The following is a 63,087-nucleotide window of genomic DNA, read 5'->3' on the forward strand; positions in this document are numbered from 1 at the left end:
AAGTTTTTATTCATGGAAATTAATTTGTGACTGCCTAACTTTTCTTTCCTTAATTCCAAATTTAACAAATGTGTATATCGATCTCTAGAACATTGCAAAATTATGCAATTTGACCCATATGCACATATTATTATTTTCATGTTTTTCTTCAATGGGATATACTACGAACATTCAAAAGAATATAATCAAATTAAGTCCGAATAGTAACTGCAACCCCGTACAACTTGTTTTTAACATAGGGGCTCAGTCTTCCGAATATGATCATAGGGATATGGTGTATGTGTGTGTTTATAGAGGTGAGTGTACATGTATTCTGAACGCATGTTTTATACTGTGTTTTTAAAAAAATAGATGGTAAATAGGATTTAAGTAAACTAGTTGGCACTCTGCGCCTTGTCGCGGGATTCGTCATTTTAACATCAAACAAAATGCAAGTTATTACGACACTAAAGAGTCATTTAATTCATGCTTTATTTTCTGCATATATAAAATTCATTTATGTATACCATAAGTGATAATGTATCTTTATTAAATAAAAAATTGTCGCGGGTATGGTGTAGTTCAGAACTTCATATTTGATTTTTAGATTTCCAAAACGGTTTTTAAGTACCATATGTGCTTTGTGTTATTTGCCTCCTACTAAAAGTTGACACTCATTTCTCTTAAATAATTTTATTTTCAAAAAAATATTTTAAAAGTTACTGGCAACTAAAGTTTTAAATGGCTAAATGGACCTTATCCAAAATGCCTAGAACTCGTAACCATAATTTCTAATTTCTAGTGTAAAACTGTAAAAACTTACTCTCTTGTCGGTGTTGTTATTGTTTTTGTTGCTATGGCATTTCCATGTATCCAGTGTAATAAATGTGCAAGCTTCACATAACCGAAACCGCTTAAACCCACTCTTGAGTGGTTTCCCCAGTATTTGCAAAAATCATTTAAAACCTAGACCACCAGTGAAATTCGACCAAAATTTATTAAAAAATTAAACATCAGTTTAATTTATTCTTTTTAACTTGACGGAAACGATCCTAATTAGTGCGTACGCGCGTGGAAGTTAAGTCACGTGCATTTTTCTGGCCTCTACCCTCACGTGTGTTTTTCTTTTCTTTTTCTCAGCACGTTTTTCTTTTTCTCCGCAACAAAGCAAGATCGGCGAAAAATGTTCCTATTTTTAGGAAAAACTAACGTAGCGCGTGCTTCACAATTAGTTAAACCTAACTAACTAAATTAGTTTTAGATAATGACGCTAATTAAGATAAGATTTTTCTTTTCTCGAAAGTTTTTAACTAATAGATTGAAAACTTTCAACTTAAGATTTAAACCATGAAGTTAAATTTTAAAATCTTTCAACTCAAACTTTGAAAATTTTTAGCTCAAAATTTAAATTTGCAAGACAAATTTTGAAAACTTTCAACTCAAATTTAAAAATTTTCAACTCAGATTTGAAAATTTTCAACTCGAGATTTGAAAACTTTCAAATCGTGATTTGAAAACTTTCAACGGAAGACCTACGTTGCTTTCCACCTCGAACGAACGACCACCGCCTGCAACGTGGCAACAAGTAGGTACGTGTGCTACGTATGTCAAATACTGCATGGGTGCATCCATGAATCTATATATATATATATATATATATATATATATAATCTACATCTATAACTAATTAAAAAATACTTAAGGTTTTCGGTAGTTATTTTCGTCCATCTCTTTTTTTCTTTTCTTTTTTCCCCTATTTTTCCTTTTTTTCGTTCCGTCCAATTCTTTTCTAACTAACTAATAATTAAAAAATACGTAAGGTTTTCTATAGTTGTTTTCGTCCGTCTCTTTTTTCTTGTTTTTCTCTTTTTTTTCCGCTTTTTCTTTTTTTTTCTGTTCCGCACGCTTTTTTTCCTTTTTTTCACCGCTTTTTTCCTTCACCTTTCTTTTTACCTTTTCTCATCCGCCCTTTTTCTGTCCATGTTATTTTTGCCGTTTTCCCTTTTTTTATAATGCTGATATAGGTTTTATTATAGCTATTTTTTAGGTTGCTTTTTTAGTAGCTATTTTTTACGTTGCTTTCTTTCATACGCTCGTAAGTATTCATTTTTTTCTCGGCCGGGTTTTTTGTCGCCGGACCAAACCCTAGCACCCACCGCCACCACTATGATCTTTCTCTCCTTGCTTTCCCTTCTCTAATTTATTGCAAAAATCGATTCCCCACTGCTCCTTCATTATTTTTCCCATGATTTTTCCTTTCAATTCCACTTTAATGTACTGGATCGAATCTCCATTTAAAAATCACCATTTTTATCCCTGAGTTTATGGATTTGCTCCTATTTGATAAAAACGGAAAGAGCAGATCGAGGGTATCAAAAGCCCTCAATCTGGTGAGATCGAGAAAAATCCGATCAGATTTGATGGGAGGATCGGTTCTAGCATTATAGTGACATGAGACGTCTTCCAGATATTGAAGACAGCAATCAGCTATGCGAGTCTTCTAGAAATTGATGACGGCAGTCGGCTATGCGAATTGGGCCTACAGCTCCACTTGTGGGCTAGGTCAAAGAGAGATAGACTAATCAGAGGAAGGTAACGGGCTAGGCTGGGACTGAAAAGGAAGGAATAAATGAGCTTTTAGCCCAAAGCAAAGAGTATAATGTATGCGATCCAAAAATGCTTTTATCCGTTGCAACGCGTGGGCATTTTTGTAGTGAAAGGAAAAAAATGGAGAGTGGCTGAAAAATCGACTGTAATAGGAACAAAAGTCTATCGAGATAAATTTAGCTAAACCATATTACTTCCTCTCTAGGGCGGAGGTAGAGAATGGGAGGTGGTGCCCCCACAATATAAATTTAGGCACCCGCATCTGCTTAAACGTGATTTAAAATAGAGTAAATTAAGCAAGTGGCATTCTTCTTCATTTCATTCTAGCTCCGCCTAGTTCCTCTGTTCCATATTGATTATCATATAAAAAATTAAAAATTTGATGAGACCATCACTCTTTTGTATATGAAAGTGGGAGAATCAAGAAGTACTTGGAAAGAGGCTAGGAGATGGAGATCCAATTCAAATCAAGTTCAAGCCCACCTCGAGATCTAGGAGTAGTATGCATTAAAATCATTGTCCAGATCTCATTCGGACTTAGTTTTCGACGTTCTATGCATACATGGAAAGCTAATTAGACTACCTTCCAATGGACCTGATCTTACGTAGAAATTCCTTCCAAGTCAACAAAAATCGTCAAAACAAGTTGGTGTCTAGAATTTGTCCAGGTGGGTTGTCACTATCTTTTGGGTCATCGGCCCATGTATCGTGTTGAAATCTATTATGTACGCGTCTAGGGGTCCTTGGTCGACCCTAGAACCTATTTATTTAAAAATTAATGAATTAGGAGGGCTTTGCTTAGATTATTCTGCTATTGCAATTTCGCTGCTTAGTTTGGTATATGGCTTCAATATTTGCCATATATTCATATTGTTTTTTCTACTCTCTTGCTTGTGCTCTCGATTCGCTTGCAGGAGATAACCTACTTGACGATGTCAACCGCATTTCGGTACGATTGATAACCAATAGAGCAGTGTTGTAGTGATTGAGAGGGGATCAATCGTTCTGGCCGGAACCTTTTGAATCATCAACGTTGAGTTCTCCACAATCAACTTATCAATACATATCATTTGATCAGGATCTAGTTACTCATATCAAAAGAGGGTAGTAAAACTCTTATTATTTCTTGTGTATGGGGAGTTAAAAGTCTACATGTTTCTTGATTTTTCTTCACCTCGTACTTACATTAAATGAAATGTGAGGAAGTTAAGGCTTCCTTTATCTTAATGAAAAGCTTATATAATGATGAATATGGAACATAGTAAAGCTGTGTTTAGTTCCACGTTAAAATTGGAAGTTTGAAGAAATTGAAACGATATGACAGAAAAGGTGTGTAGGAAAGTTCAATGTGACGGAAAAGTTGAAAGTTTGAAGAAAAAAGTTAGAATCTAAACAGGGCCTAAGTATCTCATAAATTTTGCTACTGTCAAATAAAATATGGATAGATGTCACACCCTGAAGTTTCCCCCCTTTTCTTGCTTTAAAAATTGGTTAAATAAATTGCCCGAAGAAATTATCTTAATTAACCTAGAGCTAAATCCCTAATTAATAAATGCAATTAATAATCGGAAATAGCGTGGTGGAATTTTTCTTGAGTTCCCCATGCTCCAATGCATTAACAAGATTTTTAGTGGAATTTTCAGAGCCTTGGAAATAATTTTAACCAATTAAAAATCACCAAAGTGCAATTTTAAATCCCAGGAAAAATCCTTTCCTCTTTTTCTTTTTCTTTTCCTTCTTTTTTCTCTATTGGGCCGTCGACCCACTCCCTCCCGCGCTCGGCCTCCTTCCTTTGGGCCGGCCCGTTCCCCTTTCCCCTCTCTCCGGGACGCTGACAGGTGGGGCCCACCTGTCAGGTCGTCCCCTTCCTCCAGCCGCTCGCCCCACGACGGCAACCACCGCCGAAACCGTCCGCGCCGCCGCCTTCTTCGCTCCACGCCGCGCCCCCGCTCCGAGTCCCCACGTCGCCGCCCTCCCTGCCATTCCCGCCCGCGCGCGCGCCCGCAAATGGGCGAGATTCGATTTGAATCCCCCCCACTCTCTCTCTCTCTCCCCCCACGTCGCCGGCCAAATCGGGGGGTTTCCCGGCCATGTCCGCCCCTCTCGAGCCCCTATAAAATTTCCCCGCATCTCCCTCTCCCTTTTCCCCTTTTCGCCGCGCTCTCCCGTGCCTCCTACCGCCGCCGCGCCGCTCGCCACTAGCGCTGCCGCTTGCCGCCACCTCCGGTCGCGCGCCGCAGCCGCTAGAGCCGCCGCCACGCCAAGCCGCCGCCGCCATTAGCATTGCCGCCGCGTGAGCCACCTCGGCCGCTGCTCAGTTTCCACTAAACCCCACCGGAGCCCGGTTCTCCTCGCACGCCGGTGAGCTATCCATTCTCCTTCGTCTCCGGCCAACAATGGTGGCCGCCGTGGTCACTCTCTCTACTCCTAATCCTTCTCAACTCCCTCCGTAGGTGCCGCCGCCGCCCGTCCGCCCCTCCTCATCGCCGGGTCGTCGCCGCCACCTTCATCCTCCGCTCCGGCCGCCATACTCGCCGGTGAGGATCCCCCTCCTCCCTCTTCCCCTCTCTCTCGTTTGCGCCGCCTCTCTCCACACGCTCGCCGTTGCCTTCGGTCGACGCCGCTGTCCTGTACCCCGTCCGCCGTCGCTTCCCGCGCCGCCGATTGCCGTCGCCGGCGACCGTGCGCGTCGCCGCCGGTTGCCATGGCCGGCCGGCTGGTTTTGAAGCCGAGCCGAGCCGTGCCTAGCCGCCGCCGTGCCGTCCGATCGGCCTCCCGGCCGATCCGGACCGTCGGTCCCGTGGACCGGCGGTGGACCACCCGCGTGGTCCCGGTCCACGGTAGACCGGCCACCTTGAGCCACTGCCCGTGGGGCCCACATGCCGGCGCCCCCTTCCTCTCCCCTTTGAGCCGCTGACCCGTGGGCCCCGCCTGTCGGCGCCGCCCCCCTGGATGACGTTAGCCCTGGGTATTATTGCGCAATAATTAATTAAGGACTTTTTCTTTATTAATAAAAACACAGTTTATCTTCTAAAATTCATAAGTAATTCATCCGAGCTCCGTTTAAGTCCATTCAAGTCTCAGTAAATCAAGAAAAATGCATGTTTTGCTTGTGTGCTTTGTTTGTCGCGTAGGTTTCGACTGTTTCGTCGATCCGCGGTTTCTCGAAGACGTTGATGTGGTCTCATCAGTGCGAGAGCAAGGCAAGTCATGCATTACAATTGATCAAATTGTACCCAATTTACAAATGTCCCGCATTTCTATTAAATGTTGCATTCTTTTACAATGTCATATGGGATGGGTCCTATTACTCAGCCTTTTATTGTTTACCACATGCCATTGATAACCTGGGTATCAATATAATTAGATGTTGGTTTAGGAAATGCTTAGCCATGCTTAGCTCAACTAGTACACAAAAAGGGATCACCTTATTACATAGACTTTGTCTATTAGCATAGTTTTGGATTGGTGCCACCGCAATGGTGTTAGCTAATTAAAATGCACTGAATGGTGGGCTGTGGGTGCATGGTTTTGCTGGTCGCACCCATGGCAGTTAAGGACCGGTTCACGGGAAACCCTGGGAGACTTACTGTGCTTACCACAAGCGGGAGTGGGTAACTGCTTGATCTGAAGTATAGCTTGACCCTTTCCGAGGCACCGGTGGCGAGGGTGGGCGTGATGGAGTTGGGTCGGCCGAGGTGTTCGGTTGTCCAGCTGCCGGATTCACCGCGGCGCAAGAGGGGACCGCCCACTACCTTTTGAGGGGTGGGGGTGAAACCTTAGCGTGGTGTGGATGGTTAGGGGAGAGTTATGTGGAGGGTCTTGTCACGATTTCCCCCTTTGCAGTATCATGGTGATACTTCGGGGCATGGCGACATGTGTGGAATGGTGTCTTGTGGGTACAGTTGTACACCTCTGGCCAGAGTAAAACTATTCGAATAGCCGTGCCCGCGGTTATGGGCGATCAACCAAATTCACCGTGATTAGTCTCACCCCTAGTTTAGCTTAATGAACTGGTGTAGTTCAGGTGGTTGGTTGGGCCTGTTGCAACATGGTGTAGCGTTGGACAGTGATTGGTTAATATTGATTAATTACTAGAGCTGTTTTACTGCTTTCAACTACTGCTTTGAAATGCCTGCTTTATGCAAAAGAACCCCTAGCTTCCTTTGGTTATATCCTGCATCATACCTCCTCTTCCGGTATGACTTGCTGAGTACAGTGGGTAGTACTCAGTCTTGCTCTCTTTTCCCCCACACCAGAGTTGAAGTTCTTCTCAGTTGGAGCCGTCTCAGAGAGGTTGGTTTCGTCGCTGCCGTCAAGGTTTGCCTGTGGAGTGGAGTCGCCCGCTGCTGAAGTCAAGCTTCCCGGTTTAGCTCGCTTTTATCTTTTCCGTTGCATTTGTAATCTTTTATATTTTTGTAAGACGTGGGTCTGTATGTCAACAATTGTCGTTTGTGTATCCTGGCTGGTCCTGGACAGGGATTTAATGCACATTCAGCTTAGAAATTCTGGTTCGAGAATTTCTAGGTGTGACAATAGATTCCTGAAATCAATCGGAAAACCGGCACATGAGCCAAAATTACTTTGACAGTTTTTAGAATAGAGAAAGTTTTGTATGGAAGTTACTAATTGCATATGATTCGTTAATGGTCAAAGTCAAATTCGAATATTCAATCAAAGGTGGCTGCCTGGCTGGTGTTAATTAATGCCACTTGAGCAACCCGGCCTGCAGCCCTGCACCTAACTCGTCTCAATGCATACATGCATTGACTTTTTCATCAGAAGTGCAAAACGTAGATAGATGTCGATGCTACTGCGCCAGATAGATAGATCGCGAAATTGATCTCATCATACTGCATTTTTCAGTTTTTCTAACGATATGTGGCAGAGATCTTTCAGCTTTTTTAAGAACATGTGCCAGAGAAGAAAAGAACGGAGGACTAGGCCTAAGTTTGTGCAAGGAAAAAAATAACATATAATAATTAATTAAGTTTTAATTATTTTAAACTTAAAATATAAATTTGTTTAATATTTTAAAGCAACTCATATATATATATATAAATTTTGTACGAAACATACTATCTAATGGTTTGAAATATATGCTAACGAAAATCTAGAAAAATCTTCGTCTCAATGAGATTCGAACGTGGCCTAATTGAGGTTTCGTCAGCGCTTATGCATGCATGGCTGGCATTATTATTATACTATTCCAAGTCCAACCATCGTGTTTTATGGACGACTCGTACGTGTCACCTTTTTCTTAAGAGCAAGTTAGAGATAAGACCTACTCCACCCTACTTCCTTCTCCGTTTTAGGTTAAAGACTTTGGTTAGGTTAAAGGTTTTGGTTAGAGTCAAATTATTTTAAGTTTGTCTAAATTTATAAAAAACAATAATAATATTTTCAACTCAACACAAATTAGTTATAAAAATATATCCAATTATTGATTTAATGAAACTAATTTGATATTATAAATATTACTATATTTGTGCATAAACTTAGTTAAATTTGAATAGTTTAACTTTTGACTAAAATCAAAACATATTATAGCCTGAAACGGAGGGTGAAACGGAGGGAGTAATAGATTGAGACAAAATCAAAGATCTAAAACGGTCCGTCTGGTACGTACACTTCTTAGCAAACAGGAGTACTAATGTAAGGCCCTGTTTAATTCCCATAAAAAAACATTTCATCATGTCACATCAAATGTTTGCACACATATATAAAGTATTAAATATATAAAAAGAACTATAGATTGTGTAAATTGCGAGACGAATCTTTTAAGCGTAATTACGCCATGATTTGACAATGTGGTGCTACAATAAACATTTGCTAATGACGGATTAATTAGGCTTAATAAATTCATCTCGCAGTTTACAGGAGAAATATGTATTTTGTTTTGTTATACTACATTTAATACTTCAAATGTGTGTCCATATATTTAAGGTGATACGCCAAAACTTTTCACCCCTGAAACTAAGCAGGGCCTAACTTTGGCCTTTTACTGCTGTGCATATATAAAAACAAAACAATTGGCCTCATGTACAATCTGGCACGCTTGGCTCTTCATTCAATTATGTAATTTGGTTGATTCAATATTCAATATATGTACGAAATAAATGTCTCGTGTAGCATAGTCCTATATATATAATAATACTAGAAAAATTATCCGTGTGTTGCAACGGGTGAATGCTATTTTAATCTTATTATTGTTATACGGTTTAGCTAGGATAAAATTTGCTGTTTAAATTCGCTTGGATATTTTTTTAGAAAATCATGAGGTACAATTATGAGTCCGACTTTCATCTCAAGTTAACGTGCGAGTTTTTTTAAAGAGATTTCTTATACGACTCCTTTTATATTTTAAAAAACAAACGAACTTAAAATCTGACTCAAACACGGATAATCTTAGGTGGGAACACGAAAAGAAAAAAATAAGAAAAACACGGGAATTATTCCTTCTAGAAGCTATATTGCAACTAACAATACCAGTGGATCGACCGTGACACTGACACACACAAGGAAAAGGAAAATTAAGAGCACAGCCTGACTTCTAGAAGCAATATTGGAACACATATCACATGCAAATTGTGAATGCTAATGCCATGGTAAAATCGCCTCTAAACTCACCAGAGCCACTCAGACGGTGTTGTATTCTTGAGTGCTTTGGGTTTCAAAAATGCTAATATTCGAGAGCGCGAATATTCGAGGGGGTTAAGTAGAGCCTTGAAAGATGATATACAGTACTACTGCAGTTTTGTAATGTGATTCTTTTCTTCAACCGCATACTTGATCTTGATAACATATTGTAGTAATATTTAACGCCGTTGACTTTTTAAAATATGTTTGATCATTCGTCTTATTCATAAACTTTTGTGAAATATATAAAACTATATGTATACATAAAAATATATTTAACAATGAATTAAATGATAAAAAAAAGAATTAATAATTACTATTTGAATAAGACGAACGATCAAATATTTAGAGACGGGGGAGTATATTGTAAAAACGGCACGAATAAATCTGCTCAATACTCCTTTGAGTCATCAATATTTGACATATAGGATAACGCTATTTATAAATTTTATATTAAAATAACTTATAATATCTAACGAGTTTATGGTGTTGCAAATGTGTGCCTACCATTTTTTTAGTTTAAGCATTTGAGAAAATATTGTCAAAATTTCAAAAGTTTTATCCTAAATTTTAGATATTCATGACCGGAGAGAGAACTTCTTTTTCCAAAAAAAAAAGTTATAACGGTGCTCAAGTCAAAATTTGGACTGCTTTAGCACGTTCATTATTTAACTAACTAGTGAACAGCTTAAGATTTCAAAAATTCAAGCTTCTTCCGAATGAATGAATATTCCAATTCTCAGCTAAACATCTCCTTCGTCCAAGACTTTAACCTGCAACTCCATAGTTTCCATTCCAAGTTGTAGACCATGGAGCAAACTTAACTTTTACGTTTAATATTCCGATTTAATATGGCAATTCCTATGTCCATTAAGTAAACGTGATGGCTCTTTTTAGTATTCTCTTAGCAATAAGATAGATTGAAGATAAAACTTTATTGTATACACCACCTTCAAACTAATTGTTCTCTTTAATGGCATTCTTCCACTTACAAAAGATGGCATATTGTATTGCACATTCTTGATAGTCTACAACCCTTTTCAAACAAGAAAAAAAATCCCTCGCTATAAGCACTTCATTATTACCAAGCTTCATAGATTTGTAATATTTTCAGGATTTCAAATACTCTTCTCCATCATTATTTTCATTAATTCTAATAGATAGCACGATACTACGGATGCTTAATGTTTTCCTTAGAGTAGAGTAATTTTAATTTAAAGGTTTCAAAGTAATATACACACACATATATATATTCTACTTTTTATTATCAATTCCCATTATTCATGTTTAACATCAACTATTTTTAATATTCCTAATATTATATCCCAGATTCTATCATTTGGAATTTTTATGAAATTTGCATGGCAATCCAATTGCTAATTTTCGTATTTTTGTGAAAATTTTACTTTGGAATTTGTGTTGTAAAAATGCTTGGCTTCATTATATTTTATTCTAAATTTTAATTATTCACATGCATAATTGTATTCTATTTTATTCTAAATATTCATATATTTAATTGTAACTATACTTGGACTCTGTTTATTCAATCCACGGTTTGAAACTTTTTCTTCTTTACTTAATATGAAGATTTATAGACTGGGAGAGTAAACATGATTTTTTTACCAAGATCATGTGAGAGTAAGGCACAGTAGCAAATCAGAAAATTTATGCTAGAATTGAAAGAAATGAGGCTACTAGTTAAGCTAGGTCCGACATGGCCATGTGAGTGTATCAGGCAGCTCTAATTCTGAGGTAAGTACCTGAAAGAGGAGAAAAGGTAATTCTGAGAGAACCACTAGTCAACTTCTCGATTTGTGTAGAACTTCTTTCAATTTATTGTATACACTTAAAATATAAATATTTTTGTGATTCAAATTTATACCCTAATATAATATAAACATTAGAAAATGATAATTCTGCTTTGAATTCCTGGACAAAGAAAAATAATACAGTTAAGATACTTCTAAGTATGTATTCATATGGCTGGGTTCGTAATGTACTATCGTTACTCTCCTTTCTATCTACGATGAGACGAACACCTGTATCGGCGATGTGATAAATCTAACCATTTGTACAGGTTGTGACCGTCACGAGGCAAGTACTGTTCGTGAACACCATTTAGACCTTCTTTGAAATAAAAGAAAAATGATAGGAATTGCAGAGGATTTTATCCTATGAGAAATAATTCTAGGGAGACTTTTGAAACAAAGGATTGATTTCTACCCATTCCTTTTTAAATTCTTGTGAAATAGACTATTCTAAAGCAATTTTGAAGGAAAATAAACACTTATCATGTATCTAAAATTCATGTGCTTTTCCTGTGTTAATCAAATGACAGTTTTAGAACTACTATGTTTCAAAATCCTCTATGAATCAAATGAATATAACAATCTATTACTGGCTTTTCATATTACTGTGTTTTCCCCCATCCTCGTTTCAAATGGCCTTACCATTTTAGTACCATCATTGATCGTGCGTAAATCCCAAAGCAAAATGAAAGAAAAGAACACTAGTCTAGAATTTTCTAAAGCATTTCCTTCTAAGAATTGTAAGTACTCCTACATACTTCATATACTTCATATGTTCCATATTACAAGTCGTTTGACTAAGTTTATATAAAATATAATACTCCCTTCGTCCTAGAATACAACAACCTACAACCGAATAGGACGTATCCTAGGACTATTGTTTAAATTCGTAGTATTAGTATATGTCCCATCCTAGTACTTTATTATAGGACGAAGGGAGCAGTATTTTCAACACAAAACAAACATATATCAAAATATATGTAATTTTAGATTTAATAAAACTAACTTGACCTTTTAGATGTTGCTAAATCTTTTTATAAATTTAGTCAAACTTAATAAAGTTTGATTATGGAAAAAAAATAAACTACGAAGGGAGTATTAAAGAAAAATGGAGTAGTTGGTAGTTCCCCTCAATTGCAGGTTCCTTAAAACCTAGTAAAATATTGGGGTAGTTTAAAAATGAGAAGTAGGAATCTTTTCTAGTTAGGCGAGCAATTGACAAGTAAAAGAAAAAACCCGCAAGTCAACCGTCCCTCCATCTCCAAATCCAAACCAAGGGAAGAAGGAAGAGGCAGCTGCACTTGTACGACCAAAAGACGGACCGCCTCTCCCACTCCCTCCTCATCTTCATCATCTTCTTCTTCTTGTGAATTGTCAAGAAGAGAAGGGGAAGAAGTTGCGGTCTCCGTTGCTGACCGAGAGACCCGCGTGAAACCTGAAAAGAGGGGAGGGGCGGAGCTTCCTAAGAAATTGAGAAGAAGCCCACTGCCCGGCCATATGTATAGGAACAAACCATCCCTCCCTTGTAGTAGTAGTAGTAGAAGTAGTAGGAGTAGTACATATTGGAAGCAGCTGCTGAGGCCTGAGGGTAGGATAGGCTGCCCTTGAGCCTGGTTTTCCCTCGATTTCTTCGTCCTCTGCGGCAGCGGCTTCTTCTTCTTCTTCTTCTTGGGTTGCTACCTAGCTCGTACTGGAGTATTAAGGAAGGAATAGCCGGCCGGCAAGAAAAGAAGCTCAACATCATCTAGCTCGTCGCTACTAGTAAGTAGGAGTAGTTGGCAAAATCCATCCATATATATGATGGCAACTGGCGGCGGCGATGGTCGTCGGAGGGGCCGGCGGAGGAGCAAGATGAGGCTGAGCAGGCTGTACAGTTTCGCGTGCGGGCGGAGGCCGACGGCAGTCGACGACGAAAGCTCCAGCAGGATCGGCGGGCCGGGGTTCACGCGCGTCGTCAACGCCAACGGCGGCGGCGGCATCCCGGAGTACGGGTACCGCTCCAACTCGGTGTCGACGACCAAGTACAACGTGGTCACCTTCGTGCCCAAGTCCCTGTTGGAGCAGTTCCGCAGAGTGGCCAACATCTACTTCCTCATCTCCGCCTGCCTCACCTACACCAACCTCGCCCCCTACACCTCCGCCAGCGCTGTCGCCCCCCTCGTCCTCGTCCTCCTCGCCACCATGGTCAAGGAGGCCATCGAAGACTGGAGGAGGAAGCAGCAGGTCACTTTCTTCCCTTCATTTCCTTAATTAATTTCCATTCGATCAACAGCTACTAATCTAGTATTTCCAGTAGTATATACTCCTCACTCCAGTAGGACTAGGGAGTAGTACTAGTAGTTCCCTAGCCGATTATTGCTAGCAAGCAATCGCCCAATTTTACCCATTTTTATTTAAGGGCATATGCATGCAGAAACAGATCAACCATACTACTCCATATAATAGGCAATTACTTATGCAAATGATAACTGATCCTCAATTTCATCACTACTAGGAGTATTTAGATTTGTTGAACTAGCTAGCTACTGAAAAATCTTACCAACTGTTTGTTTGTTTGTTTCATCCAGGATACCGAGGTAAACAACAGAAAGACAAAAGTGCTCCAGGACGGTGCTTTCCATTCTACCAAATGGATGAACCTCCAAGTTGGTGATATTGTCAAGGTTGAAAAAGATGAGTTTTTCCCTGCTGACCTAATCCTCCTCTCATCTAGCTACGAAGACGCCATTTGCTATGTTGAGACCATGAACCTGGATGGGGAGACAAATCTCAAGCTCAAGCAATCTCTAGAGGCATCATCCGGCTTGCAGGAGGATGACAGCTTCAATAGCTTCAGGGCTGTAATAAGGTGTGAGGACCCAAATCCACACCTCTATTCCTTTGTTGGCAACATCGAAATCGAAGAACAGTATCCTCTGTCACCCCAGCAGATCCTTCTCAGAGACTCAAAGCTTCGCAACACCGAGTATGTGTACGGTGTGGTCATCTTCACAGGCCATGATACAAAGGTCATGCAGAATGCTATGAAAGCCCCATCCAAGAGAAGTAAGATTGAAAGGAAGATGGACCGGATCATCTACTTGCTTTTGTCTGCACTTGTCCTGATTTCAGTCATCGGATCGGTTTTCTTTGGCATCACAACCAGAGATGACCTACAAGATGGCAGGCCGAAAAGATGGTACCTTAGGCCGGACGACTCTACCATCTACTTCAAGCCAACCAAAGCAGCCATATCAGCAATACTTCATTTCTTCACAGCCATGATGCTATATGGGAACTTCATACCAATCTCTCTGTACATCTCTATTGAGATTGTCAAGCTTCTGCAGGCTCTGTTCATCAACCAAGACATTCATATGTATCATGAGGAGACCGACACACCGGCTCATGCTAGAACATCCAACTTGAACGAGGAGTTGGGTCAAGTGGACACGATCCTTACGGATAAAACTGGGACTCTGACTTGCAATTCCATGGAGTTCATCAAATGCTCAATTGCCGGAACTGCGTATGGCCGTGGTATCACTGAGGTGGAGAGAGCAATGGCGAAAAGAAAAGGTTCTCCCTTGATCGCCGACATGGCCAGCAACACCCAAGGCTCTCAAGCTGCAATCAAAGGATTTAATTTCACGGATGAGCGTGTGATGAACGGTAACTGGGTTAGCCAACCCCACTCTGGTGTGATTCAGATGTTCCTCAGGTTGTTGGCCGTTTGCCATACGTGCATACCCGAAGTTGACGAAGAATCAGGCACGATTTCTTATGAAGCAGAGTCACCTGACGAGGCTGCTTTTGTTGTTGCCGCACGGGAGCTCGGTTTCACGTTTTACCAGAGGACACAGACCGGTGTTTTTCTGCATGAGTTAGATCCCTCGTCTGGAAAACAAGTCGACAGGTACTCCACTTATTAGAGTGAGCTTTTTATTGTTTCCTTTTCTTTGAAATTAGATTCAGAACTAATAATATTTTCCTGAATTTCCTTGGCAGATCATATAAGCTCTTGCATGTCCTTGAGTTCAACAGTGCTCGGAAGCGGATGTCGGTAATAGTTAGGAATGAGGAGGGGAAGATCTTTCTCTTTAGTAAAGGCGCTGACAGGTCAGTATATATTCTGCTGGAACTCCTAAGTATTTTGCTCAATATGCTTGCATGACGGCCCCTAATTCTTATCCATGTATTGACTTGATCTCAAAAACTATATATGTATACAGTGTGATGTTCGAGAGGCTATCAAGTAGTGATTGTGCGTACAGAGAAGTGACCCAGGATCACATAAATGAATACGCTGATGCTGGTCTGAGAACACTTGTTCTCGCATACCGCCAACTTGATGAGGCCGAATATGCGAATTTCGACAGGAAGTTCACTGCAGCCAAGAACTCTGTCAGTGCTGATAGAGATGAAATGATTGAAGAGGCTGCGGATTTGCTTGAGAGGAAATTGATTCTTCTTGGTGCTACCGCTGTCGAGGATAAACTACAGAAGGGGGTAAGTGGTTTGCTGAGTAAAAAAAAAAATCTATATATCTTCGATTCCCCCATCATGGATCATGCATGCATGGTTTGCTGATATATAGCTGTTGTCATTCATGATTTTATAATTTGTTAGGTGCCTGAATGCATCGACAAACTTGCACAAGCTGGTATCAAGATATGGGTGCTGACGGGCGACAAGATGGAAACCGCCATCAACATCGGGTATGCGTGCAGTCTACTGAGACAAGGTATGACGCAGATAACCATCACACTGGAGCAACCGGATATCATCGCCCTGGAGAAAGGCGGTGGCGACAAAGCGGCTGTTGCGAAGGCATCAAAGGAAAACGTGGTGAAGCAAATCAACGAGGGAAAGAAGCGGATAGATGGATCGGTAGTTGGCGAAGCCTTTGCTTTGATCATCGATGGGAAGTCGCTGACATATGCCCTGGAGGAGGATGCCAAGGGCGCGTTGATGGACCTTGCGGTGGGCTGCAAGTCGGTGATCTGCTGCCGTTCGTCGCCGAAGCAGAAGGCTCTGGTGACGAGGCTGGTGAAGGAGAGCACGGGGAAGGTGAGCCTGGCGATCGGGGACGGCGCCAACGACGTGGGCATGATCCAGGAGGCGGACATCGGGGTCGGGATCAGCGGCGCGGAAGGGATGCAGGCGGTGATGGCGAGCGACGTGTCCATCGCGCAGTTCAGGTTCCTGGAGCGGCTGCTGCTGGTCCATGGTCACTGGTGTTACAGCAGGATATCGGCGATGATCTGCTACTTCTTCTACAAGAACATCACATTCGGCGTCACCCTCTTCCTGTACGAGGCCTACACCTCCTTCTCCGGCCAGACCTTCTACAACGACTGGGCGCTGTCGACGTACAACGTCTTCTTCACGTCGCTGCCGGTGATCGCCATGGGAGTGTTCGACCAGGACGTGTCGGCGCGCTTCTGCCTGAGGTACCCGATGCTGTACCAGGAGGGCCCCCAGAACCTGCTGTTCCGATGGTCGAGGCTGCTGGGGTGGATGGCGTACGGCGTGGCCAGCGGCGTGATCATCTTCTTCCTGACGTCGGCGGCGCTGCAGCACCAGGCGTTCCGGCGGGGCGGCGAGGTGGTGGACCTGGCCATCCTGAGCGGCACCGCCTACACGTGCGTGGTGTGGGCGGTGAACGCGCAGATGACGGTGACGGCCAACTACTTCACCCTGGTGCAGCACGCCTGCATCTGGGGCAGCGTGGCGCTGTGGTACGTGTTCCTCCTCGCCTACGGCGCCATCACCCCGGCCTTCTCCACCAACTACTTCATGCTCTTCACCGACGGCCTGGCCGCCGCGCCCTCCTACTGGGTGGTCACCCTGCTCGTCCCCGCCGCCGCGCTCCTCCCTTACTTCACCTACTCCGCCGCCAAGACGCGCTTCTTCCCCGACTACCACAACAAGATCCAGTGGCTGCAGCACCGTGGCTCCAACGCCGACGACCCCGAGTTCGGCCACGCCCTGCGCCAGTTCTCCGTCAGGTCCACCGGGGTTGGCGTCTCCGCCCGCCGCGACGCCAGGGACCTCCACCTCCCTCCTCCTTCCCAATCACATTCACATTCACAAACCACATCTACCTAGTAATAGTATAGTCTAGCAAGCAGCTACTGTTCACTAACAGCACCATTTTTTTTTCCACATCCAAATCAATTTCCCTTTTTCGTGTACAAAATTTATACTAGCTGAAGCCTAGTACTAGCCTTGTAACTGTACATTAACCCTACTTGCTCATCTCATACGACAACATGTAAGTACATTGGAGCGGACGCATACGTACGTACCATCCATTTTTATCTTGTTTTGTTCCTTCATCATCACACATTAATATTCATTCAGGAACAATAAAGATACTTCCATTCTTTTCTTGTTTTCATTTTGGTTCACCAATGGCTCTTTCTTTGTGATGTGATCACCTAAAAAGAACTCGTGTGATAGTCAAATTTGATGGCCTGGAAATCAGGAACACTTGTTTTTGGTCAGGCAAGACATTCGGCGTTAATTGTTACACTTACAGGCAGCATTATTCCATTCTAAAATGATGTAACTTGTTAGCCACCACCACGACGACGTTTCGTTTCTTGTGGGTGGTTCAGTTGAGACGCCACATGAGACCATAGGGCATCCATAATGTGCTCAAAAACTAGGTAGTAAGCAATAAATACAGCCTTAATACCAGGTAGTAAACATTGTGGAGGTAGTAAGCAACAAATACCAAGCAATAGCGCTATGACCTGCTAGTAAGGAATAAAAAATCATTGATTCTCTCAGCTATGTATTGAATCTTTCTTCTCTATCCATACTACCGTATACTTTTAGATTTTTATATACATGTGGGACCTATCTTATTACCTCCTATACATTGTGAGATCTTGAATAACAATTACCTGCTTTTGGTTGGTCCCACCTTATTTACTACTTGGGAAGGATACATTGCTGATGCCCTAACGTCGTCGTCCTCCTCTTGGCGTCAACATCAAAAATTCAGAGAAAGAGAACATCTAGAAGCTTAAATGATCTCGTGTGTGCTTTTGTGCTTTGACCAACACCATAATTTTGTCAAACAAGAAGAATGAGTTCATGTGTACATACATGATCGATCTACACGTTACGGGAGCACTCAATTCGCCACCCTATTCTTCTGCGAATAACAATCAAACAATCAATTCAGTTCGCTTTGCTTAGCCCTAACATAGTAAGGATTACACTGGACACTCCATACCCAATTCAACCCGGATTAGTGAGTGAAGAAGAATAGACTAGTCAATACTGAGCAAAGAAAGCAACTACTGCACGCTACAGGATCCTGGAGCTTGAGGCTATGAGTAGAGTACCTCTACTGGCGACTGCTGCTCCAACCGTATTGGCTCATGTCGGAGCTGTCATCGTGGTTGCCCAGCACCATCCGCTGGAACATCCTAACCTCTGCTGTGTTCGCCACATTGAAAAGCTCGCTCTGCCCTGGCTGAACGCCATTTGTAAGATCAATATCGGCTAAGCTATCAAGAGCTCGCACCACCTGAAAGAAATCAAGATTTTAACTTGATAACTGCTTCTAGATAGACTGAAAACCACAACCGTAGTACCAATTGAAATGAAATGCACTATTCGTATGCGCAGATTGGAATGCAAAGCATTGTTCCCAGTTCATGTAAAAAAATGAAATGTTTCCAGACAAATTCCAAACGTAGCTTGTATATTATATGCACCTGGCTCATTCTGGGCCTCCTTGATGCGGAGTATCGAACACAGGCTGCTGCAGCTTCAATCATACGGAACATTTCAGCTTCATTGAAGTTCCTCTCAAGCCTGGGGTCGACCAACTCTTCCAAATTACCTGTCTCAATAGCTTGAGTAAGCAATGGTCTAGCCTGCAAACAATAGGGATTCAAGAAATGTCAAGAGTTTGCAAAGTTGAAGGACAACAAAATAACTATTTGAGTGATATGTAGCTCATTTAGCTGTTAGTGATGTCTTGTTATTGCATACAGTAGTTGAGAACCAGAGTCAGGTAGCGATTGTGCAGTTCAGGGTAGTAGCTACTAGCTTTTACGACATGACACAAGTACATACATATACAAAAAAAAAACTCCGATAAAAATCTTCTTCTCTGAATATATACATAGGATTTATTTTACAGTATTCCACATTTGTTTGAGCCGCTCATCAGCCAACGGGTACTCCAAATATCAAATAGCGCATTCAAACTAAATGTCCCTCTTAACTTCTAAAGTGACAACATTCCATCAAAATACTAGGAAAGAAGGGCCACGTGACAATAGAAACTTAAGCCAATCCCAGTGAACAAACAATATTCTAGGAGATCTCCAGTTAATAGTCAGATAAAAAATTCACCGATAAGGACATTATAGAGTATCAGAACTAAAAATATGCCACCAAGTAAACCATTTTAAGCAATAAGATTTCAGTCCAGAGCTATAACTCACCCACTCAACAAGGCTCTCATCACCCAATGGCCTTGATGCATCAACAGGTTTTCTACCAGTGATAAGCTCTAAGAGAACAACACCAAAAGAGAACACATCAGATCTCTCAGTCAATTTCCCACTTGATGCATACTCTGGAGCCATGTACCTGCAAGGAAAAACGAATTTTATTAATTATCTCTGTAAGATCACGACAGATCTGCTTCTGAAAATTGCCAGTACTTCACTAACCCAAATGTCCCCATTACACGGGTAGTTACATGAGTTACAGCGTCCAAAGCCAACCTCGCAAGACCAAAATCAGCCACCTAGAATTCATGGACAGGATCAAATCAGCAAATTAAGTAGGCCATGAGATATGGCCAGACTCATTTACATTAACTATGTAGTGTAGAGATGCACTTGGGATCATTTTGGGAATATAATTACATGTGCCTCGAAGTTATTATCCAACAAAATGTTTGAGGACTTGATGTCTCGGTGGATTATCCTTGGATGGCCTGAAAAATGGAGATATAAGTGGAGGGACAAGGTAGGTCGAAATAATGGAATAATGACCGTGAAGATAGTCAAAAATAGGAAGGAGCATTACAATCTTCATGTAGATACGCTATTCCACGAGCAGCACCTGCAGCAATTTTAACCCTAGCCGACCAATCTAGAACAGGCCTCCCCTGTCCTGTGATTACAGGTTGATTCAATACATGTTTCAGTTTCTACTTGCAGAAGAACGAAATGGCCATGTACAATGTAGCAAGAGGTTAAACCATACCGTGAAGATGATAATGAAGGGTGTTATTAGGCACAAAGTCGTAGACAAGTAACCTTTGGTTATTGGAAATGCAATATCCCACAAGAGATACCAGATGACGGTGATGCACACGACTAATTATCTCGACTTCAGCCTGGAATTCACGTTCCCCTTGTCCACCACCATCTTTTAATTGCTTAACAGCCACTTGTTTTCCATCTGGCAAGTGGCCCTTGTATACAGACCCAAACCCTCCTTCCCCCAGCAGGTTGTGAGCTGAGAAAGCATCAGTAATCTGGTACAGTTCTTGGTATGTGAAGAAGCGGGAATTGCCCATGCTAATATCAGACATGCATGCTTTCAGTTTGGGACTTCCGGCGCTATAGTTTGTTTTGAAAGAAGGGTCCAACGATGATCCTACATTTGCGGAGGCACCTGAAGAAAAAGTGACAAAGATAGTAACGACTACATGCTGAAATTCGTCATGGTGAAAATGTTAGAATCACACAATAAGAGAGCTTCTATAGCGTTACTTTGTGGTACTGCGGTACCTCTATAAGGAAGGACAGTTGAAAATGTGTGAACAGTAAGGAAGTTTGTGCTCATTTTACATTGTAGAGTGAGGAATAGAAGTAGGTGTGAAAACTGAAAAAATGGCAGTAGTACAAGGGATGGGAGGAGTGCAGTACCTGATCCTGATGATGGGTGGTGAGAAGACAAGGGAGAAGTGGGTGACATGAATCCAGCACGGTAGCCATTATCCCTCCTACGCTGCTTCTTCTTCTTCTTGGTAGTGTACCATATAGCAGCTCCTAATAAGCTAAGCACAAGGATGGCGAGCACTGCACCGACAGCAATGGCAAGGTTGGGCGGTGAGGAGGAGGAGTTAGTGCGTCGAGGAGCAGCAGGGCTGGAGGATTTGTTGGAGCTGGGGTGCCTGGCCTTGTTGGGGTTGGCAGGGTCAGCAGCAGTGGCAGGTGTAGGCAGCAGCGGCGGAGATGGGCGGGGCTGGGTGTGGGTGGGAGTGGGAGTGGGAGACGGAGCAGAATAAGGGGAGGGAGCAGTAGGAGGAGGCGCTGCTGCTGGTACTGGAGCAGTCGGAGGCGTAGTCGTGGTTGTTGTCGGGGGCAGAGGCGATTGCGCTGCTTGGCTTGGCGGTTTAGGAGGCGATGGTGAATTTCTGGGTGGCGGTGGTGGTGGTGGTGGCGGTGGCGAGGCAGCAAGCGGTGGCGTTGCGGACGGTAGAGGTGGGGAGGCGGGCGGCGGGGAAGTGGGAGTGGTGTCGGCCGGCGTGGCATTGGGGTTGGAGGAAGAGGCTGCAGCTGCAGGTGCTAGTGGTAGTGGGGAGGTGGTGGGCGTGGTGGCGGCAAGGCCAAGGGCGACTGACGGTGAGGAGGAAGAAGAAGGGGACGCCGCTGCCGATTTCGATTTGTTGGCCATGGCGGCAGACAAGAGGTAACGATGGGAGCTCAGATCCAAACCCAGCGCCTTGCACTTGCACTTGAATCCATCATCATCATCGATCAATTCCTCTCCTCCTCCTCCTCATCTCATCTGCCTTGCCTTGTGAACCAACCAACCAACCCTCCTGAACCAAGGAACTAAGGAAGGAAGAGAGCTCTCGAATCGAATCGAAACCCACCAAATTTATCTTAGCCCCAATCCAGGCCCCCACCCCAGCACCAGCAGGCAGCAGCACAAGAAGAAGAAAGCGGGGGTGCCGTACGAGTGTGAGAGCGAGAGGCCAGTAGTACAGAGAGACAGACAGTAGGAGACGAGGAAGAAGAGACTGCTGCGCTGCAATGCCACTCCCTTCACCACTTTCCCCTCCTTCACAATTGGGAAAACTCGACATCATAAACATGGATGGTGCTTGTCAGTTGTCACTGTATAAGCACTTCTTCGGACCTATTCAGTTGGTGGAATGAAAATTTTTGAAATGTTTGACTGGATGTCGGAAGGGATTTTCGAACACAAATAAAAAAACTAATTTCATAACTCGCCTGGAAAACCGTGAGACAAATATTTTGAGCCTAATTAATCCGTCATTAGCACATGTGAGTTACTGCAGTACTTATAGTTAATCATGGATTAATTAGGCTCAAAAGATTCGTCTTGCGATTTACATGTAAAATGTACAATTAGTTTTTCTTTTTATCTTATATTTAATATTTCGTACATGTGTCCAATGATTGGATAGAATGTTTTTGAAAAAAGTCCATGAGGAACTAAACAGCACTTGAAGAAGGGTCCTCATCGCTATACGATACGGTCCTACTCCTACTACTCTGCAAATACTCCTAGGTGGTGACTGGTGAGAATCCTGAATATTCACATGACTCCTTTGGAGTACTCTTCTGACCTGCTTTCTTTTCTTTCCCCACTTTTGAGATGAGATGACATAGGCAAAAATAGGATTACGCAGCCAAACGATGTTAGAATTACCCTAGTCGCACTAGCAGATTAGTATCCATAAAATCAAATTTAGCAAGATACTAAAACGAAGGGCCGATTCCGATTAGATAGATGCGCTCGCGCTGGCGGCGCACAAAAACCACACCACAATTATTAGTTGTAACCACCAGCAGCAGGGCAGGCAAGAGTGCTGCTTCTTTGACTCAAAAGGGCACCATTAACTTAACAACGAGAGAGAGAGAGAGAGAGAGAGAGAGAGAGAGAGAGAGAGGTGGGCTTGGCTATTTGTACCATTGCTGTTGCAGCTGGGGCCGCCCAGCCCATTCCATCTCTAGGAGTACCAACCTACTAAACCTTATCCCATCCAATCCGTCATCTATCTATCTGCATATACTCACAAGAACTCTCGATCAGTCAGGCTATCATCTTCTTCATCCAGGCAAACAAGTACTAGTGCACAGCACATCACCATTGCTGCTTCAGTTGATTATTATCATCGCCATCGCCAGTAAGCACAGCACTCTCTCTTGTAGTGCCCATGCAAAACACCACCAGTAGCATACATATATAGTACGGCAATAAGCAACTCGATGATGCATCATCATAACAGGTCCAACAGAGGACTACTACAGGAGACTATTCTCAACAATTGTCGGATAATTAATTAATTAAAGATGACACTACTCAACCTCCGGATCTCCAAATACATAAACAAAAACCCATCAACCATGATTCCACTTATTGCTTGGTTAAGATGAATTGGTTCTACCACATACCGTCCTCCTACACCAAAAAAGGCTCTCACTCCACCACTGTCACCAGCTCAAACTCGATCAAGGACATGTTGTTATCCTCCTTCACTGTGAAATCAGCTGGGCTTTCAGCAGCTTTCACAATCCCCCACTTGTCCACCGCAAGCCGCATCGACCCCTTGAACATATCAATCTTGGCATTCCTCAGGTCAACACTAGCCCCAGCCTTCATTACATCCACTGCACACAAGAAAGTGTTAGCGCTTCTTTAGGTTACATGCACACACTAGGACCAGAAACACCTCAGTTACATGTAAATAGCACAAAGTTGCAAACATTTTAGAGCTGGAAAAACAGCAGCACTTATGGTTGGACATCCAATGTAAGAAAACCAGGTTGTAGCTTTGGAGAACCAGGACTGAATAGCAATGACTGGTTACAGGGAAAACAAAAAACAACACATAAGTACTCCCTCCGTCCCACAATATTAGGGATTTTAAGTTTTTGCTTGCAACATTTGACCACTCGTCTTATTCAAATTTTTTTTGCAAATATAAAAAACGAAAAGTTGTGCTTAAAGTACTGTAGATAATAAAGTAAGTCACAAATAAAATAATTAATAATTTCAAAATTTTTTGAATAAGACGAGTGGTCAAACGTTGCAAGCAAAAACTCAAAATCCCTTATATTATGGGACGGAGGGAGTACATGTTATAATTATGAAATCAACATACAGTCAACATGACTTGCTCGCCAGTGTACAAGCTCAATTTTCACCAAGGAATACATGCTCCTTGTGTGGGAAAATGAGTTGTCCCAGAACACGTAACCAATCTTATTAGTTTTATGACCGATATCTTTATACAAAGAAATCGTTCTCATCTATTTAGCATAAGTTACACAAGTACCATTAAAGGACTGGAAAATATTTGTGACACCAATTAATACTACCATCATGGGTGAAAACTTGTAGTCAAGGTAGCACTTTAGACAGAAGAGCAGACTTCATGTTGAGATGGAGATGGAGATTTGGGAGTAGCAAGTTATTATCATGTTAAAGGATTGCTGGTGAACCAGAAAAAAAAAATTTAGCAGAAGCCCTCCATCAATATATGTGGAACAATCTCCATGAGTTACAGCATCAAGTTATGAATAAGCAAGATGATGAGAAATGAATACAAAGGGAACTAATCATACAAGCATTATCACTGGTGCTGGTTAGGGTTGGCTATTGTGGGAATAGTAAGACTTACTGTTACGTATCTTTCATAAGCAAAAGACGAGTATCAATGAAATGAATGAATAAAGATAGGAGTAGTCTAGAAGAGGAGTAGTAGATAAAAGAGAGGAGGAGGATATAGAAAGTAAAGTACCCTGGTCGTTCCTTGCGGTGAAGACAATAATGCCGGTTTCATCGCCGACGAGGCACTCGGCAATCCGCATGTGCCTGCCCTGAGGGCCTCCGCCCCTCTGAAGGACCATCTTGGAGTCGACGACCTTGAGGAGAAGGTTGTGGCCATGGGTCCCAGGGCGGAGCTGGTCGACCTTGGTGAAGCTAGGCTGCCTGCGAGCGCCGGAGTCCGCCATGGGGGAACCTGCAACAATAATAATACTATTATTATGAAGTCGTCAGGTCAGGTCAGGTGAGGTGAGGTGAGGATCTCGCCGGATCGGATCGGATCGGATCTGACCTGATCTGATCCAGAGGCGGGCGGGATCTGCATGAATATGAGTGTGAGATTGGATGATGGGAGAGCTAAGGTGATCGATACCTGGATGAAGGGAAGCGGCCGGGGAGGAGGACGACGACGGCGACGGCGAAATTGCGGGCGGAGCAGAAAGCGCAAGGTGGGTGGGGTGGGGGATTTTATCTCTATCGATATCTATCTAGGAGTAGGAGTCTCTTCCTGTATATCTTCCTCTTCCACAGACCACAGACCAGACCACAGCAGCGGAGGGAGTAGCCGTCTCCCTCCGTCTGTCTAGCCCCCCGTCGCTTCCTTCCACGTGCCCTCGGGCCACCCCTTTCTCCTGCCGGCATATCTCATCCGTCCATCCTCCTGCCTGCCTCGCGACATATTCTCTGTAGATGCACACGACCACCACATTTTATGTGTCACTTTTCAACATATGGCAATTAAGAATTTGGTATATGATGTTTTATGATATGTGGATCTTAGTGATAAATCATTTATCACCACTCGTAAAAGTGGTAAATAGTTAATTATTTCACACGAGGATAAGTATGACGATGGATGCACATGATAAGTTTTCTTCGTCCTCAAATGAACAAATCAATATCCCTAAATAAACAAACAGTACCGAATATGACATTTACGTGAAGGGCATGTAGCGCAGTGATTGCAGTGACTTGAGTAGCATCTCAAAGTCCTGAATTAAAATATCCATATGAGCGAATTTCAGATTAGGTTATTTGAGAGCTAAGTTCCCTATTTGATATGCTAAGTTTCTAATTTAAAAAGACGGCATATATTCGGTTGGATGTAGAGACCGGATAAAAATACCTTTCTCTAAAAAAATATAACATTTACTATAAATCTAGACATACTCATATTTAGATTCAGAGTACTAGAAAGTATCACATATTGTACAGGTTTGTTTATTTTATGATGAAGAGAACATATGATACTACATCTTTTTTTTTTATTATGACACCGTTGACTTTTTGAAAAACTATGATCATTCGTCTTATTTAACTATTTTTTGCAAAATAGAAAAAATCAAGTCATACTTAAAGAATATTTGATAATAAATCAAGTCACAATAAAATAAATAATAGTACATTTGTTTTTAATAAGACGAATGATCAAACGTATCTCACCAAATCAACATCATCATATATTAAAAAACAGGAGTATAATCAAAGATACTTCACTTTACTCCAACCAAACGAAAATACATACACTGGTGGAGAAACCATCTTTGGTCGGTCGATCAAATTTTACAATAGTCCCGGTTCTATTAAAAACCGGGACTAAAAACGATTTTTAGTCCCGGTTTAAAAAAATTTTAATCTTTAGTCTCGGTTGGTAACATCAACCGGGACTAAAGATGATTTGTAGTCCCGATTCATCCCCTGTCAGATGTATGTCAGGGGATCGAGGATCTTTAGTCCCGGTTGATACTACCAACCGGGACTAAAGATTACCACTACCAACCGGGACTAAAGATCGATCTTTAGTCCCGGTTGGAGTTATCAACCGGGAGTAAATATTTCTCTCCCACATCCGATCGGTTAAGTCCAGACAGATATTTAGATAAGATTGGAACATCCCCTCTCTTCCTCCTCCCCTCCCCTCTCTTCCTCCCCTCCTCCCCTTCCTCTTCTCCTCCCCTCTCCCTCCTCCTCCCCTCTACTCCGTCTTCCATCAGCCGGCGGGTGGCGGGCGGCGGCGGCGGCGCGGCCGCGAAGAGGGAGGCGGCGGCGGGCAGGAGGCGGGCGGCGGCGCGGCGCGGCCGCGCGCGTGGAGGCGGCCGGCGGGTGGCGACGCGGCCGCGCGCGGGCAGGCGGCCGGCGGGCGGCGACGCGGCCGCGCGCGGGCAGGCGGCCGGCGGCGGCCACGCGCCGGCTCGGTTTTTTTTTATATGATTTGTGTTTCATTGGATGTATATTTTTTTAGATTTTGTGATTCATTGCATCGCATGGATCTAAGATGTATAATTTGTATAATCTATGATGTATTTAATTTGTGTGTAGTTTTTTAGGATTTGTGATATAGTTGATCTGTGTAGGATTTGTGATGTATAAGTAACTTAATATTTGGGATGTTGATTTGGGGATGTACATCTCATTCGATTCGGGAGAAAATACATAGATTAACACTAGCTATTAGCAAATCAACAATAAAATAATAAAAAAAAAGATCTCGAGGAACTGTCGCTTCCCCTCTTTAGTCCTGGTTGGTGTTACCAACCGGGAGTAAAGACCCCCGGTTGGTAACACCAACCAGGACTAAAGATCGATCTGACTAAAGATAGCGATCTTTAATTCCGGATTCGTAGTCTCGGTTGGAAAACCGGGACTACAAAGGGTTCTAAACCGGGAGTAAAGAGCATTTCTCCACCAGTGATATACATACAAATTCAACTGCACTTAGCCATGCCAAAATGCACGAGTATTTTGTTTGCAACATCGTTCCTTCAGCTTGCTTTACAACAAAATTTGAGCCTATGAATTGAACGAATGACGACGAATCCTTTACAACAGCGGACTCAACTCTCAAATTCGAGCTCCCTCTACATACATACAAGAAACAACAAACACCATGGAATCCAATTACAAACTGCCAGCAGCAACAATCTACTTGAAGAATATGCCCTTCCTTCTTCCTTTACTCTTCTCAACTGCCTGCAAAACACCCGCATTTCCTATTTTATTATAACGACAGCACATTATTAATCTCTCCATAGAAGAGATGCAAAACCAAAGTGAATTTCCCAATCCCCTTAAAAGTCTCAGACTTGATATCGACCAATAGCAATAGGTGTGTCATGCTGTCATATCAAATAAACCACCACCTTGTTTTTGGTAATTTTCAGTTATATATGCAGCAAAATACACTTGTTCTAGGTATCATCTCATGCGACTATTATGTGGAATGCGGTGCAGCTAAAAGCCAGTTATCTGCAGCAGCCACAAATGATACCCTACCCTCAACATAAAAAATGTGGAACATGAGCATGTACCACTGTTATGGCTAGGTTGCAGGTGGTGGTTTCTGGTCGGCCCTTACTAGGCACTTCCCACTCCAACAAACTTGGGATTGTAAACTAACCATCAATCCTTGAGAATCCCATGCTCCGTGATTAACTAACAGAGTGTGCACTTCCGCATAGCAGACACAAATCAAAAGACAATCCAAGATATCACTAATACAGTGTCACTAATACAAGAAACAACCAAACATGTCATGCTTGACAGTTCAACGAGATAAATGAGCTTATACCTTCATTCTGAACAGCCTCAAGATTAGAACAATGGTATCTCGTGATCTGGAAAATTCAAATACACAACATTTTGTCATGAAGGCACAAATAATTGGGGTCAAATGCAGTCACAGTAAAACAGGACATAATGACCACCAAGAACAAATTGTTGAGTGCAAAGCTGATTTTAAGTTGTGGGGTCTGTAATCATTGGGACGGAACAACAAGCTAATCCTGGTGTCTTTTAGTCCTATCAGGTGCAGGTGCAAAATAAAGGGCAAGATATAACAACTACCAAGGGCAGCTCGATGTATAAAAAAGGGTGAATAGCCAAAGTGGTCCTTCAAGTTTCATCTGAGGCTCAGTTTAGTCCTTGATGTTTCAATCTATCCGTATTAGTCCTTCAAGTTTTCATTTTAGTTCAAACTTAGCCTTGAACCAACAACTCTCTTGATAAATGACACTTATACCCCTATCATTCACATATATAATAGAAAAATTGCATGCTTGATTTTTCTTTTAGATAAGCATAATAAATTATGTAAAACGAAAATAAATTATGTACTAGAAAGTATATATACGATAGCAATTGCTTAAGTTCCATGTGCACATGTTGAAATAATGGGAAGTACATCTGCAATGTTGTTTATTCATCTTGGTTTTCTATTTTCTAGTATATAGTTGTATACAAATTAAGGGCAAAAGGGACATTTTCTAATAGAAATATTAACTAGAAATAGCCATATGGCATATTAAGGGCATATTAAGTGGGCCCAAGGATGATTTCAAGCCAAAACAAATATTTAGAGGAGCTATGTGGACAAAATGAAATGTGAAGGACCAAATTGAGCCTTCGGTAAAACTTAAGAGACTAAATTAGCTATTCACCCTATAAAAAAACAAACATATACTACTAACACAGATGTGGCTTAGTATGAAACTCACGGCGCATTCTCTGCAGGCTTGAGATTGTATTCAGCACCATCAGCAGCCAATATAGAAAATTCAGTAGGACGCCCATATGGGATATTGATCTGGAAAATTAGAAAAAAGATTATGTGCAGATAATGGAAACAGAAAATTCTGTTCAACAGAATTGGCTATATTGGAACATTAGAGAACCCAGAAAGTTTAAAACGAATAATGCTTGCTACCTATGGTCACAGAAAGTGTAAATTTTACTGCTTACAGCTTCAAGCTGCAGTTTTTGACAGTGATTCTTACCATACATGCAAAACGTACTAAGACTACCATTGTGGAAGTGCCTTTTCAATATAAAATGCCGATGCAAATATGATGCAGCTAATCATTTATAAAGATGCTGTTAATGAAAGTTTAAGGGTCAGTTTGCAGCGGTGGTTCTCTATGGTTTGCCTATATTTAAACTGTTGTGGAAATTGTACATTGTAGTTTGTCTGAGAAATCAGATTAAGGTTAGACAACTTTTATTTTGTTTCTCAAACACTAATTCCTTTCTTCCATGCAAAAACAACTAAACAACCTAGATCGGAATTTCGGAAAGGAAGCAGTAAGCCAAACACCAAAATTTCTAAAGCAATTGCACCATATACAATTATTCGTAACCTACTAACCTCAATGTCGAAACAAACCTAAAAGATATATCACAAATTTATAAAGGCACCCTTTTTCTAACTGGCATACATTCAGAACAGTAAATTCAAAGACAATGATTTCTAGGACATACAGCAGTGGCTTGCTGGAATTTTTCTGTAATAACAACACCACGCTGGCCATTACACTTAATGCTGTAACCTTCCCTCTTTATTGCCAATACAGCTGGTTCCCACATATCTAGAAACCTAACCTGCAAGATTGATAGTCCAATGGTTATATGACAACAAAAGAAGTGTCGTGAGAATGATTGACATATCAATATAAAAAGGAAATATAACATACAGGCAGCAGAACTTCATAGGATACATGCCCAATTGAAAGAATTTTCTTGATGAGCTCCTTTGTTTCAGGATCTGCATAAATGATGATTATTCATGTAATATTAATTAGAAATATACCAAAAGAAAATACCTTCCACTTCTCTATTAGGATGGTGGTTGTTTTGTTGCTATGTTGCAGCTAGAAACAACCATCATGCAACTAAAATTGTCCTAGAATTCTTTCAAGGAGGCACAGTGATAAAGTAATTCATCATCTTTTGAACAAAAAAAATGTATCTGATACAAACCATTTAAGCTGCCCACTAAAAGAAAACAAATATCATGTCAGCAAACTCACCACAAGTAATCTTTTTTTGTTCATTGGCATAAACCTTCACGATCTCCCCCTATAATACAGAAAAGTACAAGGCCACAGATCAAATCAAATGATTCCAGCATCCTACTGAAAGTAACAATAAGCAATCATTCAAATCAGCAAAGAGTTAAACCTGGGCACCTAGCTAATCCACTAATGGATAGGGAAGCCAACCCTAACCATGCTAAGTGTTAATTTTGTAACCAATAAAGGACATGTCCTATATAAGTGCACTGCAATTGCACTTCTTACTATTGCAAATGGCAGTAAAGATCCGCTCGTTTGGTTTTCAGAGTGGGAATATCGTGTGTCACACATTTGCTTCCAATTTACTAAATATATGAGATAGATAACAGGAAGTCACATAAGTGCAGGAAAAGCAAGTTGGAGTGGTGCTCTTTATCTGATTCTGAGAAGTGAAAGAAAATACAGGTCAAGCTATTGATTCCAAAAGTGCGAGAGATAAAAGCTGCCACATTGAAGTGATCAGCGCAAGACAGAGGGGATTAACCTTTCTTTTCCGGTCATCTAGAGGTTGGACTTCAATGGCTAGTAAAGAGTCCACATCATCAGCAGTAACTAAATAAGAAGGCTGCTTTGCACCTACAACAGGGAACAAAAATGCCATTTCAATCGTTTCATGTCATCAAAAAATGCAACAAAGTGCCTCTTAGAAGCATGCTTCTCTTGTATGATCAAGTGAAAAGGAATACCTTCTATGTAATTTACTGATCCATCCTCCAAATGCCGTACCCACTGTATGCACAAAAAGAAATTGCAAAATGGAACATTGTAGTGAGCTAAGATCAAATTCAAAATGGTGAACAAATTTGATGGTATATTGGAATGAGGAGAACAGTTATGAAGCACACCTCAAAATTACAACTTGTGGTCCCATTGATAGAGTAGCCACTTGCTTGAAGCTCTCTTCCAGGAAAAGCTTCACCTGTGATTCGTAGCCCTTCTATGGCTGGTAGTGGGTCATCATCTGCAGCTGCTTATTCATGAAAAATATGTTTTACAATAAGAGCCAAAGAAATACTAAGAAGAATATTCAATAAATATAATATATATAAATATGTAACACCTTCAGAGAAAGAAGAACTAGGCTCTTCAAGGACAGTAGGAAGATAAGGGTATGGCGGGTTCGCATCATCAACACCAGATGCCAAATTAGGTGAGCCCTCCGGACCCCATTGTGCAGGAGGTTCTTGTGAAATATGCGTTTCAGCTCCCTCCAGATTTTCTGGGACATCATTCCTAACGAGGTCCTTGAATGACGGATTCTGATTCTTGGATTCAAAGTTAAATCGGACAGCACGAGAATCATGTTCAGTTCCTTGAGCTACTACATCCTTCTTAATTTGGTTGCTGTAAAAAAAACAGATTGGGCATGGTAAGATATCTACTTTGCCAATTTGACTATCTGATTATTCAAAAATATTTGATCATCAAAGCGCATTGCTACATTTATGTGTAACAGAAAAAAAACACAAATTACACAATGGCAAACCATATCTTGGCCCATGGTGGGATATGACCCTAGTATTCCGAAGGCATGAAACTCTCTGTTATTTGCAAAGAGGGTGCCTTAATAAGCAACTCATCGGCACATGTTGTTTTCAATTCTTCAGTTGACAGTACTTGAAGGTGACATTTTACAAACAAATCCTATAGGCTACACCAAATATATGTGGTTTGCCACAGGGATGCATGCTTAGAAAAAGGGAAGTTAATACTGAAATAAAGTTACGAGGATAATAGAAGTCAAGAACTGCAAAGCGAAATGCAAACCCATGTAATAGTTCGGTTTGGCAAATAAAAGGAAGCACAAACTATGGTGATAGAGTTAGAATGAATTTAATAGAACTTAGGGAGCTGTACTCTTGATAGACAAATAACAACCTGCTTGACGGAGAGGTGGTTCCAACATTTTCATGCTCTGTATTTACTGCAGTAACCTCACTTGGGATAGCCTGATGGTTCTCATTCCCCAACAGATCCCAATCACGTCTAGCACGAACAGGAGAGGACATAGGAGATTGTACATGAGAATATGCTTGCTGGGGCACAATGTCAAGGTTGGCTTTGCTCTGCGGAATTTGAGAAGTTAGAACATGCAGCACTCAAAGAGTAAAGGAGAAAAGGGATTAAAGAGTCATACAGTGGTAACTATTGCATTTCCAGGAGGATGAGAAGGCGCCTGCACAGGAATATTTGTACTGTTTGAAGATTCAGCTCGCCAAGGTGTAAGCTGGTATTGTGATTCTTTCAGTTTCTCCTGCACCATCCAAAATTGCAAAGAATGCAGCTTCATTTTTCTATACAAAAATATCAGCGATAAGCTGTGCAAGAATAAAAAGCACACTACTAGCCAGGCTGTGAATGTATGCTCACAACCCAGGCTTCTCTTACAAGCTATTATATATAAAAGCAATGACATTTAATCAATTGGCACACCTCAGTAATAGCGAGTTTCTCTTGCAAATGCTTAAACAGGACCTACAAAAAGAAAAATAAGTGTTTAGTGAAAGGTCAACTTCAACTAGGTAAGGAACAAGATCAAACCCACTCGTGTACCTTTCCAACGATTATTCCCCACAAGAACAAAAATATGCAGTAATGCGCAGTAATATTACAATATTGGCATTAAAACAAAAATAAAGAAAAAGGATAGCTTGCTCTTATCCCACCTGACAAGAGGTCTGCAAGGAGTGGTTCCATGTTTGTTGTTAAGACAATTCATAAAAGATCTTATGTTAGAGAAGATATTTGTCTTTTATTTGTTGAACATTTTTTTATATTTAAAAAACTTCAGATCATAGAGAATCGCTATTGAAGATAATATAGATTTTTTTGGTGAAAACTTGGGGCTTAATCAAGAACAAACAAGGATATAATATTATCAAGTGTGCATAAGAGAGATGGCACATACCTTCAGATTGCTAACAATTGATTGAGCATCAAGAACAGAAGGCTGAAGGTTATATTCTGTCAAAAGAGGCAATAAAGAAGATACAAAAGTGGATCTCTCCTGATGTGCTGCCTATGAAGTAACAAAAGTAGAATTATATGTTAAATCACAAAAATTAGACTATGAACAATTCAGGAAGATAAAGAAAATCCATTGTATCATGTGTGATCAGAACCTTTACTCCTTCAGAGAAACGAGTAAGAGACGAAAAGAACCACTTCTATTTTATGGGCGGTTGCTACGATGTAGGTTGCACTATAACTTTGTTTACATGCATATACACTGGACAATCTACTTCCAATTTTAGGATACTTTATGTAGCAGAAAGGTAGCTCACCTGATATACGCCACAGATTACATCAGAAACTATAGCTATATGGAAAACAGATGCATCGGAATGGCTTCAAAATGTGTATTTGGTGAAAACTAGAGCATGACCATTGAGAATGTGATTCTGCACTCTGAATTTAGAGAGATATTATATTAGCAATATAAATTACCTGTAAGGCATATGTCAGACGGATATTTTCTTCAATAATGTCTTGTCTGTAGGATAAAGCTTTTGATGCAGCATCAACCAAATCTTGTTGCTGCTGATCGAATGCCTGAAAACAGATGCATTGTAAAATGGTGTTGTACTCCAAGAGATTTTTCAATACCTGATAAGACAAAATACTTACCATTCGCATGTATGCAATGCGTTTTTCCAAAACATGTTTCTCGTTGAGTATTTGTGCTTCCTACCAAGAAACATAAGCTGTCAAATACCTGGGAAAGGAGTAGAAAAAAGAATGTAGTGAGTCTTATTGTGCATAGCCACCTTCACAGAGTAGTCAGCAAGATGCCTTCTGAGCTGTGCGATCTCTTCTTCATGTTCTTTAACCTTAGCAAGAAGATCCTGAATAAGGAAATACCTTGATCAGAGAACAGCACAGCAGATGACATGTATGCCAGTGGCGGACAAATAGAATTATGTATACCTGTTTCCACATGATGGTAGAGTTTGCCTCTGAAGCAGGCAATAAGCACTGTCCAGGTAGATTGAACTTAGGATCATACTCTCCTTTGCGATGCCTGTAAGGGAAGGTGTATTATTTTCCTTAAAAGAAAAGGAGCAGTTGTCAGGGATGGAAAATGCTGGCAGTGAGGTACCTAGTTGGAGACAGGGAGCGAGATGACGGAGTAGAGAGGTGCGACGGCACACGACTCTCGGGCGCACTCTGCTCCCCAGATAGTTTCCTGGGCATTCCATTAGACTGGTCGGTATCTAGGTACTTTAGCTTGATGGCATCGTGCAGCATTTGGTCAGTGTGGTGAAAGAGTCCATTGTGCTGATCAGCTAGAGCGGTCCTGGAATTGAGCGACGAGGAAGTGGTACCGAAGCATGTTGAGGTCCCATGGGGAGAAGTTGAAAAGGTGTCGGCAAGAGAAGTGGGCTTGGTAGCCTCTGACCTCTGGCAGAGCAGCAGATGAATGCAAATCAATACTAGTACCTCCGACGAGTGTTGCAGTACTAGTTAGTTAGTTAGTTAGTTGTGCGATGCGGATGTACTCCATATTATTGTAAGGTGAGATTCGGGTGGAGAAGAAGAGACGGAGAGGAAAAGGGCAGATCGGGGAGCCGCTTACGAATCTGTCAAGCTCTCGCGTCTTGAGCATGAGCTCGTCCTTGAGGCGGCTGTTCTCCTCCAGCTGAGAGAGAGAGAGAGAGAGAGTGAGTGAGGGGGAGGGGGAGGGGGCAGAAAAATGAAAAATGAAATCGTAATGGGATAGGATACCTGCTGCCGGATGGTGGCCTCGGCGTCCTCCACGGCGCGCATCACCTGGAAGAGGTTGTTGTTTGCGCTGTCGGAGTCGGAGACCGCGACGGCGGCGAGCCTCCTGCCGAGCTCGTCGGCGTCGGCCATGGCCCCCACCACCACCAAGCTTGTGGATTCCAGAGATTGGTCAGACTACGATAAGGGAAAGAGGAATTATACCGACGGCGGCGGTGCGAAGGCGCCACACGGGCGGAGGAGGGGAAGGGACGCGCGGCAGCGACGACGGTGAGGATGGGGGGCGGCGGCGCGGCCGGGGAAGGGCCAAGATGCGGCCCGAACAACACGACACAGCCTTCTTCTTCTTTTTCTTTCTTTCTTTTTGGGCGATATGAAAGGCAAATTTGCTTCCATCCAGGCCATCTATACTTCAATCAACGGTTCCATTTCAGTGACTTACTCCATTTTAGCAGCCAGCCAATTAACTAGTAATAGAATTTACTCTCTCAAAAATATTCAAGAAAACAAACAATCAAATACAACTAATACCTCCCTCGCCTTTTGGAGCAACTTAAAGAAAAGATAAAATCAATAAATTGCAATTTTAGTGCAAGAATAATCATTCGTTTATACAATAGCAAAATAATTATCCCACCTCTGTATTAATCATCCACCAACTCTCTTGCTAAAAGCCCCCAAAAAAAACTTTTCTTTTCAAAAAAATAAATTATCTACATTGTATAGTAGTATTTTATCAAAACAAAACTAATAGGCAGAACTGATTCTATGAGGAATAGATCTTTATGGAGCATGTGGCTAAGATTAAAATCATGTCGGATGGAAATGGTGGGTAGTTTTAGTATTTAGATTGGAATGATAAAGGTGGTTAATTTTCATGGGATATGCTATTGTAGAGGATACTATTTATAAACAACTACAATACGATATCTTACAGGTATCAAATTTGGTATCAGGTTGTGACAGATCTAGTACCTAGATCCATTTTAGTTGTATATAAATCATAAGAAAGAGGGCATGCACACAATCAAACAAAACATAAATTACCTCTTCCAACTTTACTCTCACCCAATGCATGCCTATCTGTTAACAGTGAAATTTGGTAAGTCCGGAGTAGTCATCGGCTTAGAGTCAGCATCAGCTTCGAAGTCCTGAGATTAGCCGATGAGAGTTGTCAAGTCGTCAGTTATCGGATTCTTGCTATATTCGGTTAAGGAAATTGATCTACTAGAGGAAGCTTATCTAGAAGAGACCGAGTTCAAAGAGAATGCGGCATGGCAAGTTATCTATTAATTAGGAATAGTTTGTTAGTTTCCTTTTATCTTTAGGAAAGTGTGTTTAGTGTCCTATAAGGACTTTATCTTTTCCTTTTATCTTTAGGAAAGTTTCTTTCTTGTCCGACAAGGACTTGTATCAACCCATGGGTATAAATATGTACACCCGGGGTCTATGTAATTTATCGCTACGATCAATACAATTCGGCGCATCGCCACCTTTTACCTTTTCTACTTTATTTTATCGTCCGGCGGGACTTGGCACTTGACGCGAGGCTGCATCGGTGTTCGATCTCCGGCTAAGGGGTAAGTCCAATGTTCCGCCGGCCCAGGCAATTTTCTCATCTACATCGGCGTCGTTCAAGGCTGCATCAGTACATTCGACCTTTTGGATTGTTCTGGTTTGGATGATATATTTGCCTACCTATTTATCATATGTCTCTGTTAATCTAGTCTTAGCATATCAATTTAGCTCTATCGGCTGCTTCTCGTTTTAGGGTTTCTGCCGGTATCGGCTAAATCGCGTTGCTAGATTAGATTAGCTTAAACATCTACCACCCTAAAAACTCAGTCAACGGCTTGATTGTCTAGACATTATGTTTCTTTTCATACTTAGTGCTGCATCAGTTAAGTTTGATCTACTAAGTCGTGCTTAGAACCATAATCTCTAGCCTGCTTCTTGACTGCCAATAAGGGTTTCATCGGGGTTTCAGCCGGTGAGTTATCTTGACGTTGCATCGGCTCATAAGGATTGCATATACATATAAGTTGGATCTAGCCGATGACAACAAATGTTTCACTGTTTAATCTAATCTTGTGGATTTCATGACATCGGACCTCCAGCCGATGTGTGCTTTAACCTTCGAATCAACATTTATTCTATTATATTATTGTTAGCCGATTGGTTTCTACTGGATTATATTGCTATATTATATTATCATCAGCCGATTGCCTTTATATCATTATCTACATTGCACATATAGCTGATTGCTTAAACCCTATCGCTATCGGCTGGTATCGGCATCGGCTATTATCGGCTATCGGCTGGAACTACTCCATTGGCTTGTCAGCCGATCGGCTGTTTTGATCTACTATTTGCATATCTTGTCAGTTGCAGGATCAAACTGACTGGCATGCCCGCATCTCAATAACCTTTAGACCTGCACTGGAGTTAAGCAGATCTCCCAGGCCAGTGTGTTCGATTTTTTCATCAACACTATCAGAAGCTAGCTGACCTCTTTTGGCATCATCACCACACACCTCAACATGTCACCCCGCAAAATCCTTTCCTCATATTTCGTTTCTGATCGCTGACCTCTCTTGGCATCATCACCACACACCTTGAGATGTCTCCCCGCAACCTTATTTTCTTCTATTCTGTTTGTGATCGCTGACATGGCGGTGTCATATTGACATAGCTACCCCTGTGGGAGGCTTGGAAGAAAAAGACAACCGGTGACATCAGCTCATGGTTGCTTCAAGTTCTAGTCTCTTGGTGTTCATGTACGACTGTCTCGTCCAGCAAAGCATCAAGGTGAAGCTGTTGCCGGTGTGTGTGCCCACATCTATCACATCAACATGAGTGGTAATCGGGGCAAACGCCAACGGAGAAATCAGCGAAGAGCCAGATTCGAGGAGGCGTTGGCTTGACGAATTAGTAACAGCAAGGTGCGACTGCGACGGAGGTGAGAGTTGTGGCTCAAACTTAGCACATCGTTGTGTATGAGGTGATACCGCCCAGAGGATAGGATCCCGTCCTCTAGCATTTCCGTAATTTTAAAAGTGTAGATTTGGTTTCACCATTATTTGTAAGGAAGTAATATAATGAAGTGCTTGCACGTATAAATATGATTTTAGTTTTATTCACAATGTATTGCAAATGATAAAACAATGGAAGTCTAGCATTTACGTGTATATATATAGAGATTTTCATGTGCCAATCAGATCAATTGATAAAGTTTGAAACAATGCATGCATGCATGGTAGATCCTGGCCTGAATAGAATAGCATATTACTGCTATATACATCTATTTTTTTTAGATAATGGAATATAATATCCCGGCTTTTACTCAAAAGAGCTACAGCCAATTATTACATAGTAGTTTTCATGAACATAGTGTAAATCTAAATGAATAGAACACACCGAAGATCACTATTATTGAAACCAGCCTAACGTAAGGAGATCACAATTATTGAAGTCTATTTGTAAATCTCCAACCATAATTAGCAAATAGTTGCATAACCGTGGTCTCCAACTTTCGGCATGCAACCTTCAGAAACTCTTCATCTTCATCATACCTTTGTAGTTGTGCCTAAAACCGGAGCCAATGAGTTACCCTGAAAATAACCTGCATATAGGAAAATGATGGTGATTTGTCAAAAACCATATCGTTCCTACTCAGCCATATTGCCCAACAAATGGCAGAAGCTCCAACAAGTATTAGTTTACTTATTTTCTTATCAACTCCCAAAAGCCACCCATTAAAAATATGGCATATGCTAACTGGAAGATTAAAACCAAAAGAGAACTGAACTGCTCTCCATAGAAATTTCGCAAAATGACAATCCATAAAGAGATGTTGAATAGACTCATTCTTCAAACAAAAAGAACACCTCAAGCTGCCATTCCAGTTACGCCTTGCCAAATTATCCTTAGTTAACACAACCCCTTTAAGCAGGTACCACATGAAAATTTTAATCTTAAGTGGCAACTTAAGCTTCCAAATACACTTGTTTCTCTCGATATAGCCATTATTAATTAAAGCTAGGTACATAGACCTCACCGAGAACAAGCCATTCTGATGGAAATTCCATCTAAAACTATCAGACAAATCATTCAACTGAATATGTACTATAGAGGCACACAACTGATGCCAACAAACAAGATTCTGACCAACTAAAGCTCTCCTGAAAGAAATATTAAGCGGAACATATCCCATAACAGTGGCAATAGAAGATGTTTTCCTCCGAACAATTACGTACAAAGATGGATATTTGCTATATACATCTATAAATCTGCAGATGATGATGAAGTTGCGAGGGGTGAAGAAGGGGCAAGCCAATCTGATAGCGAGGGGCTTCTGCGAAGGTCGGCTGCTGGCGAGGATATCGCCGAGTCCGAAGAAGAAGAATCATCTGACTCTGACGTCGAGACGTCGGAGTGGTTATCATCGTCGTTGCGGCTTCCTCCTGAACGAAACGTGGACGCCGACAGGCTGCAGCAGATGGAGTTGCATTGTGCCAATGCCGATGCGGAGCAGTTGCTATCTTCTTGTGCTGCTGCCTCCTCCCTGGTCATCATACTCATGGTATCATCATCTTGAGGTGGTGCAGCAGCGCGATCAGCCGCAGCCGGAAGGGCGCCACAGCGGCGCTTGATTTCCAAGTAGCCGCTGGCAACGAGCAGGACGACTACGACGGCGGCGAGACTGCTGGCGCTGACCTCCGCCGTCATGCGCACCACCGCCTCGGCTACCGCTCTTGCCACCTGCTCCAGCTGCTGCTGCATCGTCGTCGTCTCGTCGATCGATCTGCTTAATTATATATTTTGGTACCCTAGCTAGCTAGCTACTCTTCTTTAATTTAATTATATGACTTATCTTATCTACGGTATAGTACGTATATTTATATATGTAGTAGTAGTTATACATTGTTTATACGATGATCCGACCCGACTCTCAATCGAGAAGCCCAAATGAATACGATTCGTTCCTTGATACGCGGCTAGCTAGTTACATGCCTGTCTTATCTCATCACGTATATAATAAGCCATTATATATACCTTCTGTTCAACATAATTAAGATCCAACATGGCAAAATAGAAGTAACGCAAACAACAAATTTAATTGGAACTAGTATAGGTGTGCTCATAACCAAATTTGATTTTTTTTTAAAAAAAATGTAAAAGTGAAATTTAAACTTGCATATTTGTTTAGTGATATATCACATATTATTTCTATGTTATTAAAACAAGTATTTTTGTAATTATTTAGATGACATGCAAAAAAGAGAGTAGACATCCCCTCGAGGGACTAAGAGGGTAATATTGTACTTTTACATCCCTATTACACAAGATGATAACATAGATGGCATATAGGGGAAGAATAAGTTCAAGCAGTCGCATATAAAGGGATAACAAATTTTCGATGGCATATAAGGAAACTCGTGAACTTTAATTGGCAAATAAGAAATTTTCTCTTTAAATTTTGGTTGCGGTTTAGAGCATGACCCTAACACCAATCCCTTAATCTTGTGTTTCAAGCAAAAATCAATCTACAAAGGTAGCTCTAAACTCATTCCCTTCTCCTTAAATCTAGCTTTCCACAAGTTGGGAGAGGCAATCGCTCCAATTGCAAGTTCGTGCACACCAAGAGGAGGAGTTGCACACGGGAGTACAAGAAGAGGTCCGATTTTGTTACGAAGTTTCTCGCATGACTCAATTTTTTTGAGAAGTTAAATTTGACTATGTTGGGAGGGGAGGATATTTTTATCCCTTGAATTCCATTAGAGATTCTCATACAAAAGATTTTAGGGGATTGAATTTTGGCACTTTGTTGGTGATGCTCTTATGAGGCAATAAGCGGATGATGGGAACTCAACATGCTATCTTCTCCGCATATAAATAGGGGAGTCTGAAAGTTGTTGATAGGAAGATATAACAATATTAGGGATTTAGGGGCGGATACTGAGCTAGATCGGTTTGACTTGTTAACCTTAGAGAACTAAAAGCTTAGCTCAGCTCAGCTCACGAGCTTGTTCGTTAGGCTCATTAACGCATTTATATCACCTTTATATTTTTAATTTACCATTTATCATATATAAATTTAATAATAAACATTAAATAATAGCGAAGATATGGTAATTAAAGGCTAAATCTATGGTTAAGAAGCAGTAAGTGAAGATATGGTGATATGTGGTACCATAATGAGCTAAATGAGCAGCTCACAAGCTGGCTCGTTAAGCTCACTAGCTAAAGCCTAGCTTGGTTCGACCCATTATGACTACGAGTTCAAGTAGATCCAAGCCGATCCAAACCACAAGCTTTAAACTTTTTCTCCACCGTGTATATGACGCATTCAAAAGCATCTCATGACAACCCATATAAAGAGAAGCTCTTATGATATAGTATCTATAGTGGCCTCATTTGCTAGTGCTATTGTAGCTTTATTGCTACTGCGACTACAGTACCAACAATACAAAATGAACTAATGTTGTTGCAGCTAGCTACGCCAAGCAGGGCCATGATCTCTCGGTCAGCGTGGCCTCTATGCATTAACTTATAAGTTCTAAGTTGCTCCATGAAAACTCTTACCCCTTGTCGTCTCACATCTTTTATGTTCTCCTTTGCCTCGATGGCTCACCATCGTCGACTTGGCTACAAGTTCCTGCCCCTATCGACATGTTGGCCAAGCTCGATCCCAACTCCACCGGCTTTGTTTTCCGCAAGCTACTACTCTTCGAGGTATACCACATCTAATAGTTTAACCGCAGGAGGGGGTGTATTCTAGTTGGGGTTGCGGATCTGTTGAAAATGGGATGCAAATTGGGCCATTCTGGCCTAACCTATTTCTGATGTGTCAGACTGTCACATTTATATAGAGCACCACCCTACACGTGATCAGGAAAGGAAAAAAGAAATATTTCCATATTATAACTCTAGAATAGTATATTTTTAAAGATAGAAATATGTTTTGTTTTTTTAGAAAAAAAGGTTGAGATATCATGTCATTGTGAAGCAACAAACAAGCAAAGAAGGTGAGGTGGGGTTCAAATCAGATGTATGGGTTACGTGGCTTAGTATTTTGCACGAACACGACACGATCACAAGACTGACTTGGGTTCTCTAAGCTTACCTTGTTGGCTTCCCCACCTTCGGCTCATCACCGAGACCGAACCCAAAAAACTGAACTCCGTCAGTAGTTCGGTCATATGATCTCCAAGACCAAGATATATTCGTTGAGTGTGATCATCTTACGTTGTGGACTGAAGTAAACAAAATGACCAAACCAACCCAACTACCACATCCTACACTGGACGCTGCTTGTTATCGTGCTAGGTGTTGCTTGCACCTTGGAAAGTTGGTTCGCATCTTGCCTTCATCTAGTCCTTCACAAGGCCAGGCCTCTGTGCATTCTCCTAGCCGTCTTGGTTATCTCCTACACAGATGTCAATTGAAACAACCAAATCAAACCAGATCTAGCTAGAGTTGTGGAAGGACGTGGCCACAGAGGTATAGATGGCCATAAGACCCGCCCGACACGGCCCGCCTTAGGCATGCACTAGGCACGACCCAAGGCGATCGAGTCGGCACGGCACGGTCGGCACTTCGGGGCGCGCCGTGCCTGTCCATGGGTTGCACCTCAAGCCCAAGCATGGCCCATCAGCGGTTGGCCCATGCCGTGCCTGCCCGAAGGCACAGGCGGCCCTGCCTTATTTGAAATAAGTCTATTTCCCCTTCCTCCTCTTTGGGTTGTGAAATAAGTCTATTTTATGTCCCTACTCTTTGGACCGTGCCATATAATACATCTATTTTTCCTCCCTATTTTTTGTGATGTGCCTTACATGGTTGAATTAAGTCTGTTTTGCATCCCTGAACTTCGTGCAGGGCCGTGACGGCCCAGCGTGCTGAGGTAGCAGCCCAGGCACGACACGGCTATCGGGCCGAGCCGGCACGGGCACGACCTGAGTCGGGCCGTGCCGTGCCTGGGTCGGGTCATATGGCCATCTATACGCGGAGAGGACACCTTGGATTCCACTAGCCTAGCAAGTCCCAATTGATACGTCGGCTAGATCCCCAACTCCGAAGTTATGTTCCCCTTATGTTATACTCCCTCCGTTACAAAATGTTTGACGCCATTAACTTTTTTAAACATGTTTGATCATTCGTCTTTTAAAAAAATTAAGTAATTATTAATTCTTTTCATATCATTTGATTCATTGTTAAATATACTTTTATGTATACATATAGTTTTACATATTTAACAAAATTTTTTGAATAAGACGAACGGTAAAACATGTTTAAAAAAGTCAACGGCGTCAAATATTTAGGGACGGAGGTAGTATTAACAATCGTTGAGATGTGTTGGTTTTATTCGTCTAGCCCAATCTGACCGTGACCTATTCTGTTGCCATCTCTATGCAAGATACAACCAGTTCTCTGTTATCCAATGAGAAAAGGAAAGAAGTATTTTCTTTGAAGGTAGGAAAATCTTAGCATTTTTGCAAGGAAGGAGTGAGAGAAGGAGGTTCGGTTCGGATCGGATATAGTGCAGCAGCATATAGGAGAGAGAGGTACGTGGTTGAGCAGTGTCTGTGTTTGGCACGTCCACGACAGCACGAGACGGGTTGGGGACTTGGGGGGTTGAAGAAGCCAAGCTCTCCTTGGTTGGCGCGCACGTACGTTCGCTTCGCTTCGATTCGATGGCCACTGGTGACCCAAACCCTACCACCACTCCGCCGTCGCAGCAGCTGCAAGGTCTGATTCTTGATTCCCCCGCACATATCTGATTCTTGATTTGATTGGAATTTGGAATTTGGAAATTTGGATTGGGTGGTTTGACTGACAGGAGTGGTTGCAGGAGCAGATCCCCAACCCCAATCCCAGCAGGATGCCGCCGCCAACGCCACTCCGGCGGCCGTGGCCGTGAGAGAGGATTATGTCCAGAACGCCGTCAAGTTCCTCTCCCACCCCAAGGTCAGGGGCTCCCCCGTCCTCTACCGCCGCTCCTTCCTAGAGAAGAAGGGCCTTACCAAGGACGAGATCGACGAGGCCTTCCGACGAGTCCCCGTAAGTGTATCATCTCATACTCACACCCCCCCTTCTTTCTTGGGTCTTTCAGTTTTGCTACCGCTAAATTGCTTGCCCTCCTACACTACAGGATCCGCAACCCAGCGCTACTGCTACTGCTGCTGCTTCCCCTTCGCCTTCACAGCACCGTAAGCTTAACCTTCTTTCTTCTTCTCTACTTAGTTTGACATACTTAGCAATATACTTATAAGAGCACTAGTCTTCTTTCATCCCACCAAATATCCACCTGTTATGATTCCATCCACTTCTTGTGTCGAGTCAAACAATGGTACCTGCACAAATTGTGTCTCATAGCTAAAGTGTTTACAAGGACCATTCAGATGTATGTACTCACCTTCTTACCTCCATGTCGATCATATGCCTTGTCTTGCTTGCTTTGCTGCAGCCAACAACCAGAACCACTCTTCTACCGTTGTGCAACCTTATGCACCAAGGCAACCAGCAACACCTGCTGGCTCTATTATTGTTGCCACACAGCCCAAGTTCAGCTGGTACCGTGCATTCGTCGCTGCAGGGCTATTGCTTGGTTTTGGAGTTAGTGCTGCTGTGTTTGTCAAGGTATCTTCTGCTCACCTCTCCACATATCTGAAACTTTTCAACTCACTGATTCATCCATAAATCAAATTTGCATGTCTTGCATAGAAATTGCTCCTTCCTAGGCTTAAGTCTTGGATCCGCAAGGTCGTAGCTGAAGGTGATGAAAACGAGGGCAGGCAAATTAAGTCCAAGATCGATGAGGAAACTGCTGAAGCTGTAAAAGCTTCTGCATCTGCTGTTTCTGCTATTGCCAAAACTAACCAAGAATTGCTTGCTTCAAAGGATGAAGGTTTCACAGTGCTCCCCTTTGTTGTTGGCTATCCCAATTCATCTAAACATACTTCATATTTTATATATTTTCTTATATCACTCATTCTGATTATTGCATGTTTGTTGACAGAAAAGAAGATACTTGTGACATTAACACAAGCACTAGATTCCCAAGCAAAAGAATTGAAATCCTTATGTGAGTCTCTGAACCATAGCAGGGATTCTATAAATATTACCAGGGAAGATAGGTTTTCTCAGTACCGGGCATTGGAAGAGCATGCCCCTTCTGCTGCAAGGAATGGTCAGTACCTAATTTCTCCATCATTTTATAGTTAAGTGCTTGTTTCTTTGCATACAATCGCATTGCAAGGTTAGCCTAGGTATGCGGAAAAATATATGGTGGAAACCACATATGTAGTGGAAACCCGGAAACTACTGTTGGATTGAAAAATAGACGTCTGAGATTTGTCCATGTCATCACGAGTAAAAATTTTACTCGCAGATTTACTCATGAGTAGAAATTTTATTTGGTGTCATGGACGAATCTCGTACATCTATTTTTCGATCCAACGGCAGTTTCCAGATTTCCACTACATATGTGGTTTGCACTACATACTTTCCCTAGGTATGCTGCAACCATACTGGCAGGAGACTATAAATGCTACCTTTGCCTATTACCGAAAGCATTCTTTATTTTTCTTCTATTGTTTGGCATCACTTCATTTTACGATTGAATGTAATTATTAACCCTGATAACTATGAGTCTCACCATATTGTTTGCGACTTTTAGGGCCAGTTAACACTCCATGGAGAGCCTCTCAGGTGTGTTGTACATTGTTCCTTTTCCACTCCAATAACGTGATCAAGATAACAGGAATATCTGACTCATTTCCCTTTTTGTAGCAAACTAATATGTATGGTGTGCCAAACAGTGATTTTGGCTCAGGTCAGTAAAACTTCAAGTTCCTTCCTGCTCTCTCTCTCTCTCTCTCTCTCTCTCTCTTTGTGCGCGCGCGCCTGGTGTGTCTCTGGTGTTACCCTACTTTTCCCAACCATTAGCTGCTTGTTTGAGCAGGGAGGCCTTCATTTGCGTCAACACATAATGAAGCTACACCTGGATCATTTTCAAGATCGTACGTTGAGGTAGGCAACTGATCACGCTGTAAATCAAGATTTGCTGAAATTAGCTGGGCATCAATTTTAGGCACAATTTAGTGTTTTGTGGTGCCCATGTCACATTACTTCCTTATATCTCAAAAGAAATAATTATTTCCTATCTAGCCTTTAACAGTATCACATTTCAGCCAATGAACTCCTTTAAATCATAACCAAATATCGCACATCAACCAATAAATTTGTCGAGCAATATACCTTCTTTTCATATACTAGTACCTTTCTAAGCCCATGGCAAGCTGTTCAATTGTATTTAGCTGGTGCGGCCCTTTAGGTCATTTTTATAAACTGGGCTATTTTTTTAACCCTCAGATGAATAGATTTTCTCAAAGTAGTACAGCTCGATCTTCAAATATAATATATTTCTCATGTTTAACATACTTTTATAGCATTTCTAATAGCTCAACTTGACCTGCTTTCAAGTTTCAAGATCTGCCATCAATATGTTACTATGTTACAACTGTGTTCTACCCTCTGTAAAAACAAGACTGCACTAATCGATCATGCTCCTGTGTATGTACAAATGAATAATAATGTCATTAGTTCATTTTTGTCATCTTCCTTGTGTTGCCCTTTTTTGCGGGATCTTCTGTTGTGGTTATGTGCGGTTAACGCTGGAAGAATGCCTCCTACTGGACCTTGATCTTCTATCCTAATTATTTCTACTATCTTAATAATGTTTATGCTTTCTGCAGACATCTGCTGCACACCGAGGGGATAATAGGTCTTCAGGGAGTAAGGTGTGGTCCTGAACCTTTATTTTCTTTTGCTGTAACATGAGGAACTTGGAAGCTGACATTTAAAGGCTTTGCATGATGAAAAACTACAGCCATGGGAGATGCAGCAATACTCACAGCAGAGGATTGGCTATGGATCCAACAGCCAGTTGAGTGATGACGGATGCCCTGAAACTCAGGACAACTATGGCGGGGGACCTTCGTATTCGTATCACCAGAATCAGAATCAGAACGGGAAGGCTCCGGCTCCGGATATTCAAGCAGAGGAGGCCAGGCCATCGGTATACATAAGTGGGGCTGAGGAAAGGTCGCCTCCGCCTCCGCCTCAGCGCCGCTGGGTTCCCCCGCAGCCTCCGGGCGTTGTGATGCCGGAAGCTGTGGCTGCCATCCGTCAACCAAAGTCCCTCGCAAAGCAACCGTCGAGCGAAGCTTCTCAAGAGGCAGCCGGCGAGACGCATGCCAACGGTGCTTCAAGTTCGTCGCCTCTTCCTGAAGAGGCGCTTGTTAATGGCAGTGACGCCGGACGTAGTGAGATCGAAGAACAAGCAGAAGCCATCTAGAAACAATTTGTTTTAAATTGGGACGAGATGATGTTGAGAAGCTGGAATATGTATTTATTTTGGATCAGTACGGGAACGCCTACTGTGGTAACAGAAGATCTCGATTTGTGGTCGAGTTTATACTACACTACGTCAAATAACAAGTGTTGCTACTAGCTGTGACTGTGAGTAATACCGATACATTACATTACATTACATACATACACGGTGATTAAAACAAACAAGCAGACATTTTTACTTGGTTATGTTATGACAGGCAGAGATGGCATATGTTAAGGAAGGATAATCTTTGTTCCTTCTTCTCCGCTTGATGTGTCGCTTGTTAATAGCATGGCAGTCGACGATCATATCAGATGTGATCGATGCTATGGCAAACCCAGTAAACGAACAAGAGATAAATTAGAGGCAGACTAGTGAGGAGGTGCATATAAGCATAGATCCATACATTCATGCAACTCTAGAGCCATACATTAACAAGTGGAGTGGTTAACATGAGATGATGCGGAGATTAGCAGCAGCTAGCTACCTTAATTAGTAGATACTCCTAAGGTAGGAGGAGTGAGTACTCCACAGTGGGGAAGCAGATGGAGCTTAGTGGCGATTGGCAGGGGTAGTGGCAGAGAGCATCTTGTCAACTTTGGCCAAAAGGCCTCGCATCTCTCCCGCAAGCGCAAGCTTTGCTCCATGGTCATGGCTAGCGGTAGCAGTAGCTGTAGGCGAGCGGCCCAGCAGTGAGGAGATCATCTTCTGGAGATTGTTCCTAACATCCGTGAGTGGGAGCCTGATTGTTGTTGTTGGAGTAGAAGCTGCTGCTGCTGCTTCTTTCTTCTTCTTCTTCTTGGTTTTACTAGTAGTCTCCTCCTCCTTTTGGCGGCTGCTGCTTGGATTGAATTCAGCTTGAGCGTTGATACCTGCATTAATAAATGAGGCTCAGGCAGCAGCATTCAAGATAAAAGAGTACAAGAAGAAGAGATAGATATCCTATGCTATGCTAGTATATACTGTACTAGAATGAATATAATGGATTGAAGTTGCTTACGGGTTGAGGAGGAAGAAGGGGAGGTGGTCTTGTGCAGGGTAAAGAAGCGGCGGAGCAGGTGGACATTGGCAGCATCCATGTCCAAGAGCGCGGCGGCGTGGAGCGCCGACAGCATGTCCGCCACGGCGACATTGGTGAGGTCCTCCGACTGATCGGAATCGGATACGGACACGTCGTCTTGGACAGTGACTGTAGTGAAGGGGAAGGTGTAGGGAGGGGAGAGGTACCTGCTCCTCTTGCGCGACCGCTTCTCCAAATTCTTCTCCATGGATATCTCCATACTCATCGACTACTAGTATCTCTCTTCGAGTTCGATCTCAATGGCACCGTTTGGACTTGGGAGGAGACGTCGACTAGTGAGACTAGTAGTGAGGACTGAGGAAGAGGGGATCGAGGGATTGGCAGTCCTTGAGACAGACAGAGGTTGCGCGTGTGTGGAGCTGCCGGGTTGCTCCACGTCTACAACTCAACACCTTTTTCTCGTCTCTACATTTTTAGAGAGAAAAAAAACAACCTTCTAATTTTGTAGGGGTTCATTATTCATTTAGGCTCTTATTAAATATCAATAGCTAAAAAGGGGAATAAAACAATCCATCAATTTCAGCTATCTCAAACCAGACAGGCCATAGCAGTAGAACAATCAATATTGGCGTAGGAGTTCCTTTTGTACAAAACAAACAGCTTTTCAATTTTGTACAAGTTAATTCTTTCATTTAGGCTCTTATTAAATATCAATAGCCAAAAAGGAAATAAAATAATTAATCAATTTCAGCTTAGACTGGAAGACACTCTAAAGTGAAAAGCGCAAGATGCCAACTGCACGACCTGATGCTGCTCAAGTTACATCCATCCATCTTATAATTCGTAACCAACATACAGTATTAATTAGGAACTCGACCGAAATGAAACACTAGTAGCAAACAATTCGAGCCGGACTTGCAGCAGCAACACGGGATAAAAGGAAATTTAAGGAAACGAAGCCGGCCACCACCACCGATGAATGCATACTGTAGTACTCTACAATAAATTGCATCATCGAGATGAATGGATTTAATAATGGACTACATACAGCTCTGGTCTATTCAGCACAGCGGCAATTGATGAGAGAATACATGTATGTATGCATCATGATGATGATGATTTGATTTATTTCTTGTTGAGGTCGATGCCGGCCTTTTTGGCGACGGCGTCGAGGCCATGCTTCTCGATGGTCTTGAGGGCTTTGGTGGAGAGACGCAGCTTGACGAAGCGCTTGCCTTCCTCCCACCACAGCTTCTTGTACTGCAGGTTCACAAACTGCTGCTTCTTCGTCTTGTGGTTTGAGAAGGACACCTTGTTCGCCCTGTTGGTCTTCTTGTCCGTGAAGGGGCATATCCGGCCTGAGTCACCCACCCCCACATCATACAACAACATCACCATACACGCCATCTTGTTCCTACTACTACTAGTTTCTATAATTTGTGGCATCATGCAAACAAAAGATAAAGTATAATCTCACCCTTTTAAATTACTTGTCCTTAACTTTATCATAAGCCAAACATTTAATATCATAATATTTATGTGTTTATATATGCATCATGAAAAGTACCTTCATAATATATAGTACAATTAACATGTTGTTAAACTTTACAAATTTCTAGAAATTGATAAGTCACAATTATCTTTTTAAATAAGAAATTGATAGTTAAAGTTATGAATGGTTGACTTAGAATAAAACTAAAACTATAACTTGAAATGGCCAGAATAGTTATATTTTTTCTTTTCCCCCTTCTTTCTTATATACACTAGTAAGAAGAAGAAGCTCTGCTTATGTCTTAGAGAAACAAAGAGATGGTTGTCAGACATAAACAAGCAACCATTTCAAATATATTCTAAACAACCCTGTTAAATTTCACTTGGCGCAAGGATATTATTGGCCTTAAGTTAGTGGCGTGGAATCATCTCTTTCCACGCATTGCTAATATAGTGTTGTCACACGAGAAAGATGACTTTAAATTGAATCTAACACCTGATGGAAGATTCTTGGTTAAAACTCATTATCTTGCACATACAAGAGTTCCCAATTTTAACAAACATATCTAGAAGTTAAAAATCCCTCTCAAAGTGAAAATGTTTCTATCGTATTTATGTCGAGGGGTGGTGTTAACAAAAGATAACCTGGCTAAACGGAATTGAAAAGGGAATAAGACCTATTGTTTTTACCACAAGGAAGAAACGATAAAGCATTTATTTTTTGAATGTCGGCTAGCCCGATCAGTTTGGTCTTTAATCCAGATTGCATCGAACATTTCTTCACCTAGGAGTGTGTCACATATGTCTGGACAATGGAGTTTGCGACAAAACAAAGAGTCTAGGCCTCCTTTTCTACTAGGAGTTGACTTGTTGGGCTATTTGGCTATAAAGGAATGATGTGATTTTTGACAGGAAAATTGTTTCTTCTTCTTTGCAGGTTATTTTCTTGATCACACATTGGCTCCGATCATGGATTATTCTCAAGAAGCCAGATTACAGGGGTTTTGTCTGTTCGGCTTGTCTTCATTTGGAGCATGTGGTCAAGGTTTTTTTTTTTTACCCAGGCACATGAGCGGCAACCTAGTCTTCCGATATTAGGTCCTTAATCGTTGAGTTAGTTCTGTTTTTCTTGTTGTGTGGTATCTATTGGTTGTGCACTGACATGGTGCAAAGAACGACCAAATTCAATAAAGCTTCCATTCTCTTAAAAATACAAAGAAAGATCTGAGTTTATGGTAATAGATTGACAGCTAGTCTATTTTCGAGAGATTAAAGCAATCAATTACTAACAAATAGGTCATCTGGTTCTAGTAGTAGTATATATACAGTGGAGTATTGGATAGCGCAAAAAAAAAACGAAGGATAAAGTAACAACTTTAATAGTAGCAGAAATGACATTGGTGGTGTAATATAAAACTGTAATGTCAATCTGCGGGTGGATGGCTCGAAACAGAGAGAAGAAGGAGGAGGCAGATGACGTACGCGCGAGGATGGGGTGGAGCTTGGGACCGGCGGCGGAGGGCGCGGTGGTGGCTGCGGCGGAGAGGCCGAGGCTGAGGCCGGCGAGTTGCGAGGTGGCGAAGCCGAGAGAGGAAGAGGAGGAGGAAGTGCGAAGGAGCGGAGCCCTGGTGGCGGGCGTGAAGGAGCAGAGCATGGTCGCCATCGCCACTGGAGCCTGGAGGAAGAAGAAGAAGAAGAAGAGGATCAAGTCTTGTGCGGCTGCGGCGTGGCGTACAACTTGTTTCTCCTATCCTATCATAATCGTCTCTCTATGTACTGTGTGAGCAGGGGCCCATATATCGTAGTACTGTAGAAAAGGGCGGCCCAAGCCCAACTCTCATTACTACTAGTATTACTCACAGTGATAAGTCCACTTATTATCCCTTATTTTACGTCGAGTTTAATGGTATCTCTAAACCGCAATACCAGCAATCTTCACCCCCTCCCCCCCATTTTGGAAAAACCTTCCAAGTCAGTCTCATGGTATTATGGATGACTGGTTTCACTAACGTGGCATACCAATCAGAAAATTAAAATTTAAAGTGGACTTCCTCCCAACCTGTCCCCTCTCTTCCCCATCTCTCCACCTCCCCCCTCTCTTTCCCATCTCCTCCAGTGGGGAGAGGGGCGGCGGCCAGCGAGCCCATCCACGGGAGGTGGTAATGGTGGTGGGAGGTCAGTGATGAGGTGGCTCCAGTGGTCCACGACGGGGGAGAAGAGGAGGTAGGTGAGGGAGCCGGCGAGTTCGAGCTCATGAGCTATCTGCAGGAAAGCCCAGTCGTGTCAGGAGTGTGAGGAGCCGCGGGGATGGGAAGGGGGTGCTGCGGTGGTGGCGGCAAAACTTGAGCTCAAGCGGTAGTGATGAAGATGAGTACGCATGCGGAGGGTGACGTTGTTGATGGAGGTGTTGGGGAAGAAGCAAGTGAACTAGAGGGACAATGTCGTGTCGCACACCACCAACTCCCACACATTCTCGCGAGCATCCAAGATGGGGACAGTAGCAAAAGTCTGGCTCCCACTTCCAGATCCCCTTCGCATCAACCTCCATTCCAGATAGCACACTTCTACCCACTGGTCCACCTCCTCCTCTTCCTCATACTCCTCCACATCGCTCTTGGGCTCCTCCTCGTTGATGGCTTTTGAAGTGGAGACAGTGGAGCTCTCGGAGGAGACAGACCGGCATGCTCGCGACGACATCGCAACACCGGGTCGAGGTCGAGCCGGCCCCTACTTCTCTTTTCCGTCTTCAAGAACAGCCTCCTTGACTTCCGCCCACCCATCCCTCGCCGAAGGAGCTATCAAAGAGGTCACCCGAGAAGATGTGGAGTTGATTCTCTCCTCCTTGATGGCCAGGAAGACAGGAAGAGGACCCTCTCGCAGGCGGTGTGGAGGATTGTTGTCTGTCCTACCAGTGTTGGTGTGTGGTGGACCGACAAGGCTCCTCTAACTTAAGTCAAAGGGACATGCATCTCTAACATGTGGGCCTATAAAGGTGGGCCGCACCTGTCAAGGACTCATATCCTTCTAACTTTAAGTCAGAGGAGCTCCTTTCGTGGTGGACGAATGAACTCGTCGGCGTGTGAGAACAGAGAACTGACACTAAATGATGGAAGTGATATGGATTGAAGAAATTTGCAGTTTTAGTAGCAAAGTCAAAAGTGGTACGAATTAAATAGCATATCATGAAAGTGCTCTGAATCGGATGGCAAATACTGAAAATCCTCTGTTTATTTTGGCCATGGGCGTCCCGCACCCTGCTATGCTTCCTCTTCTCCTCCGCCACCATCGTCACGTGTCCAACTATTTGTTTCTTTCTTCTTCCTCACCGATTGCAAATTTACCATGAATAGTCTTGATACATCTACTCCAGATAGCAGGTCTTTTTTATTTATTACAAATAACAAAGGAATATCCTTCCTCCGAATTCCATCTCTAGGCTATTAGTTACAGTACAATACCGCTAGTTTCGAATAAATTGACAGCAGTTTTTGTTAATACTACCTTACTAATTAAACAGATAAAGTAGCTAGGCAGCCACGGTCCACAAGTCATCATGAAGAATCTAATTAATCTGGAACATTATCAAGAATTGTGGATGGGTGTGAGCAGAATGGGGCATCCGTTCTTTAACCTGGGGAACATTGCCCATTTCTCAAGGCTTGGATCGTCATCTGCCATCTCCCATCTGAAATCAGCACAGCAGTGTTGTTGTAATCGATTACAAGAGTCGACGAGATAGAGAGCATCATCTGGTTTCTGGTACTCCAGTACCTAACCTACCTGAAATTGGTGAGAAGGCGGTGTAGGAAGATAAGCATCATGATCTTGGCGTGGTTCATCCCCAGACATGTCCTCCCGCCTGCTCCAAATACCAGCAGCCTCCTCTTCTGTGGTTGTGCACGCCCAAGCTTCGCATCATCTCCCTCTCCCTCTTCCTGCAGACACTACAACAGTTGCTTAATTCAGATTCAGATAGTAGAAAAATGTAGAGGCAACCAAGCAAGTAAAGAAATTCGTACGTACGTCGAACCTAGAAGGATCAAACACCGTTGGGTTGTCGAAAACATCCGGGTCGTAGTGGAGAGACCTGGCGTCAATATTTACAATCCAGTCCTTCTTTATGTGAAACCCTGTATATACATACATGCAATGTCAAAATTACTCAGCATGTCAAGTGTACTACTTTCTCCGTTTCACAATATAAGTCATTCTAGTATTTCCTACATTAATATTAATATTAATATTAATGAATCTAAATAAATATATATGTCTAGATACATTAATATCAATATGAATGTGAGAAATGCTAGAATAACTTACATTGTGAAACGGAGAGAGTAGTAGTATAAGCTTAATTAATTTCCTTGAATTCGTATTGAGCAAGACATTAATAATAGTATACTGTAAGATACTACTCCAGTCACCTGCAACCTGGCAGTCCTTGAGCGCCACCCTTGGAAACCAGGAAACTATAGTGGCCATCCTCAGCGACTCTTTCACTGCCTGATGAAATATTATGTACTCACAGCTGAAGTTAAGCTTTACAGTAAGAAGTAGGAATAATTAATTAAGAAGCTTGCTAGTACTACTCCAATTAGCAAGGGGATGCAGGGGAGAAGGAGTACCTACCTTGTACGCATAGTCCATGGCGTTTAGGTGTTGCATAGTAAGAGAATAATCACCCTTAAGCTCCAGCCGAAATGCTTCTGCCTGCACAGTACAATTAATTAATTAATTATGCCCATGTATGTGAGGTACTCCTATATGTTATGTAAGTGTATTGATTGAATTGAAAATTTGAAGAAAGAAAGAAAGAAAGAAAGAAAGAAGAAGATAGTTGACCCGTAGCTTGTCCTGGATTAGGCGGTTGTCGCTGAGATACTTGACCATCCAGGTGATGGCGGTGGCCGTGGTAACCTGGCCGGCGATGATGAGGGTGAGCATGTTGTCCAGAATCTGGTCCTCAGTGAGGGCGTCGGGATGGCCAAGCTGCCGCCTCTGCATGAGCACGCTGAGCAAGTCGTGGTGATGGTGATGGTGATGGTGATGGTGATTTCTGGCCGCCATCTCCTCCCTGAGCGCCGCCATGATGCGCTTCCTGGCGTGCAGGCCCCTGCGGAAGCGCGTGCCGGGCAGCCAGCGCAGCGGCAGCGCCAGCATGGCCTGCGTGACGGCGAACACGTCGCTCTGCAGCGGCCTCAGCTTTCCGCCGCCGGCGCCCAGCAGCATCTCGCAGATGGCGCGGTAGCTTATGTGGAGAGCGGCGTCCAGCACCACGACGACTTGGTTTTGATTATGAGGCGGAAGAAGCGTAGTCCAGTGGCGGATGACGAGGCGGTCGAAGGCGGCGGCGAAAGCGGCGGTGGAAGGGGTGGCGAAGAGGGTGGTGGCGAGGGCGCGGCGGGCGTGGCGGTGGTGGGCGTGGGAGGTGGAGCAGAGGATGCTGTGGGGGCCGAGCAGGTCGGCGGCGGTGCGGGCGTAGCGCTTGGGCAAGTGGGGAGGTTCGGCGGTGAGGAGTTGGGAGGCGGCGGGGTGGGAGGCGGACACGAACACGTGGACGCGCCCCATGAGCGCGGTGCGGAAGCAGCAGGTTGCCTCCCCCTCCCCCTCCCCCTTGTACAACTTGTAGCGCTCCTGCACGAAGTGGTAGAATCCCCGCCCGCTGCCATGGGAGGCCAGGAAGGCCGCCGTCTCCCGCCACTGCCACACCCACACCCACCATGGACCTGCACCAGCTGCCGGAGGAGGAAGCAGCGGCCCCCCCGCTTCGGTCGTCTTCCACCATGACCGGTACCAGGAGGCCACAATTGTAAGGACGAGTAGAAGAAGCACAACCACCCACCATGCTCCTGCTGCCAGGGACTCCATATTCATCGATCGATCGATCGGTATACGACTAGCTAGCTAGGTTGCTGAGCTTGTTCATCTTCCACCGCGCGCTCCAACTACACAAACAGCTGATCGAGCCCTGCCCCTTAATTGGGCCTTGATGATAAATTCTACTCCGATATCATCAATCATCATGATAAGCCTAGCTACAAGGCCACTCCATGCCCACCGTTACAACGCACTCACTCAATCCCTTGTCAACACATCTACTCTAGCTACTATAGCTACTATAGTAGTACTCCCACCGTTTCTAAATATTTAGCTACTATAGTAGAACATATTTGACTGCTCGTCTTATTCAAAAAATTTTATGAAATATGTTATTGGAATTAATGAATGGGTCTTAGCCCACTCGAAGATTAATTCTTTGGAAAATCACAAAAGCCCACCTCATGGGATGGCATGCATGTGGAGTTTAGTACCACCTTGCTTATTCTAGGAGAGGGGGACCTTATTAAAAGGGAGGATGCCCTCCTAGTCACTTGAAGCATGTGTGGTGGAGAGAAGAGGGGAAACACACGCGCGCACTCGCTCGCCTGGCCTGGCCTGGCCTGGCAGGGCAGGCGGCGCGCGTGCACGACGTACGCGTCGAATGGTCCGAAAAATTGGCTCCTCACCCTTGCGCAGATGCAGCCTCCTTTTGCAGTTTTGTTTTGCTGCAAATTCGGATTCGTTTTTGTTTTGGAAACGTTCCGAAAAATCCGGTGCGTGCAAACGGCGTGGAGTCCGGATAAGTTACGCGCGACTTATCCGGTTCGGTTACGCGCAGTAGAGATCGTGCGGGCGCCCTGATCAAGCGACCCTTCTCTATATAAACCGACCTGCCGTCTTCACGCAGCACACGCAAAATCAATCTAGGGTTTGCCTCCTACTCTGTACTGCGCCGTCGCTCGTAGACTACTCCATCCCGCTCGCCGGCGTGCACCAGCGATCGGGAGAGCAGGTCTCCGGAACCTCTGTCTTTGACGTCCTGCACCGGGAGAAGGCGGCAATAAGGTTTTTGGGAAGCGCTTCGCGCGACTGCTCCCTGTTCGTTCGCGACGGCTCGCCTTCCTCTTCGCTCGCGTGTTTCGTGCCTTCGTAGACACCTGCGAAAAGTTTCGACCAAGCAGCCGGTCTTTTCGTCACCTTGGTACGTGTTCAATATGTTGCGCATATTTGATCTGTTCATGTTATACTGTGTAGTTTACATGTGTAGATCTAATGATGCGTTCATGCTAGTTTTCATCTGTAATGTCATGATTTATTTATGGAATAGATTAAATCATTATATGTCTATAATCTCAACAATCCAAAAACCTTATTATAGGCACTGTGATTTTACTATGGCTGGTTTTGTCGATGCACTGAGGCCGGATAAATTCACCGGTGTGCATTTTAAGAGATGGCAGATCAGGGTCACTCTGTGGCTGACAGCTATGAAATGCTTCTGGGTGAGTACTGGCAAACCTGAAGGAGTTCTTACTGCTGAACAGCAGAAGCAATTCGAGGAAGCCACTACTCTCTTTGTGGGATGCATTCTTAGCGTTCTTGGCGATCGTCTGGTCGAGGTGTATATGCATATGACCGACGCTAAGGAGTTGTGGGATGCACTGAATACTAAATTCGGTGCTACTGATGCTAGCAATGATCTGTATATCATGGAGCAGTTTCATGACTACAAAATGGCTGACAACCGTTCTGTAGTCGAACAGGCTCATGAGATACAAACCATGGCTAAGGAACTCGAACTCCTTAAGTGTGTCTTACCCGACAACTTTGTGGCCGGGTGCATTATTGCAAAACTACCTCCATCTTGGAGGAGTTTCGGTACTGCACTCAAACACAAGAGACAGGAATACTCCGTTGAGGGGTTGATTGCGTCTCTTAATGTTGAGGAGAAAGCTCGGGAAAAAGATGCCGCGTCTAAGGGCGATGGTGGGCAGTCCAGTGCCAATGTTGTGCACAAGGCCCAGAACAAGAGCAAGGGGAAATACAAAGCTCAGCAGACCACCAACTTCAAGAAGCAGAAGAAGAACAACAACAATCCTAATCAGGATGAGAGGACTTGCTTTGTGTGTGGCCAAGTTGGTCATCTGGCTAGGAAGTGTCCACAGCGCAAGGGGATGAAGGCACCTGCAGGGCAGACTTCTAAGTCTGCTAATGTGACCATTGGCAACACTGGAGATGGAAGCGGGTATGGTAATTTACCTACTGTTTTTTCAGTTAATCAATCTACTAATTGGTGGGTTGATACTAGGGCCAATGTACATGTTTGTGCTGACATCTCATTGTTTTCTTCTTATCAGGTCGCACGGGGTTCCACCGTCCTAATGGGGAATGGGTCACATGCTTCTGTTCATGGTGTTGGCACGGTAGATCTGAAGTTTACTTCGGGAAAGATCGTGCAGCTGAAGAACGTGCAGCATGTCCCTTCTATCGACAGGAATCTTGTTAGTGGCTCCCGTCTGACTAGAGACGGATTTAAGTTGGTTTTTGAGTCTAATAAAGTAGTCGTGTCTAAACATGGATATTTTATTGGTAAAGGTTATGAGTGCGGAGGCCTGTTCCGCTTTTCCCTTTCTGATTTCTGCAATAAGTCTGTGAACCATATTTGTGGCAGTGTGGATGATGAGGCTAATGTTTGGCATTCACGTTTATGTCATATTAATTTTGGCTTGATGTCTCGGCTTTCCAGCATGTGTTTAATTCCTAAGTTTTCCATTGTCAAAGGTTCTAAGTGCCATAGTTGTGTGCAATCAAAGCAACCTCGCAAGCCTCACAAGGCTGCCGAGGAGAGAAACTTGGCACCACTAGAACTCCTACATTCAGATCTTTGTGAAATGAATGGGGTGTTGACGAAGGGTGGAAAACGATATTTCATGACATTCATTGATGATGCTACTAGATTTTGCTATGTGTACTTGTTGAAAACGAAAGACGAGGCTCTAGACTATTTTAAAATTTATAAGGCAGAAGTTGAAAATCAACTTGACAGAAAGATAAAAAGGCTTAGGTCTGATCATGGTGGAGAGTTTTTCTCGAACGAGTTTGACTTATTCTGTGAGGAACATGGCATCATACATGAGATGACGCCTCCCTATTCTCCCGAGTCTAATGGGATTGCTGAAAGGAAGAATCGCACACTGACTGACTTGGTGAATGCCATGTTGGACACCGCGGGACTGCCTAAGGCATGGTGGGGGGAGGCATTGTTGACCTCAAATCATGTGTTAAACAGAGTTCCTAACAGAAATAAGGACAAAACACCATATGAGATATGGATTGGTAGAAAACCATCACTTTCTTATTTGCGCACATGGGGGTGCTTGGCGAAAGTCAATGTACCAATAACGAAGAAGCGCAAACTTGGACCTAAGACTGTGGACTGTGTTTTTCTGGGATATGCTCATCATAGCATTGCCTATAGATTTTTAGTAGTTAAATCCGAGGTATCGGACATGCATGTTGGTACAATTATGGAGTCTCGTGATGCTATCTTCTTTGAGAGCTTTTTCCCAATGAAGGATACACATAGTGGTTCGAACCAACCATCTGAAATAATTCCCAGTTCAATCACACCACCAGAACAAACTGAACATACACATGAACTTGTCTCTGAGGAGGATGTCAGTGAAGCTCCTCGAAGGAGTAAGAGACAAAGGACGGCTAAGTCTTTTGGTGATGATTTCACTGTGTACCTCGTGGATGACACTCCTAAGTCAATTTCAGAAGCATATGCATCTCCTGATGCAGACTACTGGAAGGAGGCTGTCCGTAGTGAAATGGATTCCATTATCGCTAACGGGACTTGGGAGGTGACAGAGCGACCCTATGGGTGTAAACCTGTGGGGTGCAAGTGGGTGTTCAAGAAGAAGCTTAGGCCTGACGGTACTATTGAAAAGTACAAGGCTCGGCTTGTTGCTAAGGGCTATACTCAGAAAGAAGGCGAATATTTCTTTGACACTTACTCACCTGTTGCTAGATTGACCACAATTCGTGTGCTACTTTCCTAGCAGCCTCACATGGTCTTCTCGTTCATCAAATGGACGTTAAGACAGCTTTTCTTAATGGAGAGCTGGATGAGGAGATCTATATGGATCAACCTGATGGGTTTGTAGTTGAAGGTCAAGAAGGCAAAGTGTGCAAATTGTTGAAGTCTTTGTATGGTCTGAAACAAGCTCCTAAGCAATGGCATGAGAAATTTGACAAAACATTGACATCTGCAGGCTTTGCAGTCAATAAGGCAAATAAATGTGTGTACTATCGCCATGGTGGGGGTGAGGGAGTTATTTTGTGCTTGTAAGTTGACGACATACTGATATTTGGGACAAACCTTGAGGTGATAAATGAGGTTAAATCATTCTTGTCTCAAAATTTTGATATGAAAGATTTGGGAGTAGCTGATGTTATCTTAAACATTAAGCTAATTAGAGGTGAGAATGGGATTACGCTCTTGCAGTCCCATTATGTGGAGAAGATCTTGAATCGCTTTGGCTACATTGATAGTAAGCCTTCTCCAACACCTTATGATCCTAGCTTGTTGCTTCGCAAGAACAAGAGAATTGCTAGGAATCAACTGGAATACTCCCAAATCATTGGCTCGTTGATGTACCTGGCTAGTGCAACTAGGCCTGATATCTCCTTTGCTGTGAGCAAGTTGAGCCGATTTACCTCTAATCCGGGAGATGATCACTGGCGTGCGCTTGAGCGAGTAATGCGCTATCTGAAAGGTACTGTGGAATTGGGGCTTCACTATACTGGGTATCCTGTGGTACTGGAGGGTTATAGTGATTCTAACTGGATCTCTGATGTGGATGAGATCAAAGCCACTAGTGGATATGTTTTCACACTGGGTGGTGGTGCTGTTTCATGGAGGTCTTGCAAACAGACCATTTTGACGAGGTCAACCATGGAAGCAGAGCTAACGGCACTGGATACTGCTACTGTTGAGGCAGAATGGCTGCGTGATCTATTAATGGATCTGCCTGTTGTTGAAAAACCGGTGCCGGCTATCCTTATGAACTGTGACAATCAAACGGTAATTGTCAAAGTGAATAGTTCTAAGGATAATATGAAATCGTCTAGACATGTGAAAAGACGATTGAAGTCTGTCAGGAAATTAAGAAACTCCGGAGTTATAACGTTGGATTACATCCAAACAGCGAGAAACCTGGCAGATCCCTTCACGAAGGGACTATCACGAAATGTGATAGACAATGCATCGAAGGAGATGGGTTTGAGACCCATATGAGTTATACTATGGTGGTAACCCAGTCTATGTGATCGGAGATCCCGTGAATTAGATCCTGAGAAGAACAAACCATTAGTAAACTAGAGGAGAGTATCAATATATATACCCTCTCCAAGTGAAGATGCATGTACTCTCGTGAGCTGCAAGGCAGGTTGGCTATGCCTTAATGAGTTCTGTTGACTTTAATTAGCAAAGATGTTGTCCTGCAGAGCATTCTTGAAAGAACTCACCTTTGTGAGCTTGACTGTTGGTCGCAGTCTATGAAGATTTTGGGTGAATCTTCTAGGAAGCTTACTAAAGACCTAGGAGTATGACTTATACGCTCCACCCGAGGGGTAGTCTACAGACGGTCTAGTACCAGATAAGACTTTGAGTGAAACTTGCTTGCACAAGACTTGTAATTCAAGGCGTAGTCCATTGTTCAAGTTGTGAGTAAGTGTAGCTTGGAATTCTAGGTGGATGTTCAACCTTAATTGGTCTCCATCGAACCGCTGGTATATAAACAGTACATTGGAAAAGGCAAATCTCAGTGGGATTTTGAGATTTGGTGGGGGATTGTTGGAATTAATGAATGGGCCTTAGCCCACTCGAAGATTAATTCTTTGGAAAATCACAAAAGCCCACCTCATGGGATGGCATGCATGTGGAGTTTAGTACCACCTTGCTTATTCTAGGAGAGGGGGACCTTATTAAAAGGGAGGATGCCCTCCTAGTCACTTGAAGCATGTGTGGTGGAGAGAAGAGGGGAAACACATGCGCGCGCTCGCTCGCCTCGCCTCGCCTCGCCTCGCCTGGCCTGGCCTGGCAGGCGGCGCGCGTGCACGACGTACGCGTCGAATGGTCCGAAAAATTGGCTCCTCACCCTTGCGCAGATGCAGCCTCCTTTTGCAGTTTTGTTTTGCTGCAAATTCGGATTCGTTTTTGTTTTGGAAACGTTCCGAAAAATCCGGTGCGTGCAAACGGCATGGAGTCCGGATAAGTTACGCGCGACTTATCCGGTTCGGTTACGCGCAGTAGAGATCGTGCGGGCGCCCTGATCAAGCGACCCTTCTCTATATAAACCGACCTGCCGTCTTCACGCAGCACACGCAAAATCAATCTAGGGTTTGCCTCCTACTCTGTACTGCGCCGTCGCTCGTAGACTACTCCATCCCGCTCGCCGGCGTGCACCAGCGATCGGGAGAGCAGGTCTCCGGAACCTCTGTCTTTGACGTCCTGCACCGGGAGAAGGCGGCAATAAGGTTTTTGGGAAGCGCTTCGCGCGACTGCTCCCTGTTCGTTCGCGACGGCTCGCCTTCCTCTTCGCTCGCGTGTTTCGTGCCTTCGTAGACACCTGCGAAAAGTTTCGACCAAGCAGCCGGTCTTTTCGTCACCTTGGTACGTGTTCAATATGTTGCGCATATTTGATCTGTTCATGTTATACTGTGTAGTTTACATGTGTAGATCTAATGATGCGTTCATGCTAGTTTTCATCTGTAATGTCATGATTTATTTATGGAATAGATTAAATCATTATATGTCTATAATCTCAACATACGTAAAACTATATGTATACATATAAGTATATTTAACAATAAATCAAATGATAGGAAAAACATTAATAATTACTTAATTTTTTTTAATAAGACGAACAGTCAAACATATTTTAAAAAATCAACGGTGTTAAGTATTTAGAAATGGAGGGG

The 63,087-nt window shown here is 42.9% G+C and overlaps 8 protein-coding genes and 1 long non-coding RNA gene across 19 annotated transcripts; 3 read left to right on the forward strand and 6 right to left on the reverse strand.

Annotated features, from left to right (window-relative positions):
* Positions 1-10,822: 10,822 nt before the first annotated feature.
* LOC4337522 (proline-rich receptor-like protein kinase PERK8) lies at positions 10,823-22,013 on the reverse strand. 3 transcript variants are annotated; one of them, XM_066310559.1, is made up of 9 exons: positions 20,927-22,013; positions 20,259-20,672; positions 20,079-20,165; positions 19,916-19,986; positions 19,718-19,794; positions 19,487-19,634; positions 18,749-18,910; positions 18,374-18,558; positions 10,823-10,985 (listed from the first exon to the last, which is right to left on the reverse strand). In XM_066310559.1, exons 1-8 carry the CDS (start codon positions 21,675-21,677, stop codon positions 18,376-18,378), a joined length of 1,893 nt encoding a protein of 630 aa, XP_066166656.1. In that variant the 5' UTR covers positions 21,678-22,013; the 3' UTR covers positions 10,823-10,985; positions 18,374-18,375. The 3 variants fall into 3 exon arrangements, with proteins under 3 accessions (XP_066166656.1, XP_015639110.1, XP_015639109.1); XM_015783624.3 differs by lacking the exon at positions 10,823-10,985 and adding an exon at positions 17,144-17,491; XM_015783623.3 differs by lacking the exon at positions 10,823-10,985 and adding an exon at positions 18,042-18,180.
* Positions 12,327-17,415, forward strand: LOC4337521 (phospholipid-transporting ATPase 10). Its single transcript, XM_015783622.3, has 5 exons — positions 12,327-13,256; positions 13,601-14,928; positions 15,021-15,131; positions 15,245-15,521; positions 15,642-17,415. The coding sequence occupies exons 1-5, from the start codon at positions 12,831-12,833 to the stop codon at positions 17,121-17,123; spliced, it is 3,624 nt and encodes a 1,207-aa protein (XP_015639108.1). The 5' UTR covers positions 12,327-12,830; the 3' UTR covers positions 17,124-17,415.
* Positions 22,014-23,103: 1,090 nt separating the features above from the next.
* Positions 23,104-25,289, reverse strand: LOC9267714 (uncharacterized protein At4g28440). Of its 2 annotated transcripts, none has more exons than XM_015783626.2 (3): positions 25,177-25,289; positions 24,778-24,999; positions 23,104-23,644 (listed from the first exon to the last, which is right to left on the reverse strand). In XM_015783626.2, exons 2-3 carry the CDS (start codon positions 24,989-24,991, stop codon positions 23,454-23,456), a joined length of 405 nt encoding a protein of 134 aa, XP_015639112.1. In that variant the 5' UTR covers positions 24,992-24,999; positions 25,177-25,289; the 3' UTR covers positions 23,104-23,453. The 2 variants fall into 2 exon arrangements, with proteins under 2 accessions (XP_015639112.1, XP_015639113.1); XM_015783627.3 differs by having other exon boundaries at positions 24,778-25,016.
* A 2,208-nt stretch (positions 25,290-27,497) lies between these two features.
* Positions 27,498-35,691, reverse strand: LOC4337524 (uncharacterized). Of its 2 annotated transcripts, XR_003242367.2 has the most exons (22): positions 35,375-35,691; positions 35,226-35,288; positions 34,749-35,050; positions 34,577-34,670; positions 34,417-34,494; positions 34,277-34,336; positions 34,097-34,201; positions 33,558-33,668; positions 33,083-33,124; positions 32,787-32,903; positions 32,528-32,715; positions 31,710-31,993; positions 31,495-31,616; positions 31,336-31,378; positions 31,134-31,225; positions 30,605-30,653; positions 30,269-30,339; positions 30,057-30,176; positions 29,297-29,385; positions 28,372-28,417; positions 28,112-28,250; positions 27,498-27,773 (listed from the first exon to the last, which is right to left on the reverse strand). XR_003242367.2 is itself a non-coding variant. In XM_015783628.3 (21 exons), the coding sequence occupies exons 1-21, from the start codon at positions 35,501-35,503 to the stop codon at positions 27,726-27,728; spliced, it is 2,253 nt and encodes a 750-aa protein (XP_015639114.1). In that variant the 5' UTR covers positions 35,504-35,691; the 3' UTR covers positions 27,498-27,725. The 2 variants fall into 2 exon arrangements, 1 of the variants encoding a protein (XP_015639114.1); XM_015783628.3 differs by lacking the exon at positions 28,112-28,250.
* An 8,261-nt stretch (positions 35,692-43,952) lies between these two features.
* On the forward strand, positions 43,953-47,884 carry LOC4337525 (peroxisomal membrane protein PEX14). 2 transcript variants are annotated; one of them, XM_015784020.3, is made up of 11 exons: positions 43,953-44,119; positions 44,223-44,431; positions 44,523-44,580; positions 44,838-45,010; positions 45,095-45,278; positions 45,390-45,560; positions 46,050-46,081; positions 46,163-46,205; positions 46,335-46,402; positions 47,128-47,172; positions 47,262-47,884. In XM_015784020.3, the coding sequence occupies exons 1-11, from the start codon at positions 44,065-44,067 to the stop codon at positions 47,727-47,729; spliced, it is 1,506 nt and encodes a 501-aa protein (XP_015639506.1). In that variant the 5' UTR covers positions 43,953-44,064; the 3' UTR covers positions 47,730-47,884. The 2 variants fall into 2 exon arrangements, with proteins under 2 accessions (XP_015639506.1, XP_015639507.1); XM_015784021.3 differs by having other exon boundaries at positions 44,229-44,431.
* Positions 47,885-48,124: 240 nt separating this feature from the next.
* Positions 48,125-49,145, reverse strand: LOC9268312 (uncharacterized). The gene is made up of 2 exons (XM_015784022.3): positions 48,769-49,145; positions 48,125-48,640 (listed from the first exon to the last, which is right to left on the reverse strand). The coding sequence occupies exons 1-2, from the start codon at positions 49,052-49,054 to the stop codon at positions 48,321-48,323; spliced, it is 606 nt and encodes a 201-aa protein (XP_015639508.1). The 5' UTR covers positions 49,055-49,145; the 3' UTR covers positions 48,125-48,320.
* Positions 49,146-49,597: 452 nt separating this feature from the next.
* LOC4337526 (large ribosomal subunit protein bL28c) lies at positions 49,598-51,986 on the reverse strand. Its single transcript, XM_015784023.3, has 2 exons — positions 51,763-51,986; positions 49,598-50,147 (listed from the first exon to the last, which is right to left on the reverse strand). Exons 1-2 carry the CDS (start codon positions 51,941-51,943, stop codon positions 49,915-49,917), a joined length of 414 nt encoding a protein of 137 aa, XP_015639509.1. The 5' UTR covers positions 51,944-51,986; the 3' UTR covers positions 49,598-49,914.
* A 1,630-nt stretch (positions 51,987-53,616) lies between these two features.
* LOC4337528 (abscisic acid 8'-hydroxylase 4) lies at positions 53,617-56,371 on the reverse strand. Of its 6 annotated transcripts, none has more exons than XR_010741398.1 (6): positions 55,123-56,365; positions 54,910-54,990; positions 54,705-54,783; positions 54,311-54,410; positions 54,061-54,215; positions 53,617-53,965 (listed from the first exon to the last, which is right to left on the reverse strand). XR_010741398.1 is itself a non-coding variant. In XM_015784025.3 (6 exons), exons 1-6 carry the CDS (start codon positions 56,152-56,154, stop codon positions 53,863-53,865), a joined length of 1,557 nt encoding a protein of 518 aa, XP_015639511.1. In that variant the 5' UTR covers positions 56,155-56,371; the 3' UTR covers positions 53,617-53,862. The 6 variants fall into 6 exon arrangements, 2 of the variants coding, with proteins under 2 accessions (XP_015639511.1, XP_015639510.1); XR_010741399.1 differs by having other exon boundaries at positions 54,304-54,410; positions 54,601-54,783; XR_010741400.1 differs by having other exon boundaries at positions 54,061-54,224; positions 54,304-54,410; positions 54,601-54,783.
* A 1,383-nt stretch (positions 56,372-57,754) lies between these two features.
* Positions 57,755-58,830, forward strand: LOC136356713 (uncharacterized). Its single transcript, XR_010741639.1, has 2 exons — positions 57,755-58,345; positions 58,458-58,830. It is a non-coding gene; the product is annotated as an uncharacterized lncRNA (long non-coding RNA).
* The last annotated feature ends 4,257 nt before the right edge of the window (positions 58,831-63,087 follow it).

Source organism: Oryza sativa, chromosome 5 (assembly GCF_034140825.1).
Source record: "Oryza sativa Japonica Group chromosome 5, ASM3414082v1".
NCBI classification, from domain to species: Eukaryota; Viridiplantae; Streptophyta; class Magnoliopsida; order Poales; family Poaceae; genus Oryza; species Oryza sativa.

What these genes read in the sequence shown, in the direction of transcription:
- LOC4337524 (XM_015783628.3), bottom strand. Translation starts at nt 35,503, where the DNA reads ATGGCCGACGCCGACGAGCTCGGCAGGAGGCTCGCCGCCGTCGCGGTC. An exon ending in CGCGAGAGCTTGACAGATTC is followed by an intron (nt 35,051 to 35,225) that starts GTAAGCGGCTCC and finishes CTGCTCTGCCAG; the next exon opens with AGGTCAGAGGCTACCAAGCC. An exon ending in ACCACCTCTCCGTCAAGCAG is followed by an intron (nt 31,994 to 32,527) that starts GTTGTTATTTGT and finishes TTTTTTTTACAG; the next exon opens with CAACCAAATTAAGAAGGATG.
- LOC4337528 (XM_015784024.3), bottom strand. Translation starts at nt 56,154, where the DNA reads ATGAATATGGAGTCCCTGGCAGCAGGAGCATGGTGGGTGGTTGTGCTT. An exon ending in CAAGGACTGCCAGGTTGCAG is followed by an intron (nt 54,411 to 54,704) that starts GTGACTGGAGTA and finishes ATGTATATACAG; the next exon opens with GGTTTCACATAAAGAAGGAC. An exon ending in CGCCTTCTCACCAATTTCAG is followed by an intron (nt 53,966 to 54,060) that starts GTAGGTTAGGTA and finishes TGCTGATTTCAG; the next exon opens with ATGGGAGATGGCAGATGACG.
- LOC9268312 (XM_015784022.3), bottom strand. Translation starts at nt 49,054, where the DNA reads ATGAGTATGGAGATATCCATGGAGAAGAATTTGGAGAAGCGGTCGCGC. An exon ending in CCCTTCTTCCTCCTCAACCC is followed by an intron (nt 48,641 to 48,768) that starts GTAAGCAACTTC and finishes TTATTAATGCAG; the next exon opens with GTATCAACGCTCAAGCTGAA.
- LOC9267714 (XM_015783626.2), bottom strand. Translation starts at nt 24,991, where the DNA reads ATGGCGGACTCCGGCGCTCGCAGGCAGCCTAGCTTCACCAAGGTCGAC. An exon ending in CACCGCAAGGAACGACCAGG is followed by an intron (nt 23,645 to 24,777) that starts GTACTTTACTTT and finishes TCTTGTGTGCAG; the next exon opens with TGGATGTAATGAAGGCTGGG.
- LOC4337521 (XM_015783622.3), top strand. Translation starts at nt 12,831, where the DNA reads ATGATGGCAACTGGCGGCGGCGATGGTCGTCGGAGGGGCCGGCGGAGG. An exon ending in TCTGGAAAACAAGTCGACAG is followed by an intron (nt 14,929 to 15,020) that starts GTACTCCACTTA and finishes TTTCCTTGGCAG; the next exon opens with ATCATATAAGCTCTTGCATG. An exon ending in AGGATAAACTACAGAAGGGG is followed by an intron (nt 15,522 to 15,641) that starts GTAAGTGGTTTG and finishes ATAATTTGTTAG; the next exon opens with GTGCCTGAATGCATCGACAA.
- LOC4337522 (XM_066310559.1), bottom strand. Translation starts at nt 21,677, where the DNA reads ATGGCCAACAAATCGAAATCGGCAGCGGCGTCCCCTTCTTCTTCCTCC. An exon ending in AGCGTATCTACATGAAGATT is followed by an intron (nt 19,987 to 20,078) that starts GTAATGCTCCTT and finishes TCCATTTTTCAG; the next exon opens with GCCATCCAAGGATAATCCAC. An exon ending in ATGAGAGCCTTGTTGAGTGG is followed by an intron (nt 18,911 to 19,486) that starts GTGAGTTATAGC and finishes TATTGTTTGCAG; the next exon opens with GCTAGACCATTGCTTACTCA.
- LOC4337525 (XM_015784020.3), top strand. Translation starts at nt 44,065, where the DNA reads ATGGCCACTGGTGACCCAAACCCTACCACCACTCCGCCGTCGCAGCAG. An exon ending in GCCGTCGCAGCAGCTGCAAG is followed by an intron (nt 44,120 to 44,222) that starts GTCTGATTCTTG and finishes GAGTGGTTGCAG; the next exon opens with GAGCAGATCCCCAACCCCAA. An exon ending in GCTTGCTTCAAAGGATGAAG is followed by an intron (nt 45,279 to 45,389) that starts GTTTCACAGTGC and finishes GTTTGTTGACAG; the next exon opens with AAAAGAAGATACTTGTGACA.
- LOC4337526 (XM_015784023.3), bottom strand. Translation starts at nt 51,943, where the DNA reads ATGGCGACCATGCTCTGCTCCTTCACGCCCGCCACCAGGGCTCCGCTC. An exon ending in GCTCCACCCCATCCTCGCGC is followed by an intron (nt 50,148 to 51,762) that starts GTACGTCATCTG and finishes TGGGTGACTCAG; the next exon opens with GCCGGATATGCCCCTTCACG.